We start from the raw sequence: 72089 nt of genomic DNA, 5'->3' as shown, positions 1-72089 counted from the left end.
GGTGCACAAAGCCAGAGAGAATCAAGGTGGGACCCAGGAAGCAAGGGGAGATGGTTGACTGTAAAGAGAAGATAGACCACGAGATGTACAAGCCATGGACTTGAGCCATGCATGCCAAAGGCAGCCAGTTCCAGGACCATAGCAAGCACACCCCAGAGGACACAGTAACGCCCATCCAGAAACCAGACCAGCCCCACAAAGGAAACGGCCCGGGGCCCACACCGCCCGCTCCCAACACTAGAAGGGCCACAAGCTTCCGCATCCAACCACAATTGGGGGAAAAGGGTGAACAGGAAAGCAGCCTTAAAGGGGAGGTGAAATTCGAATTGACTGAATATTCTGTAACACAGACTGAATCATATAAAAGGGATTATTTAAACCAGAAGAGAGAGAAAATCTGTTAACTTTTTTCTCTTGTGTCAGTTATCTATGGCCATGCATAATTTTCTATTACTGCTGTCATATATTATCACTAGCTTACTGGCTTAAACAATGCAGATTTATTATCTTATAGTTCTGGAGATTGTAGGTCTTGACACAGGTCTTCCTGGGCTAAAAATCAAGGTGTTAACAGAGCTGCGTTCCTTTCTGGAGGTTCTAGGAGAGAATCCATTTCCTTGTCTTTTCTAGATTCTAGACGTCAGCTGTATTTCTTGGTTCATGAGCCCCTTCCTCCATCTTCAAAACCAGCATCTCTCTGACCATTCTCCCACAGTCATATCTCCCACTGACTGACTAGGACAGGTTCTCCACTTTCAAGGACTCACACGATTAAATGGGGCCCACCCAGATAATCCAGAATAACCTCCCCATCTCAAGATCCTTAACGTGATTGTATCTGCAAAGTCTCCTTTGCCTTGTAAGGTAACATTCACAGGTTCCGGGGATTAGGGTGTCAACATCTTTGTTTTTCGGTTTTTTAAAATTTTTATTGGAGTATAGTTGATTTACAATGTTGTGTTAGTTTCTGCTGAACAGCCAAGTGAATCAGTTATACATATACATATATCTGCTCTTTTTTAGTTTCTTTTCCCATATAGGTCATTACAGAATATTGAGTAGAGTTCCCTGTGCTATACTTGTTGGTTATCTATTTTATATATAGTAGTGTGTATATGTCAACCCCAATCTCCCAATTTATCCCTCCCCTCTTCTTTCCCCCCTGGTAACCATAAGTTTGTTTTCTACATCTGTGACACTATTTCTGTTCTGTTCGTTTGTATCTTTTTTTAGATTCCGCATATAAGCAATATCATATGGTATTCGTCTTTCTCTGTCTAACTTCACTTAGTATGATAATCTCTAGGTCCATCCATGTTGCTGCAAATGGCATTATTTCATTCTTTTTTATGGCTGAGTAATATTCCATTGTATATATGTACCACATCTTTTTTTTTTAACATCTTTATTGGAGTATAATTGCTTTACAATGGTGTGTTAGTTCCTGATTTATAACAAAGTGAATCAGTTATACATATACATATGTTCCCATATCTCTTCCCTCTTGCATCTCCCTCCCTCCCACTCTCCCTATCCCACCCCTCTAGGTGGTCACAAAGCACCGAGCTGATCTCCCTGTGCTATGCGGCTGCTTCCCACTAGCTATCTATTTTACGTTTGGTAGTGTATATATGTCCATGCCACTCTCTCACTTTGTCACAGACCTACTAGAGAATGGACTTGAGGATATGGGGAGGGGGAAGCGTAAGCTGTACCACATTTTCTTTATCCATTCATCTGTCGATGGACATTTAGGTTGCTTCCATGTCTTGCCTATTGTAAATAGTACTGTAATGAACATTGGGGTGCATGTATCTTTTCAAATTAGAGTTTTCTAGGGTGTCAACATCTTTGGATGGCCATTATTCCACCTGGCATAGGCCACGATGTTGTGGAGATGTCAGAGGGAAGGCAGAAACACTCAAGGCCCCTGAAGGGCCCCTCTAGGCTCAGACTGAGCATATTGGCACTTCCAGCTCATTCTATATTAGCCTGGGCCAGAGTCAAAGTAGGAGGTACCAGAGAGTTGTATGGCCAAGGGCCTTCATTCAGGGAATGAAGAAGAAATAGAGCCATTTCTGCAACCTGCTCATCTCCCACCCCCAGCCCATAGCACTCCCTGCTAGTGAGCCAAAGGTAGGTGCTGTAAGCCAACTCACACCACTTCATGCTTGCACATTACTAAATTGAAGCTGTCTTGTAAGGTACAGAGATACAATAAATGTTAGTCAAGTAGAATTGATTTTAATTCTACCGTGAACAAGATGGTTATTACATGAGCCTCTCAAAGCTGAAGAAAATATAAGGTAAATGAGAATAACAGAGCTGAATCATCTTTGTTTATTTGGCCGCTTTTGTTAAAGTGATCATGTTTTCTGCTTAACTGCCGTTACAATTTTGTGGCTTCCTGTGAGGTTTTCCCCATTTATAAATGCAGCATTTCCTACACATCCATGAATTCAAAAATGATAGAATTTGCCTAGGCAAATCCTGAATTTGGAGGGAAAAAGCAAAAATAAGATACTAACAGAGAGATAGATATAATTATCTGGAAAATAGTGAAAATCCAAACACTTTTTAAACCTGTATTTTTTAATCATATTTTGAACAATTTTTCTATTTCACAGCAGAGCTGCTTTATACGTGCATATTTATCATTTGTGAAATAAAACTTTCATATATTATTTTATAACAAGGAAACTTTTTAAGATTATACATTTTCCTGAAATATATTAGTTTTGAACAATGAGCCCACATCTTTCTTTTCTAAGAAGATCAAGGCAAGACCAAACTCAGACATCATGTGAATCTATTTGATTCTTTAATGAGGAAGGCCATGCTAACACAGTGCCACTGATTGATCGGTTTTCCAGGGCAATCAATTACTTTAGCTGTCATTGCAACTGATCATCTGACAATGCATTTTTCTCTGCCACTCCCTGTTCCTGCATTGTCATGTCCTACACATCCCAGCCTCGCTCCTCATCCTGAGCTTCTCATGACTTGGTTACCCTCTAATTCCACTGGTCCCAGGGAAGGTGGAGTTAGATTGGGATGCCTACACCATGAAGAATCTTGTATGACAGCGCTGATCCCAGAGATCTGGTGAGCCCTCCAAGTCATAGCTTCCCATCCACCTCTCCCATGCCAGGTCATCCCATTGCATCCCCTGGCAACTGGGTAGATAAAATGAAAATCTTATATCACTCCACTGCTCAACACTTTCCAGTGGGTTCTTACAAACAGAATAAAAGCCAAAATGCAAAAGTTGACTCCCTTCATGCCACTCCAAAGTCATCTCCTTTGACTCTCTCTTCATTCACTCCTTTCCAGCCACACTGATCTTTCTGGCTCAGGGCCTTTGCACTTGCTGTTCCCTCTGTCTGAAACCCTTATTAATTCAATTCACAAATATTTCATATATGGGTCAGGCACTGTTCTAGTTTGTGTGAGCTAAACACATGAAAACCCCCTGCCTTACCAGCAACACCATGAGACAAAGACAGCAATGGAAGAGCCTGGGACTCTTGGGCCAAAGCAACAACAATAACAAAGTATTTCCATGGCTCTTTGCTGAAGGTAATAGTAGTCAGAACTGAGGCTCTCGGACCAAAGAGCCAACACTAAAGTTCTGTGAATTATCATGAAGGTGGACTATATGGATGGAAGAAAGACATTTCTTGCAAATAGGGGTATCAGGGCAAGGAGTCAGTAAAAATGAAAAAGTCATGAGAAATACCCTTATTTTGTATCCCAACCTGGTAAAGCAGGACATACCAGTTTCATAAATATTTAAAGCCCAGTTTTGAAATGAAGATTTATTTCCCTTGAAGTAGGTTGTTTGTACCCATATAAAGGACAGTCTTAGAAACGCTTCACTATCAAAAGTGTCAGCGAGTTTATTTACAATCAAGCCTGAAAATCCCATTGACATTGAAAAACTGCCTGTTAATCTGCTTTGTCTCCGTAAGAGATTAAAACTTTTTTCCTAACACAAGTCTGAAGGTTATACATGAAAGAATAATAGATGGAAAGTAGATGAGTGGTTGCCAGGGGTGAGGCTGGGAGTCGGGGTGGGATGTCTCTAAAGGAGTAACACAAGGAAGCTCCTTTGTGATGATGGAACAGTTCTGTATCCTGATTGTGATGGTGGTTACATGAATCTATACATGTGATAAAATTGCATAGAACTATACATGCACGTACACACATGTACACGCGAATGAGTGCATGCAAAAACTGGTAAAATGTGAATAATGTCTATAGGTTGTACCAATATCAATCTCCTGGTTTTGATAATATACTATAAGTTATGTAAGGCATTACCATCATAAGAGGCTGAAGGGTAAACAGAACTTCTCCGTACTACCTTTCAACTTCCTGGAAGTCTTTAATTATTTTAAAATAAAAACGTTTTTAAAAAGATAAAAGTATGACTTTCATAGGGTGGAGTCAGAGGTCCCTCACTCAGGATTTGATGAGAAACAGCTCAGAAGAGGCCAAATGAACTATGTTCTGCTTGCCTCATGGATGTCTCACATAGACATGGCCAAACCCCACTTGGTAATTCAGAGTTCAGAGGTCTGAAAATGAAGAACAATATTCCCCTCCCAAAATAGTGTTTTTATTTAAAATTGTGGGACCAAAATCATATTTTTTTATGTCTGTCTTAAGTTGGGTTCCCTCGAAGCAGACCCTGACACAAGGATGTGAATGCACATCATTTATGTGAGACATCGTCCCAGGAAGCACCACTGGGGAATTACAGGAATGAAGAAGGAAGCCCGGTAAGGGTACATTATAGAGCAAGTTAACCACTGTGGGATACTGAAGCCCTGTCCCCCTGGGGTACTCTGCGAGACAGTTTACTTGCATCACAGTTGTCCAAAATGGGGGGAGAGGGGTGAGGGAGCCGGGGTATTTCCCGTGCCATTGGTTGACAGCTGCACCAATTCCCCAGAACTCCTGCCTGCTCTCCTGGTTGACAGAGATGGTCCTCAGGAAAAGGATCATACAGACTTGAGTTGGAAACTTTTGACTCCAGGGGAATGGTGAGAGCCAAGGGGTATGAGCAGTCCACCAATAGTGACTTTACAGAGAGTCTTCAAAAATACTATTGATAAAAGGGTGACAAAACAAAGTGAGTAAAAACATAACATCTCAAATTATGGTATCAGCTATGGATAAAGTTTAAGTGACTTGTCTGAGATCAAATCATATACCTTCTAAAGCATAAGACCTATCTTGTTGGCTGCTTCTGAAATTATCTCATTGTCTTTCATGTCCTGGGATTTCACAATGATAGGTCTAGGTGTACTTTTAGTTTTATTTATTCTCCCTGGGATACTTGTGCTTCTGAAATCTTAGGATTAATTCCTTAATCAGTTATGGAATAATCTCAGCTACTATTGCCCAAAGAGTTGACTCTCCCATTTCTTCCTTTGAGAACTCCAATTAGATGTTCGTTGGTTCTTCTCATTCTATCCTCCATGTCACTTAATTCTCTTCCTGTTTCTATATCTTTAATTCTCTGTTTCATTCTGGAGCTCTTTTCTTTTTCACTGGCTATCTGTTCAGCAGTTCTAATCTGCATTAAAATTAGCAGTTGTGTTTTTTATTTTCTTGGCTATTTTGTTCCTTTCAGAAGTCCATTTGGTTATATTTCAAATCTGCCTATTATTTTTTCATAGTTGTCTTTTATTTCCTTCTTTATACCTTTAATTATTTCAAACATACTTATTTTATCATCTTAATCAAATGGTTCTATTACCTAAGGTTCTTGGGAGTATAATCCTGTCGTGATTACACCTTATAAGTGAAGTGTGGTTCTCACTTATGATAAGATTGTTATTTTGTGAGTTTCCTCATTTGGGGTTGTGAGCTCAAGTTCAATGAAATTGTAGGTGTAAGAATCTACGACCAGGACTGAGGGTACATCCGTTCAGAGAAGATTTCCATATGCTTCTTCCAGGTACACTAACAATTTCACTTCTTTATGATCATTTTTATGTTAATTCTTTGACTTTGTGGTTCCTGGACCATTTGCTTGAGGAGCAGGTCCCTTATGACAAATTTTTATGGGAGACTTTTCCCCATGCAGAGCCTAAACCAAGACAGACAAGCTTCCCTTGATGTCTACCTGTTCCATTTGAAAGATATTTTTTCTTAACCACCCTTTAACTGTCATTAAGGATTCAGTCTAGGTATTTCTTGCCAGGAATAATATAAATAAGTACTAATATAAATCATCAGAGGTTTTTTTGAAGTATTAAGTTCAGGTAAGGCTATTATAGCTCCATTTCACCACTGGGTTTCAGGGGAGTAGGAAGTTAGTACAACCATCCAGTTCAATCATTTCAAAAGACACCTCAGAGACTCACAGTTTCTGCACAACCTTGGAGGGTGGTTCATAGTATTACACAAAGAAGCCACTGCAAAATTTCACATCTGCAGCTCACACATCTGTGCATGACCACCAGGGGAAGAACAATGACTTCGGCTTCTCTTCCATCCTCAACTCTTTCATAATTCTGTATCACGGGCCAAATCTAAGCCAAAATACTCTTTACAGGGGATTCTCAGGAGTGTCGTTCTTAGGCATCTAGCTACCGCGAAATTGGACAGAGCATAGGAAATTTAGAAAGGTAGTTCATGCCAACAGACAATCCAGTAAATTAAGGATATAAGTGTTGAAATTCTTAGATTTATTCAGAAGACGTGTTTCCAAATTTCCTCCTCATTTAGAATGAAAGGTCCATTACCTGTTTCTATACATTAAAACTCAATCCTTGATGATACTGAGACTGGTGATCTCTATTCCATTCATGCTAGAGAAGTGGTAACTTCGGATCATAATTTCATTTTTTTGTTTATAGCCATCTCTTTATGTTTTCCCTCTGCAGAATTCCCTCGCGTGCATGTGTGTGTGTGTGTGTGTGTGTGCACTACACACTTAAAATTTCTTGTATTTTGTCCAGCATTTCTGGCCATTTTGTAGCAGAAGCGTTTTCCCATTAGCAAGATCACCATATTGATAGAACCATGATTTTGTGTAGTTTTTATTGCGAGTTCATCATTTTGGGGAGGCCAAGGAGTTAGAGAGGAGTCCTATAATGCTCTGGATTTTGGAGCAGACCTTCCCCCCACTGGAACTTGGTGGTTTTCATTCATCTCATTAAAATTTTTTATTTTAACTTCTCATCCTGGGGTTTCTGGATCATGCAGGTAATATCAGTCAGAACCCATTCTTCATTTTTTATTGAGATGTAATTGACATATAACATTGTGTAAATTTAAGGTGTACAACATGTTAATTTGATGCATTTATCAATTACCACCATAGCATTAGCTGAGACTGAGGTCTATCACGTCACGTAATTATCATTTCTTATTTGTGGTGGGAAAAATTAAGATCTAGTTTCCTAGCAACTTTGAAGTTTATAATACATATTGTCTATAATCACTATGCTGTGCATTAGATTTCCAGGACTTATTTATCTCCTAGTTGCAAGCTTGTGCCCTTAAACAACATCTCCCCAATTCCCGCAACCCCAGGCCCTGGTAAATTCTACTCTCTGTATTTATGAGTTTGGGATTTTTAGATTCCACATATACGTGATATCATACAGCATTTGTCTTTTTCTGTCTGACTTAGCTCACTTAGCATAATGCACTCAAGGTCCATCCATATTGTCACAAATGGCAGGATTTCCTTCTTTCTCACAGCTGAATAATATTCCATTGTATATATACACCACATCTTCTTTATACATTCATCTGTTGACACACACTTTGTTTACATATCTTGGGTTTTGTGAATAATGCTGCAGTGAACCTGGCAGCATAGAAATCTCTTCAAGATACTGTTTTCGTTTCACTTGGATAAATACTCAGAAGTGTAATTGCTGGATCATATGGTAGTTCTAGTTTTCATTTTTTGAGGAAACTCCTTAGTGTTTTCCATAGTGGTCAAACCAATTTGCATTCCCACCAGCAGTATACAAGGGTTCCCTTTTCTCCATATCCTTGTCAACACTTGTTATCTCTTTTTTTTTTTTTTTAATAAATTTATTTATTTATTTATTTATTTTTGGCTGTGTTGGGTCTTCGTTTCTGTGCGAGGGCTTTCTCCAGTTGCTGCGAGCGGGGGCCACTCTTCATCGCGGTGCGCGGGCCTCTCACTGTCACGGCCTCTCTTGTTGCGGAGCACAGGCTCCAGACACGCAAGCTCAGTAGTTGTGGCACACGGGCCTAGCTGCTCCGCGGTATGTGGGATCCTCCCAGACCAGGGCTCGAACCCGTGTCCCCTGCATTGGCAGGCAGACTCTCAACCACTGCGCCACCAGGGAAGCCCTTGTTATCTCTTTTTGATCATAGTTATTCTAACAGGTGTGAGGTGGTATCTCATTTTGCATTTTGATTTTGCATTTCCCTGATGATTAGTCATGTTGGGCATCTTTTCATGTACCTGTTGGCCATTTGGATGTCTTCTTTGGAAAAATGACAGAATTCAGTTCCTCTGCACATTTTAAAGTCAGATTGCTTGGTTTTTTTGTTATAGAATTGTATGAGTTCTTTATATGTTTTGGATATTAACCCTTTATCCAATAAATGGTTTGCAAATATTCTCTCCCTTTCTGTAGATTGCCTTTTCATTTTGTTGATTGTTTCTTCTGCTGTGCTGAAGCTTTTTAGTTTGGTGCAGTCCCACTTGTTTATTTTTTGCTTGTTCTTTTGATGTCATATCCAAATAAATCATTGCCACGACCAGTGTCAAGGAGCTTTTTCCCTATGTTGTCTTCTAGGAGCTTTATGGTATCCATCTTATGTTTAAGTCTTTAATCCATTTCAAGTTCATTTTTGTGAGTGGTTTAAGATAGGGGTCTAATTTCATTCTTTTTCATGTGAATATACAGTTTTCCCAACACTATTTATTGGAGAGACTTTTCCTTTCCCCATTGTGTATTCTTGGCTTCCTTTTCAGGTATTAGTTAACTGTATGTGCTTGGGTTTATCTCTGGGCTCTCAATTCTGTTCCATTGGCCTATGTGTCACTTTTTATGCCAGTACCATACTGTTTTGATTACTATAGCTTTATAATAAAGTTTGAAATCAGGAAGTGTGATACCTCCAACTTTGTTGCTCTTTCTCAGAATTGCTTTGGCTGTTTGGGATCTTTTGTGGTTCCATATACATTTAAGGTTTGTTTTTTCTATTTCTGTGAAAAATGCCATTGGGATTTTTATAGAGATTACACTGAATCTATAGATGGCTTTGGGTAGTATCTTCATGACGTTTTTATTCTTTTTTTTAAATTAATTTATTTATTTTTGGCTGCATTGGCTCTTCGTTGCTGCACACGGGCTTCCTCTAGATGCAGCAAGCGGGGGCTACTCCTTGTTGCGGTGCACAGGCTTCTCATTGCGGTAACTTCTCTTGTTGCAGAGCACGGGCTCTAGGCATGTGGGCTTCAGTAGTTGTGGCATGTGGGCTCAGTAGTTGTGGCTTGCAGGCTCTAGAGCACAGGCTCAGTAGTTGTGACATGCTGGCTTAGTTGCTCCGTAGCATGTGGGATCTTCCTAGACCAGGGCTCAAACCCATGTCCCCTGCATTGGCAGGCAGATTCCTAATCACTGCACCACCAGGGAAGTCCTGACATTTTGATTCTTGTAGACAGCTCTTTTATTTTTACAACATCCCCGGACGGAGAGCAATATTATTTGTATCTTCCTCAAGGAAAGAAAGAGTTATACACTTTGCATTATTAAGGCAGCTTTTGGGGGCTCTGTAGCTTTGTTTATGGGGCTCCATTCTAGCTTCCTTAAATGTGCAGGCTCAAGCATGCATCTTCTATCCCTGCGTGGGCATCCAAACCCAATCTTTAGACCTCTGGACCTGATACTCCTGTGACTCTCCATTGCATCAGCTTCTGCCTAGTGCTCTGGTGTTCAGTTTCCTTTTCATTTCTAGTATCAAGGGATTTTCTTTATTTTCTTTCAAGTTCAGCTGTGTAGAAAAAGATGGTTACATTTTGTCCAGCATCTGTGCCTATTTGCTTTTCCTTATCAGCTCAGACTGCCATATTGCTGGAAGCTTTGAGGCATTTTCCGTTTTATCTAATATCATCTATAAAGGGCAGGGGGCTACAGCCTTTCAAGTGTCCTCTATACTGTATACTTGTAAGCATAAAAATAAAATATGATGAAAAAGATATGGAGCATAAATGGAATTCATGACACTGAAAATATCAAAAATGGTTTTGAAAGAGATGTTGGCTCAATTTCACATATTTTAGTTTAATAAAGAAGATACATCTTGAAAATGTTGATAATTTGGTAAGTCTGAGGAATCACGGAAATATAGTGTATCTTGAAGTCAACCATGTATTTGACAGTGTTTTGTGACATTCATGCAGATGGCTTAAGGCATATTCATTATGGGCTAATAGGCTTAGATAGGGGCCTAGCTTATTAAGGAGCACAACTGCAGGCATTTGACAGAACAAACTGATCTCAACCGGAAAGGAGTTGAGGGGGCAGATTCTTAGCATTTATGTTGATATGTTGAAGACAGAGAAGACAAAGTAATAATGTTAGCAGAAAACAAACAGCAAGGAGAGAACACAATTTCTAAACCATCTTGATGTGCTGAAATGCTGAGCCAAATTCACAAGGTAATTTTTTGAGAGTGAAGGAGAATTTAGGGTGTCTTTTATGTAATTGGCTTCAATGTTCCTTGTGCCAATATTCTGCAAAATCTCCCGTAAAATCTAAGTTCTTTTAAATTATTTTCTGAGGTATAATTTACATACAATGTAAGCACATACCAAATTGGATATGTTTTGATAAATGTATCAAATTGAGACATTCCCATCACAGTGATGCCCATCCCATTTAATCCTCTCTCCCAACCAGAGGCCACCACTGTTCTGATTTCTATCACAAAAGCTTAATTTTGCCTGACTTAGAACTTCATATAAATGGTTTAATATCATTTTTAAACTTTTTGCCTGGCTTCTGTTACTCAAGATAATGCTTTTAAGATTCATCCATGTTCGTGTGTGTATCAGTTGTACAGGGTTTTGCTGGTTTTGTTTTGTATTGTTGTTTTGTTTTGTTTCATTGGTGAAAAGTAGTCCATTGTATGACTGTTACCGAGTTCAAGCTCGTCCTGCTCGCTACACAACAGGCTAATAAATTAAGAGCCGAGATGTTGAGGCAAGGAACAGTGACTTTATTTGGAAAGCTAGCAGACTGAGATGATGGTGGACTAGTGCCCCAAGGAACCATCTTACCTGAGTTAGGATTCAGCCTTATTTTATACTAAAAGGGGAGAGGGTGTGGCTGGTTGTTACAAACTTCTTGGTGGCAGAATCCTTTGTTCTTTTTTTCTTCTTAATATTTATTTATTTATTTATTTATTATTTATTTATTTATTTGACTGAGCCAGGTCTTAGTTGAGGTGTGCGGGATCTTCATCGCCTCGTTCTAGATCTTTGTTGCGGCGTGCGGGATCTTTAGTTGTGGCATGCAGGCTCTTAGTTGCGGCATGCATGTGGGATCTAGTTCCCTGACCAGGGATGGAACCCGGGCCCCCTGCTTTGGGAGCATGGAGTCTTAACCACTGGACCACCAGGGAAGTCCCCAGAATCCTTTGTTCTTACAGCTATCTGCATAGATCTGGTCACAATGTCCCTGTAAACTTCCAGCAAGATGATTGTTATTCTCTGTTCTGCAACTTTTTATCTCTATATCAATGGAAGAGTGTTATACCTTTAAAGGGCAAGCCTGGAAAGCAGAGAATTGAGAAAGGGCTATTATGTGTATTTCAGGCTATAGGCAACATTCTTTTACAAAGGTTCAGAGCCAGCACAACTAAGCACAGGCAACAGAGCACAAAGGTTAGAGCTAAAGGAATAGATCCAATATGGAGTCAGGTTTGTTCTTCTCTGTTACATGACTCTACCACAATTTGTTTATTCCACTCCCTTACTAAAAGTGCAAAAAGGAAACTCCAGGCTGGGAGGTGAGGGCATTTCGGCATATCCAGATGATGGTTTGGAATTAATGAAGCTAGAGGGAAATTATCTTTGGAGAGTATTGTTGGAGTCCTGTGGTGTTTTCCCTCACCTCTCCCACACTGGGGGAAAGGAGAGGGATGTTTCCCAGTTCGCCTCAAGCATAGTGAGACAGACTTTAAGAGGACTACTCAGAAGACTTGATATGTATTGCATAACTGCAGGGGTCAGTATTCACTCTACAGTCTATCTAAATGGTGACCCCAGAGCTATATCATTTGACAATCAAGGACACAGTGGAATAGGGTCTGACTGATACTTGACTCACATCAAGAGAGGCTGATGGAAGCATCAGAGTAGAGGACAGTGTTGAGAGCTATGCACCTCCACCCACTGTAGGACAAAGGCGTTTTCTCCATCCTTTGGGCAAGATGTAGGCTCTGAAAGTGGGAGATAGATTGGTTTTATTTTAAAAGGAAAATTGCCTAAGAAGTCTTCTTGATATGAAGCAAAGTAACCTGAAAAGAAAGAGGTTGGAAATGTGTTTTTGGATGAAGAATTTGGGAAGAATGTTCCTAAGCAGCCAGCCAGAGGAGGTCCTACACCCAACAGTATCAGACGTTGCCATGGGAAGTCTCTGAAAAACTCTGAAGTGCACCAAAAGTCAGCTTTAACCGCTTGCCAAACCTGGTGTGTATAAACAGGAGATCACAACAGTACCAGTCATTTGGGACTCTTCCTGTCCCCTAGTTCTATTCCTTATGCTGGAGGGTTCCAGAACTAAGGCCAGCCAACTGAGCAGGGAGGAAGAGATGCCCCTAATCAAGAAAGAATCCTGAATCCTCCCGAACCATATCTCTACCCGTTCCAGCCTGGTCCATCCCCTCCCCCAGCTTTTAGATCTGAACTAGGCCAGAGAAAAAGTTTGGAAAGGAAATATCAGTTACTAAAATAAGACTATTCTTATGGTTGGAGGGCTTTTATTACATGAGAGTGACTGGAAAAATTATGGGACCTGCTCTGAGATTTCATTTCAGAGGAAAACTTAGTCCACTGAGCAATTGGAGAAAAGAATAAAGTTGTTTTGTTTGCATTTACAATTGAGAGCTATAAAATATTCCATGAAATAGTTACAACTGTTGTTAAAACACTTGATACTAGGAATACTGCCTATATTTTTCTAACGCTTAATGTTTTGAAAAAAATCATCCAAACTTAGGGTTACAGCTAATTAAAGATGAGGTCCAGGGGACATCATTGGAATGCCAACTCAGTTGTGTAAGCATAGACTTACAGTCTCTGCAGATACAAACGACAGATATTTGCTCATTTAAAGAAGGGTGAGATTTTTGCCCAGCAAGTTTTTCTTGAAATCTTGATTACCGGCTATATTTTATTCTAGACTAAAATGTTCAGATTAAAGAAGGGAAATATAATCTTTATAGTTTCAAAAAAGGCAAGGCATGAAGAAGTGTAATTCAAAACTGCAAACTTTAGAGTATAGACTTTCAAAGTGATTTTCTTCATCCATTTTTTAAAAATTTATTTATTTTAATTTATTTATTTATTTATTTTGGCTGTGTTGGGTCTTCGTTGCTTTGCGCAGACTTTCTTTAGTGGTGGCGAGCAGGGGCTACTCTTCATTGTGGTGCGCGGGCTTCTCATTGCAGTGGCTTCTCCTTTTGTGGAGCATGGGCTCTAGGTGTGCGGGCTTCAGTAGTTGTGGCATGTGGGCTCAGTAGTTGTGGCTCACAGGCTCTAGAGCGCAGCCTCAGTAGTTGTGGTGCACAGGCTTAGTTGCTCTGCGGCATGTGGGATCTTCCCGGACCAGGGCTCAAACCTGTGTTCCCTGCATTGGCAGGCGGATTCTTAACCACTGTGCCACCAGGGAAGTCCCTTCTTCATCCATTTTTAACTAGTGGCTCTACAACCAATTGGGTTGTACTACAAACATGATTTAAATGTCATGATAACCAAAGTGGCTAGGTTGATTGTTGTTCAACCTCATCACTTGGTCATAGACAGAATAAGAATGGCATCTACGAAGCAACCTAAGTGTCCATCGACAGATGAATGGACAAAGGCGACGATGTGGTGTGTGTGTGTGTGTGTGTGTATGCAAAATGGAATACTACTCAGCCATAAAAAAGAATGAAATAATGCCATTTGAAGCAACATGGGTGGACCCAGAGACTATCATACTAAGTGAAGTAAGCCAGACAGAGAAAGACAAATATCATATGGCATCACTTATATGTGGAATCTAAAAAAATGATACAAATGAACTTACTTACAAAACAGAAACAGAGTGACAGACAGAGAAAACGAACTTATGGTTACTAAAGGGGAAAGACGGGAGTAGGGATAAATTAGGAGTTTGGGATTAACAGATACACACTACTATATATAAAACAGATAACCAACAAGGACCTACTGTATAGCACATGGAACTATATTCAATATCTTGTAACAACCTATAATGGAAAAGAATCTAGAAAAAATATATATATATGTATATTTATATATGAATCACTTTGCTGCACACTTGAAACTAACACAACATTGTAAGTCAACTGTACTTCAATTAAAAAAAAAGAATTGCATCTACGAAAATATCAAATCTCTGCTTGTGAAATGTGACAAATTAATGGTAAGTGGTTGAGTGGTTAACTAGAGAGATTTCACTGCTGAATTACCTACCATATCTATTTAGAAAAGATGGAGAATTCTGCTTGCCACGTGCTTTTTCATCCAAGCATACTCCTCCAAATAAAAGAGATATATTGTAAATGCAAAGCACTGTGGGAGTAATTAGACCTCCCTAGAAATTCCAGGGCTTCAGCAATGCATTCCTTCAAGCTCTGCTCAAAACGTTCTGTAGAAGAAAAAACAGATATAGATGCAGTAAATAATTTGCTTTGAAAAACAAGTTAGTGAGAAGAAGCCTGAAATTAATTAAAAATTTGGATGCCACATTTCATGACTTATGCATTCTGTTACAGTAATCATCTCCTTTATTCATGATACATGGCATTTAATAAGCAATTACTATGTGCCCAGGATTATATCCTTGGAAATTCAAAAGAAGAGTAGAGTATTTTCTTCAGGAAGTAATGCTGGTGTATGTGAAATAAATAACAGTACTGACTTTAGGAAAATCTGCAAGTAGGCAGTAGAGCCCAGAACCCCCTCCCTCTGTTTCAAATCTCTCAAGCTAGCTCCCCCTGCTGGAGGAACTCAGTTCCTTTAGGACTACCCTTCTTGGTAAGCCATGACTTCACTACCAAAAATTATACCCCTAATCTAGAGACATCCTATGAATTTCCATCAATCAGGGACCCAAGGTACCCTCCAAGTCAAAGAATTCTCAGCCCTTTGACAAATCCAGCTTCTAGTACCAACGGTGTTACCCCCAATGTTATGGTTCACCCACTTCAAGCATTTCTTGATTTTCCTTTGGAAACTAGACTTTTCAAGTGATGTCTTGGGTGGATGATGATGATTTCATTGCTCCTTATTCATCTTCCACCTAGTAAGTGCTAAGTACTTTTCATGCTCATTTCTAAAGCTCCAAATGCATTTCTCTAACATTCACATCATGACCATCTAAATTGGGATAATTTTGAGAATGAAATGGAGTGTTATGTATAATTGTGCTGGAACACTATGCATAAACTGTGGCTGTTCAAGGCAAACCAGGATACATGGTCACACTATCTATAAGACATGTATGTAAAATAAAACGACTGAAAAAAGCTAGGAGCAATGAAAATTTAAGTCACCCCTGTTGCAACCTCACTAAGCCAACAATAGAATTTCTTGGCATGAGTTGAAGTTGAGTGATATGTAGAGGGGATCTTTTTTTAAAAAACAAAGAGACCTAATGTTCAGATATTTTTAGACTACTTAGAAACAAAATTAGGTCAAATGGACAGATTGGGGGGTTTAAAAAGTATCTAATATGCCTTTCAATCCAGGAATTCCACTTCTAAGAAATTTGTCCAGTGAAATAGTTATGGATATGTGCAAATATTTGGCTACAAAAAGTTCATCTAGCCGCGCTTAAAGAAAGAAGGGGAAGCCTAATTTTGAAAAATAGTGAATCGGATTATATACATTGTCATATCCATATAAAAATTATATACAGTCATTAAATATAGCACTATAGGTTAAATATTTTAAAGCATGGGAAGAAGTTCTCACTATATAAACATTTTTGAAGCAAGTTATATACTATATTAGTTTGGATCCTGTTTTATTCTTAATTTCTGAATGATTTATTGAAGTATATCTTATTTTTAGTAAAAATAAATTTGTCTCTCTTCAAGGAGAAAAAACAGGAATGATTACTAATAAAATGTCAACAAGAGGATGAGATAATGGCTGATTTAAAATTTTCTTTCTTTGGCTTGTCCATATTTTGTAAGTGAGAGTATTTTATAAATAACATAATAAAATTTATAATAATTTTAACATTCTGTAGACTGAATTACAAATGTCAGCAAACCCAAGGATGACATTCTGCCTTCTGATCAGAGGGCAGACTCGTGCATATGTAGGATAGACAAATTCCACCTCCATCTTTATAACAACTGTCATTCATGAAGTTGGCTCCATTCTCAAAAACAACACCTCAAAGGCTGATTCAATTGAATAAACTATCTGGATGCTCATTTTGATACTCAAGCTATCTTCTGGGGTCAAGGAGCTGACATGTGTCATCCTAAATGGCCAAATCATAAAACAGTTTATAACATATTGACCACTGAAGATTTTAAAGCTTTCCAATGTTTCAGGAAAGCAGTCCCCATGGTTCACCTTGAGGACATTCCTGTAATAAATAGAACTCAGACAGATAAAAGGATATGGGCAATTAATGGCATCCTTTCAGAAGGGGATGTTAAATGATGTCAGATACACAATTTCTCCCATGGTTTAATTACACTTGCAAATTGGTTTTAATAAATAAAGGGGTAGATCCTTGGCCATGAGTAATTAGACCATATTGTGAGGTCTAATGAAAAACTGAATTATCATATAATTAAATTTTGAAATAGGTTGTAGAATTGTTTTAACAATATAGAATGCAAAATAAAATAGCCTGTTCTCATGAGCTAGAAGATACCTTTTGGAGGAAGGCTTATGACTAAGGAAGTTGATGACAGTGTTTTGTTCATGAATGACCATCATCACGTGTAGGCAAGGATGAGTTCATTTCACACTGAATTTAGTAATTCTTTCCCTTCTACACACCTAACTCTATGCTGTTGATGGCTTTTCATAAGAGAGGGAAATGTAGGTAGGTCAGTGTAGGATACTGGACTTCCGTGGTGGCACAGTGGTTAAGAATCTGCCTGCCAGGGCTTCCCTGGTGGGGCAGTTGTTGAGAATCTGCCTGCCAATGCAGGGGACATGGGTTCAAGCCCTGGTTTGGGAAGATCCCACATGCCGCGGATCAACTAGGCCTGTGAGCCACAATTACTGAGCCTGCGCGTCTGGAGCCTGTGCTCCGCAACAAGAGAGGCCACGATAGTGAGAGGCCCGCACACCGCGATGAAGAGTGGCCCCCGCTTGCTGCAACTAGAGAAAGCCCTCGCACAGAAACGAAGACCCAACACAACCAAAAATAAATAAATAAATAAAATTAAAAACAAACAAAAAACTATTAAAAAAAAAAAAAAGAATCTACCTGCCAATGCAGGGTACAAGGGTTCAAGCCCTGGTCCGGGAAGATCCCACATGCCCCGGAGCAACTAAGCCCGTGCACCACAACTACTGAAGCCCGTGTGCCTAGAGCCCGTGCTCCACAACAAGAGAAGCCACCGCAATGAGAAGCCCGCGCACCACCATGAAGAGTAGCCCCCGCGCGCCGCAACTAGAGAAAGCCCGCGTGCAGCAACAAAGACCCAATGCAGCCAAAAATTAATTAATTAATTAATTTTTAAAAATATATAGGATACTTCTGGTGAACTTGACATTTATGTAAGTGGGGGTTCACATCAGAGCCTTCTCTTTTTTTTTTTTTTTAAAGACCTGGCTACGTTTAAAATAAGATTTAACCTACAAGCCTACAATTGACTCACCATTTGTCAAACACATTTCTAGTGTATAAAGCAAGCACCACAAGTTAATACTCTCCCGATTTTCTATGAACCCAGCAAAAGCTGACCTCTGACTTTAATTCTTCCCCCTTCCTCCAGTGCCAGGTGGAGAGAAACACCCTATGGTGGAGACAAATCTGTTGGCTTCACTGCAGGGAAGCAGCTCCTCCAGGGGAACCAGCTAGCCTTGTTTGGCCAAGACTTCCCAGTTTTAGAACTAAGTGTTCAGCTTCCTAAGAAGTCCTCAGTCCCAGGCAAACTGGGATATTGGTCACCCTAATGGGCATCCCTCAGTATCACCTGACTTTATGCCTTCTACGTCTTGTCATTTGGGCCAGTGACAAGTTCTCTGGGCCTCAGCTTGCAAGAAGGTACAAAACAGCACCAATCTCATAAGGTTAAGTGAGGACTGGATGAGTTTTTATGTGTAAAGCCATTGTAACACACATGGCCCTATAAGTGAGAGCTAAGTGAACAGCATCGTTGTTATTAATCAGGAAGGTCATAGAAGAACTAACATTACAACTGAGCCTTAAGGTATGAGTGAAGAGTTAATCAAGAAAAGGTGGTGTAATGGGGCTTCCCTGGTGGCACAGTGGTTAAGAATCCACCTGCCACTGCAGGGGACACGGGTTCGAGCCCTGGTCCGGGAAGATCCCACATGCCGCAGAGCAGCTAAGCCCGTGCGCCTCAACTACTGAGCCTGCACTCTAGACCCCTCAAGCCACAACTACTGAAGCCCACGTGCCACAACTACTGAAGCCTCCGCACCTAGAGCCCGTGCTCCACAACAAGAAAAGCCACCGCAAGGAGAAGCCCACACACCGCAACGAAAAGTAGCCCCCGCTCGCTGCAACTAGAGAAAGCCCGCGCGTAGCAACAAAGACCCAATGCAGCCAAAAATAAATTAATTTTAAAAAAGAAAAAGTGGTGTAAGGAGGAAAAGATGGAGAAGGTTAGATGAATAAGTAAATACAGTAAATAGGATCAATAAAAATAAAGCCAGATGTTTACTTAAAAGCAAAATACATAAATAATGAAGTAGTGCCAACACCAAAGAAATATTTTGCTGTGTCTGATAATTATTTTTAACAGCTAGATTTGCCCTCAAATGCAAGTCCTGTTACCCACACCTTTCTAGGATTTATTTATTACAAACTGCAACCTGACCTTTAATAAAACATTGAACTGACAAGCAAACCAAGTTTCCCTTACTGAAATAGAAGGTCAAGAATTGTAGAACATTAAAGTGGGTCCTCGTTTATATCTTGCTTCTTATCTTCTATTTGAGGAAAATAAAATCAAAAGCTGTCAATCCAGCCTTTTTCTGTTGAAAAATAAAGGAAAAATTAGCCTAGGATTTTTATCACAGTAATTAAAGCCATGACAACTTCAAATTAGTTGAAGCATCAAATATACTTTCTTTGTATTAGACGTAAATGTAAACATGAACTTTATGTCATTATGAAATCGCAGTGCCTTTGCCAATATAGAAAGTGTTTACATCATTGAAAAACTGATGCAAAATAATTGATTTGAGTTTGGGGCAAGTTTTTTAAACTTTTGATATTGGAAACCTTCAAGCATCCACAAAAAGAAAAAAATATATATATATAAAATAAACTCTCATATGCTCATCACTCACATTCAACAAAGAATCAGTATTTTGCTATCTTTGTTTCATTTTTTCACACACACACACACTTTTTTTCTTTTTTTCTTTTTTTTTTTTTTTTTTGCCACGAGGCACGTGGGATCTTAGTTCCCCGACTAGGGATCTGTACCCATACCCCCTGCAATGGAAGCGTGGAGTCTTAACCACTGGACCACCAGGGAAGTCCCTTTTTTCTTTTTGTTGGAGCATCTTAAACCAAATGATAGACATCATGTCATTTCACTGTAAACACTTCAGTTTGGTCTCTATCTGATAAGGGCATTATTTGTAACCTAACAACCATGCCATTAACGTACTTAACAAAATTAACAATTCCTTAATATCTCACAATTAGTCTATATACAAATTTCTCCATTTGTCTCAAAACAACATTTCTGAGTTAATTTGTTTGAATCAGGATTCACAAGGTTCTCTCATTACATTTGATTATGGCTCTTAGGTCTCTATTAATTCTATTACTGAGCTTTCTCCTTTATTTTTTAGTTCTCATGATACAAATTTGTTGGATAAACTTGGTTATTTGTCTTGAGGAATACAGTATGTTTGGGATTTTGATTACTACTTTCTCATTGTATCATTTAACTTATTCCTCTCTTCCCCAGTATTTTCCATAAACTGGTAGACAGATCTTGGGTTCAATTTGTTTCAGGTTCAATTGTTTTCAGTGAGAATAATTCAAAGGTAGTACTGTGATCATCCTCTTGTATCTAGTGATAAGGGAACCAATGTCTGATTGTTGTGAGAATAATCATTGGGTTCTTGGGCTATGAGTCCAATCGATCCATTATGAATTATCAACTTTTCCCCCAGTGGTTTGGTATTTATTGATGGTCGTTGGCTACATTCATTATTTCTTTAATGGTTGCCAAAATAATGATTTTCTAATTTTGTTCTGTATTTATTATCTAGAACTGTTCTATGTTCCCTTCATGAACTATTGTTCACCCTTATGCAATTCATACAGGAAAGTCAAATCAAAGCTTGACTCTGGCATGTTATCAATTTTCAGCAAAATGTGCAACCTACAAAAAAAAAGACAATCATTTTTTGGCTCTCATTATCCTTTTGACACAGTCAACCTAATCTTCTATAGCATCCTCTGCCTTCTGGTACAGTTTCAAGTTCATCTTTCCCTAGACTTGCTCTAGACACAGAATCTGTCATTTCTCCAAGGAACCTTGGTTCTTTTTATCAAGGAATTGTATTTTTACAACATAGATGGGGCTTTAAAGGGGTTTATTGCTACTGGATTGTCATTAATTCATGACCTTTTCAATGAGCAGAGGAACCTCCATACTATTTTCCATAATGATTATACTAATTTACCTTCCCACCAGCAGTGTACTGGTGGGAAGGTAAATTAGTATAAATAATAGTCCCCTTTTCTCCACATCCTCACAAGCATTGAAAATCTTGATTTCTAATGACAGTAACATAATTACATAATTACTTATTAGTAATTACTTATTAAGTGTTATTAAGTATTAATCACTTTAATTTATTATTAATTACTTATTTGCTTCATCGAAAATATACCTATACTAATTACAAAACATCAATATTAATGTTACTATTTACAATAAGGTCACTAATACAGTTAAGATTTCTTTGTGGTCCTTTCTGTCCTCAGAAGATATCCCACTTGAGACATACAGTCAGTTCACTGTGTTTTAATGTCACTTGAGGTTATTCTTTTTTCTATATGATAATGACATCATTTTTTTTTTTAGATTCCATATATATGTGTTAGCATACAGTATTTGTTTTTCTCTTTCTGACTTATTTCACTCTGTATGACAGACTCTAGGTCCATCCACCTCGCTACAAATAACTCACTTTCATTTCTTTTTATGGCTGAGTAATATTCCATTGTATATATGTGCCACATCTTTTTTATCCAGTCATCTGTCGATGGACACTTAGGTTGCTTCCATGTCCTGCCTATTGTAAATAGTGCTGCAGTGAACATCGTGGTACATGACTCTCTTTGAATTATGGTTTTCTCAGGGTACATGCCCAGTAGTGGGATTGCTGGGTCGTATGGTAGTTCTATTTTTAGTTTTTTAAGAAACCTCCATACTGTTCTTCATAGTGGCTGTATCAATTTACATTCCCACCAACAGTGCAAGAGTGTTCCCTTTTCTCCACACCCTCTCCAGCATTTATTGTTTCTAGATTTTTTGATGATGGCCATTCTGACCAGTGTGAGGTGATACCTCATTGTAGTTTTGATTTGCATTTCTCTAATGATTAGTGATGTTGAGCATCCCTTCATGTGTTTGTTGGCCATCTGTATGTCTTCTTTGGAGAAATGTCTATTTAGGTCTTCTGCCCATTTTTGGATTGGGTTGTTTCTTTTTTGGATATTGAGCTGCATGAGCTGCTTGTAAATTTTGGAGATTAATCCTTTGTCAGTTGCCTCATTTGCAAATATTTTCTCCCATTCTGAGGTTTGTCTTTTCATCTTGTTTATGGTTTCCTTTGCTGTGTAAAAGCTTTTAAGTATCATTAGATCACATTTGTTTATTTTTCTTTTTATTTCCATTTCTCTAGGAGGTGGGTCAGAAAGGATCTTGCTGTGATTTATGTCATAGAGAGTTCCGCCTATGTTTTCCTCTAAGAGTTTTATAGTGTCTGGCCTTACATTTAGGTCCTTAATCCATCTGGAGTTTATTTTTGTGTATGGTGTTAAGGAGTGTTCTAATTTCATTCTTTTACATGTAGCTGTCCAGTTTTCCCAGCACCACTTATTGAAGAGGCTGTCTTTTCTCCATTGTATATTCTTGCCTCCTTTATCAAAAATAAGGTGACCATATGTGCGTGGGTGCATCTCTGGGCTTTCTATCCTGTTCCATTGATCTATATTTCTGTTTTTGTGCCAGTTCCATACTGTCTTGATTACTGTAGCTTTGTAGTATAGTGTGAAGTCTGGGAGCCTGATTCCTCCAGCTCCGTTTTTCTTTCTCAAGATTGCTTTGGCTATTCGGGGTCTTTTGTGTTTCCCTACAAATTGTGAAATCTTTTGTTCTAGTTCTGTGAAAAATGCCAGTGGTAGTTTGTTAAGGATTGCATTGATTCTGTAGATTGCTTTGGGTAGTATAGTCATTTTCACAATGTTGATTCTTCCAATCCAAGAACATGGTATATCTCTCCATCTGTTTGTATCATCTTTAATTTCTTCCATCAGTGTCTTATAGTTTTCTGCATACAGGTCTTTTGTCTCCTTAGGTAGGTTTATTCCTAGGTATTTAATTCTTTTTGTTGCAATGGTAAATGGGAGTGTTTTCTTAATTTCTCTTTCAGATTTTTCATCATTAGTGTATAGGAATGCAAGAGATTTCTGTGCATTAATTTTGTATCTTGCTACTTTACTTGGAGGTATCTTGGAGGAAATGGTTTCAGTTTTTCACCATTGAGAACGATGTTGGCTGTGGGTTTGTCATATATGGCCTTCATTATGTTGAGGTAAGTTCCCTCTATGCCTACTTTCTGGAGGGTTTTTATCATAAATGGGTGTTGAATTTTGTCGAAAGCTTTCTCTGCATCTATTGAGATGATCATATGGTTTTTATCCTTCAGTTTGTTAATATGGTATATCACATTGATTGATTTGCATATATTGAAGAATCCTTGCATTCCCTGGACAAACCCCACTTGATCATGGTGTATGATCCTTTTAATGTGCTGTTGGATTCTGTTTGCTAGGATTTTTTTGAGGATTTTTTCATCTGTGTTCATCAGTGATATTGGCCTGTGGTTTTCGTTCTTTGTGACATCTTGGTCTGATTTTGGTATCAGGGTGATGGTGGCCTCATAGAATGAGTTTGGGAATGTTCCTTCCTCTGCTATATTTTGGAAAAGTTTGAGAAGGACAGATGTTAGCTCTTCTCTAAATGTTTGATAGAATTCGCCTATGAAGCCATCTGGTCCTGGGCTTTTGTTTGTTGGAAGATTTTTAACCACAGTCTCAATTTCAGTGCTTGTGATTGGTCTGTTTATATTTTCTATTTCTTCCTGGTTCAGTCTCAAAGGGTGGTGCTTTTCTAAGAATTTGTCCATTTCTTACAGGTTGTCCATTTTATTGGCATAGAGTTGCTTGTAGTAATCTCTCATGATCCTTTGTATTTCTGCAGTGTCAGTTGTTACTTCTCCTTTTTCATTTCTAATTCTATTGATTTGAGTCTTCTCCCTTTTTTTCTTGATGACTCTGGCTAATGGTTTATCAATTTTGTTTATCTTCTCAAAGAACCAGCTCTTAGTTTTATTGATATTTGCTATGGTTTCCTTCATATCTTTTTCATTTATTTCTGATCAGATCTTTATGATTTCTTTCCTTCTGCTAACTTTGAGGGTTCTTTGTTCTTCTTTCTCTGATTGCTTTAGGTGTATGTTTAGGTTGTTTATTTGAGATATTTCTTGTATCTTGAGGTAGGATTGTATTGCTATAAACTTCCCTCTTAGAACTGCTTTTGCTGCATCCCACAGGTTTTGGGTCATCATGTTTTCATTGTCATTTGTTTCTAGGTATTTTTTGATTTCCTCTTTGATTTCCTCAGTGACCTCTTGGTTATTTAGTAGTGTATTGTTTAGCCTCCATGTGTTTGTATTTTTTACAGATTTTTTCCTGTAATTGATATCTAGTCTCATAACATTGTGGTCGGAAAAGATACTTGATAAGACTTCAGTTTTCTTAGATTTACCAAGGTTTGATTTGTGACCCAAGATATGATCTATCCTGGAGAATGTTCCATGAGCACTTGAGAAGAATGTGTATTCTGTTGTTTTGGGATGGAATGTCCTATAAATATCAATTAAGTCCATCTTGTTTAATGTATCATTTAAAGCTTGTGTTTCCTTATTTATTTTCATTTTGGATGATCTGTCCATTGGTGAAAGTGGGGTGTTAAAGTCCCCTAGTATGATTGTGTTCCTGTCAATCTCCCCTTTTATGGCTGTTAGTATTTGCCTTATGTATTGAGGTGCTCCTATGTTGGGTGCATAAATATTTACAGTTTTTACATCTTTTTCTTGGATTGATCCCTTGATCACTATGTAGTGTCCTTCTTTGTCTCTTGTAATAGTGTTTATTTTAAAGTCTATTTTGTCTGATATGAGAATTGCTACTGCAGCTTTCTTTTGATTTCCATTTGCATAGAATATCTTTTTCCATCCCCTCACTTTCAGTCTGTATGTGTCCCTAGGTCTGAAGTGGGTCTCTTGTAGACAGCATATATACGGATCTTGTTTTTGTATCCATTCAGCCAATCTATGTCTTTTGCTGGGAGCATTTAATCCATTTACATTTAAGGTAATTATCGATATGTATGTTCCTATTACCATTTTCTTAATTGTTTAGGGTTTGTTATTGTAGGTCTTTTCCTTCTTTTGTGTTTCCTGCCTAGAGAAGTTCCTTTAGCATTTGTTGTAAAGCTGGTTTGGTGGTGCTGAATTCTCTTAGCTTTTGCTTGTCTGTAAAGCTTTTAATTTCTCCATCAAATCTGAATGAGATCCTTGCTGTGTAGAGTAATCTTGGTTGTAGGATTTTCCCTTTCATCACTTTAAATATGTCCTGTCACTCCCTTCTGGCTTGCAGAGTTTCTGCTGAAAGATCAGCTCTTAACCTTATGGGGATTCCCTTGTATGTTATTTGTTGCTTTTCCCTTGCTGCTTTTAATATTTTTTCTTTGTATTTAATTTTTGATAGTTTGATTAATATGTATCTTGGCGTGTTTCTCCTTGGATTTACCCTGTGTGGGATTCTCTGCACTTCCTGGACTTGATTGACTATTTCCTTTCCCATATTAGGGAAGTTTTCAACTATAATCTCTTCAAATATTTTCTCAGCCCCTTTCTTTTTCTCTTCTTCTTCTGGGACCCCTACAGTGCGAATGTTGGTGCGTTTAATGTTGTCCCAGAGGTCTCTGACACTGTCCTCAATTCTTTTTATTGTTTTTTCTTTATTCTGCTCTGTGGTAGTATTTCTTTATTCTGCTCTGCAGTAGTTATTTCCACTATTTTATCTTCCAGGTCACTTATCCGTTCTTCTGCCTCAGTTATTCTGCTCTTGATTCCTTCTAGGGAATTTTTATTTTCATTTATTGTGTTGTTCATCACTATTTGTTTGCTCTTTAGTTCTTCTAAGTCCTTATTAAACGTTTCTTGTATTTTCTCCATTCTATTTCCAAGATTTTGGATCATCTTTACTGTCATTACTCTGATGTCTTTTTCAGGTAAACTGCCTATTTCCTCTTCACTTGTTTGGTCTGGTGGGTTTTTACCTTGCTCCTTCATCTGCTGTGTGTTTCTCTGTCTTCTCATTTTGCTTAACTTACTGTGTTTGGGGTCCTCTTTTCGCTGGCTGCAGGTTTGTAGTTCCCGTTGTTTTTGGTGTCTGCCGCCGGTTGCTAAGGTTGGTTCAGTGGGTTGTGTAGGCTTCCTGGTAGAGGGGACTAGTGCCTGTGTTCTGGTGGGTGAGGCTGGATCTTGTCTTTCTGGTGGGCAGGACCACGTCCGGTGGTGTGTTTTCAGGTGCCTGTGACCTTATTATGATTTTAGGCAGCCTCTCTGCTAATGGGTGGGGTTGTGTTCCTGTCTTGCTAGTTGTTTGGCATGGGGTGTCCAGCACTGTAGCTTTCTGGTCATTGCGTGGAGCTGGGTCTTAGCATTGAGATGGAGATCTCTGCGAGAGCTTTTTGCCGTTTGATATTACGTGGAGCCGGGAGGTCTCTGTAGGACCAGTGTCCTGAACTCAGCTCTCCCACCTCAGAGGCACAGGCCTGACACCTGGCCAGAGCACCAAGACCCTGTCAGCCACACAGCTCAGAAGAAAAGGGAGAGAAAAAGAAAGAACAAAAGAAAAAAGTAAAATAAAGTTATTGAAATAAAAACTAAAACGAATTATTAAAAATGAAATAAATTTAAAAGTAATTTAAAAAAAAAGAAAGAAGAGAGCAACCAAACCAAAAACCAAATCCACCAATTATAACAAGCACTTAAAACTATCCAAAAAAAAAAGAAATGGACAGACAGAACCCTAGGACAAATGGTTAAAGCAAAGCTATACAGACAAACTCATACAAAGAAGCATACGCATACACACTTACAAAAAGAGAAAAAGGAAATATATATATATATATATGTATTTTAAAAAAAAGGAAGAGAGCAACCAAATCAATAAACAAATCTACCAGTGATAATAAACTCTAAATACTAAACTTAGATAAACATAAAACAGAAACAAATTAGATGCAGAAAGCAATCCCCAAGTCTACAGTTGCTCCCAAAGTCCACCTCCTCAATTTGGGATGATTCCTTGTCTATTCAGGTATTCCACAGGTGCAGGGTACATGAAGTTGATTGTGGAGATTTAGTCCGCTGCTCCTGAGGCTGCTGGGAGAGATTTCCCTTTCTCTTGTTTGTTCGCACAGCTCCGGGGGTTCAGCTTTGGATTTGGACCGGCCTCTACGTGTAGGTCGCCTGAGGCTGTCTGTTCTTCACTCAGACAGGACGGGGTTAAAGGAGCAGCTGATTCGGGGGCTCTGGCTCACTCAGAACAGGGCGGAGGGAGGGCTACGGATGTGGGGCGAGCCTGCGGCGTCAGAGGCCGGCGTGACGTTGCAACAGCCTGAGGCGCGCCGTGCGTTCTCCCGGGGAAGTTGTCCCTGGATCACAGGACCCTCGCGGTGGTGGGCTGCACAGGCTCCTGGGAGGGGCGGTGTGGAGAGTGACCTGTGCTCACACACAGGCTTCTTGGTGGCGGCAGCAGCAGCCTTAGCGTCTCATGCCCGTCTCTGGTGTCCGTGCTGATAGCCGTGGCTGGCATCCGTCTCTGGAGCTCGTTTAGGTGGCGCTCTGCATCCCCTCTCCTTGCGCACCAGGAAACAATGGTCTCTTGCCTCTTAGGCAGGTCCAGACTTTTTCCTGGACTCCCTCCTGGCTAGCTGTGGTGCACTAGCCCCCTTCAGGCTGTGTTCACGCTACCAACCCCAGTCCTCTCCCTGCGATCCGACCGAAGCCCGAGCCTCAGCTCCCAGCCCCCGCCCGTCCCAGCGGCTGAGCAGACAAGCCTCTCAGGCTGGTGAGTGCTACTCAGCACCGATCCTCTGTGTGGGAATCTCTCCGCTCTGCCCTCCGCACCCCTGTGGCTGCGCTCTCCTCCGTGGCTCCGAAGCTTCCCCCCTCCGCCACCTGCAGTCTCCGCCCGCGAAGGGGCTTCCTAGTGTGTGGGCACCTTTCCTCCCTCACGGCTCCCTCCCACTGGTGCAGGTCTCGTCCCTATTCTTTTGTCTCTGTTTTTTCTTTTTTCTTTTGCCCTACCCAGGTACGTGGGGAGTTTCTTGCCTTTTGGGAGGTCTGAGGTCTTCTGCCAGCGTTCAGTAGGTGTTCTGTAGGCGTTGTTCCACACGTAGGTGTATTTCTGATGTATTTGTGGGGAGGAAGATGATCTCCACGTCTTACTCCTCCACCATCTTGAAGGCCTCCTAATGACATCATCTTGATATATAAGTAGGTTTATTTGTTTCAATTTATTTTCAATTAATTTCTTTTTTCTTAATTCTGTTTTGTAATCATGGGAAACATTACATGGTTCAAAAACAAACTGAATAACAATGTACATTCACAGAATTCTTCCTTTACTTCTCTCTTCTTCATCCTGTTTCCTCCCTCCCCCTGTTGGTAACCATTTTCAAAATTTAGTTTTTTTTTCTTTTTAAAATGTAAGTAAATGTTCATATACATATATATATTCATATTCATATACATATTCATATCCCCACCTTTATTACATAAAAGTTAGGATCCTATCATCCTCTTCTGTACCTTGCTTTTTTTGTTTAACAATTTAGCCTGGAGATTATTCTATTCAGTATATAGAGTATATAGAGTGTGTCCTCATTCCTTATCACAGCTGCAGAGTGTTCCATTGTGTGGACTTACCCTTGTGTATTCAGTTGGTCTTCTATTGATGGGCATGTGGGTTGTTTTTAGCCTTTTGCTTTTAAAATAATGCTGCAATAATTAGCCACATGCATGTATCATTTTGAATTTTTTGTATGAGACCATTTAAATGCATGAATTAACCAACTTCAAGCCCGTCTAACACATTGTATATATTCCTTGTTTGATAAGATGACCCCTCACCAAAAAACTGATGCAAAGAGTTCATTCCATAATTAGGATGATGTTTGTGGTTTGTCATAAAAAATCATAATTGTGTTTGTTAATTTCACAGTTACACAAATGTACACTCATGGTAGTGAATGTACACACAGCACTGTAATGATGGTGAATATAAGTGGTCACTGGATGTTCCTTTTTCTTTAGCTCTAAAGCTGAAGGTTGGTGTCATGCCACCAACTGCCTTAATAGATTGAGTCTAAGCATGAGCTTCATAGCAACCCTATTTGGACCATTGTATAGAGCCAGCACTTGTTTGGTTTTTTTTTTTTTTACCATGATGTCCCACATGACAGCAGAGGTGATCCCAGGGTATAAAACTGTTCATCAAAATGACAGTAATGTCCTTAAATGGCAGGCAAACCACCAGAAACTGGGAAGAGGCAAAGAATTCTTCCCTGCAGTTTTCAGAGGGAGGATGGCCCTGCTGGTATCTTGAGTCAGGCTTCTAGACTCTAGAACCGTGAGGAAATAAATTTCTGTTGTTTTAAGCCTAAATAAATAAATAAATAAATAATGACAGTAGTATCCTTGACAGTTGAGGAAGAGGGGGTTATGTCATTGTAAAGTGGATACAGTGTGACCCTGAGTTCATGAGCCCGGGTTCAAATCTTCGCTCTACCACTTAGGAGCTCTTAAATCTTGGGTAGAAGAGGATGTGAAAGCCACAGATATTCTTAGAAGGGTATGACCCTCATACCTGACTTGGCATACCTCAGATCTACTACCACTGGAGCTCTAAATAAAACCTTTGCATGCTGCCCAGGCTTGGTGGAATACCTGGACTTCCCCTAAGTATATTCAAAGGGCGTGTATGACAGGTACATGGTGAGGAGCAAAGAGAAGTTTGGTCCTTACTGTTTTCAAATGTAGTAGCTCCTAGAAAAACCAAATGAAACTATGTCTGCTTCAAAGTAGACATAGATTAAAGGTCACTAAGAATCCCAATGCCCCCCCCCCGCATCATCTGTGAACTTCCTGTATTTCTTAGGGTAGATGATATAAGCTTTATATTCCCTGAGGAGGCACCACACTTACCCAGGGCTTTGAAAAAGCTCACAACATTTATTTGCAAAAAGAACATCCCAGATATTATGCTCTCATTTTGCTACAAACCATAGGTATAGATATAACCTAGGGTACTAGTAATTTTGGAAGAAAGATACAGAAGTTACTGAAGGACAAATGATCCAGAATCTAGATTCAGCTATTAGAGAAGAATGAGTTTATGTGATAAACAAGTCGCTTTGGCTTTTTTTTTTTTCTGTCAGTTGGATCAAGTTGCACCATCTCAAAAACCAGTTGCCAAGCAACAGATAAAGTTTCCATTGGACCGTGAAAGATCCAGCTTAATAAATCTTTTAGCTAAAACCTCTTCCTTTGGAAGTTACGCTCCCCAACATTCCCCAGGTATATAACCTGTAAGGGAGAAGATTTTTAGCTCCACATTTTCTTGTCTCAAGTACAAATTCCAATTGGACACTGATATGATGTTATGGTTGACATTTCATTAGCCTTTAAAATGAACTCAAAGCAGAGACCCAGCAGGAAGGTAGGTGGGCTGGTTTCCCAGGTGTTTTCCGTGGGTCAGGTTCTGGTGGAAGAGGAGACTCTAGAGGTAAGTCAGGATCAAAAGTAGCCTATGTATTAGTGAAGACAAAGGTCACCAGATTGGAATCCCAGCTCAGTTACTTACCGCTCTGGACCTTAAGCAAGACTTTTTAATCTCTCTGAGTCTCAGATATCTCATCCGCAAAATAGCAATATTAATAACAGAATGTGCCCTACAAGGTCGTTGAAAGAAATGAATGAGAAAATGCACATAAAGTGCTTAGCAGGAAGCCCAGAATACAAAAAACAGTCAACACAGGTTCATAGGTATTATTTTTACACTCCAGGCACTTTCCTCTCTTCCTTATCCTGGCCATTGCTTCTAGCCTACGAGCCTCCTCCTTCTGAACTCCATATTCAGGTCATTGCACATCTGCCTTTGCCCAATGTTTGATCAACTGTTTAGTGTAGAAGAAAGAGCAAACCGTTTGGAATCATGAGACCTGGGTTCAAATCTCAGCTTCACCTCATAGTCACCCTATGACCTTGGAAAGGGATGGAGCTAAATGCATGCAGATGGGGCACTAACCATCAAGGCTGTGACTGGACCACAGAAGCCCATGTGGATACCAAAGAGGGATACAGGGAAGAGTTGCTGTGGCTCTGAACCTGTATAGTAACAGTCAGATGGGCCAGGGCCCCGGCATCTTGCTCAGATCCTTATCAGTTTAACAGTGGCCACGGGCATCTCTGGACTAATGGAAGTCTTTCAGCAGCAGCCAGATCCATACCCTTGGTAGTAAGGCATCCATCTTCCCTGCCGCTAATCTCTTTATTTAGCCAAACTTACTTCGTCTGCTCATAGTTGGAAGGAGAGAAGCTTGCTTATACTTAATTATTTACTTATTTACATTTAGGGCAAAGTACTTCATTCATCATATCAGAACACACTTTTTACTAGCTCTATCATTAAATTATATAAGTTCTTGGGAAAGCTCTCTGGCTCTCAGTTTCCTCGTCTTTAAAACAGGCATCTTGAATGGATAGAGAGGATGTGGTACATATATACAATAGAATACTACTCAGCCATAAAAAAGAACAAAATAATGCCATTTGCAGCAACATGGATGCAACTAGGGATTATCATACTAAATGAAGTAAGTCAGAAAGAGAAAGACAAATACCATATGATATCACTTGTATTTGGAATCTAAAATATGGCACAAATGAACCTATCTACAAAACAGAAACAGACTCATAGACATAGAGAACAGATTTATGGTTGCCAAAGGGGAGGGGGGAGGGAGAGGGATGGACTGGGAGTTTGGGGTTGGTAGAGGCAAACTATTACATTTAGAATGAATAAACAAGGTCCTACTGTAGAGCACAGGGAACTATATTCAATATCCTGTGATAAACCGTAATGGAAAAGAATATTAAAAAACAATGTATATATGTGTAAAAAAAAAAGAAATACAACAGATTTTTTTCATTAAATGAATAAATAAATAAAACAGGCATCTTCACATTACCCTATCGCTGCCTGCAGTTGCTACCTCCATAATACCCTAGAGTACTCTTGCTATGCTTTCAGTTACCTGGTTAATAACCTTATGCAATTAGTGATTTTCTATGTGATGAGCAATTGCAGTAGCAAGTGAAAGTAAGTTACTAGATTCTAAAGTATGCTACAAGTCTTAGACATTTTCTGCAATAATCCTTGATTGACTTCCCTGTCCCTCTCCACTCTGCATATGCTACACATAACTCCTCCTTTTCCTCCACCACCTGCACCTTCCACCCCTGACTCCATAGTTCAGACATCAGAGTTCTCGAAAACCTGGTCCCATTCTTACTGTCAAATCTTATAACCCATTGAGAGGGACATCTAGAAAAGCTGCAAGGTATTTGTTATTCTTCATCAGTGAGCTACCTCAATCAGATTACCACCTGGTTGAGTGAAAGGAACACAGGGTTAGAGACTAATCTCATTTGCTTCTTACCAGCTGTAGGGTCTTGTGCAAATATGGCAGGCAGACTCTAAGATGGCCCCAATGATCCCCTTTGCTGGTATTCACACTCTTGTGTAATTCCCTCCTCTTGAGTGTGGGGTGAACATAGTGACTTGCTGCTAACAAGTTGGATGTAACAAACTTGATGGGATGACACTTGCATGATCAGGTAATACGAGATTGTGGCTTCTGTCTTGCTCTTCGATTCTCTCAGCTTGCATGTGTGTAAGCAAGCTGCCTCGTTGGAGAGGCCCATGTGTCAAGGAATTGAGGGCAGCTTCTCCCAACAGCCAGGAACTGAGGCCCTCAATCCAATAACCCATGAAGAAGTGAATCCTGTGAACATCCACACAAATCCTTCCCTAGCTGAGTCTTAGGATGATTACAACCCAGCCAATGCCTTAATTGAAGCCTGTGAGAGACCCGGAAGTAGTGGACCCAGTTAAGCTTCACCCAGATTCCTGATTCACAGGAACTGAACTGAGATCATAAATGTGTATTAAGTCACTAAATATTGGGTAAACTCTTTATTACACAGCAATACATAACTAATAAAGCAAGTGAGTTCACTTCTCTGAACCTTAGTCTCCCCATCTGTAAACTGGGTTCAAAAAATGCCATTCTGGGCTTCCCTGGTGGCTCAGGCGTTGAGAATCCGCCTGCCAATGCAGGGGACACAGGTTCAAGCCCTGGTCTGGGAAGATCCCACATGCTGCGGAGCAACTGGGCCCGTGAGCCACAACTACTGAGCCTGCGCGTCTGGAGCCTGTGCTCCGCAACAAGAGAGGCCGCGATAGTGAAAGGCCCGCGCACCGCGATGAAGAGTGGCCCCCACTTGCCGCAACTAGAGAAAGCCCTCGCACAGAAACAAAGACCCAACGCAGCCATAAATAAATAAATAAAATTAAAAAAAAATGCCATTCTTATAGAGTGGTTGTGAGGATTCATGAGAAAATGTTCATTAAAGTTCTCCAGACATATTAGAGTCTCCATATAAACTAATTTATTCCCTCTGCCTCCATCCCCTAAAGCTTAGTTAAGATTCAATACATTGAGAACGTGAATGTTTTGATTAGCGTGAAAATAAGGGGAAGGAAAGAATTCTGAATCAGAGCACTCTGGGAAACAGGAAAAGTCTAGCTCTTGTTACTCCACAAAATAAAGAGAACTTAGAAGAGCAGAGGGGTTCAGCAGGTCAGGAGACAGAAGCTCTTGCTCTTCCACTTTCCTCCTGGTCCACACACTTGCCAGTTGCTAGACTTGTGCCATATTCTATACACAGTATGGGTTTAAGGTACTTCTGTGGCTGGTTTGACACATACCATCAATTACAGTATTATTGCCCTGTAACAAGTGGTCTGAGTTCCAAAAGCCGACTTACTGTTAAACCATGTTTTTACATAAAAACTTTAGCTTTGTCACTCTTTCCAAAGTTAGGAGTTTGAATTAGTCAGTGAAGAAAGATCTTTGGAAAATATTGAAACCAAAATAGAAAATGGAACTAGAAAACAGTCAAGTAACTAGAGAGTGAACTTCCATGTGGGAAAAGCCAAAGCTATAGTTGAGTACAGGAAATCTGAGAAGGGGAGGGTAGATGAAGAAACATAAGGTCATCGGAATAAAGGAGGTTGAGGGAAAGGAAGAGAAGAGAGAAAATCAGCTGAGTAGGCAGTTCTCAGAATGAAAATCATACAGGGCCCTTCCTGTTTTGGAATAAGGATCATAGAACTTACTTTCTCAGGAGTAACGGTAAGATGGGTAAGATCAGCGAGAAATAGAGGATGTAGCTCTTTAAGCCTCAGTCACTACCATCCGTAGGCTGAGGACAGAGGTGTGGTGGGGTTGCTGTGGAAGTGGGAGGGGATTGGCCTTCCCTACGTCATCTTCAAACCACCCGTTGTTCTGTCCAGTAGAAGAGAAACTCGAGCTCTGCTTTTAGGCCTTTGGTTATTACACAATGTAATAACTTTTTAGCAGACCTCAGTTCTCTCAAGAGTTCTACTGTGAGGGCTGAGGTCAGTTACCAAGGATAAGCCTATTTCTTTTGAGGGTTGGAAAGCTGTCATCTTTATGCTTCAGTTATTCCCTGAGACTCACTTTCTCATACTTTCATCCTTATCTTGTAAAATGGAAAGAAAGAAATTTGGATCCAATCCACCACTTCTCTTGCTTACTCCTTACTAGAGTTTTCACTGACAGTTTTGATAAATTCAAAATGATGCAGAAGTAAGATATTCCTTATAGCCTAAATGCTAGTTACATTTATAATGTCATGTTTCTAATCATACATAGGAAATGTCACTTTCCTTAAAATATAAAATCTTGATTTAAGCAGGCTGGCTTAAAACCTTTATTACTCTGGAAAGGAGGTAAATCAAGAATTCGTTCACCTACCCATAAGCAGAATAGTTGGCATTAAGAAGAGAGGGGCAGGACTTCCCTGGTGGCGCAGTGGTTAAGAATCCACCTGCCAATGCAGGGGACACGTGTTCGAGCCCTGGTTCGGGAAGATCCCACATGCTGTGGAGCAACTAAGCCCGTGCGCCACAACTACTGAGCCTGTGCTCTGGACCCCGCGAGCCACAGCTACTGAGCCCATGTGCCACAACTACTGAAGCCTGCGTGCCTAGAGCCTGTGCTCTGCAACAAGAGAAGCCACTGCAATGAGAAGCCTGTGCACCGCAACGCAGTGTAGCCCCCGCTTGTCGCAACTAGAGAAAGCCCACGCGCAACAAAGACCCAACGCAGCCAAAAATAAATAAATAAAAATAAATAAGTTTATTAAAGAAAAAAAGAGAGGGGCTTCTACAAAAAGGAAGTGCAGTGTTCATTAATGATGCTCATGTGCCCCCCTCCCCTCAACAAGTTTTTTCCATTCAAATCCTTCATTTCTATATTAAATAGCATCATGTGCGGCAGTGAGCAAGGTTGAGGGCCCGATATATCATTAATACAGAACAGAAGTTGGCAAACTACAGCCCACTAGATTTGACCACAGAGAAGTCATTGGTGACCTTGGCTAAAGAGCAGTGTCAGTGGGGTGGAGAAATGGGTAGAACCAAGCATGGGGGGACAAGGGCTTGCACAAACACTACTGGGGAAGGAAGAGAAAGATAGTGCTGGGTCATATAGCTTTTCAAAGTCTCATTTTTCTCAACTGAAAATGAGGATAACAGTTAATCTCACCCCTCTAGGTTGATAATTAATGAGATAATAAATGTAAATGTGATTAGCAGACCCTTAGTAAGATACTTAATATATTATCCCTTCAATTATTCCTCCTCTACCATTACCTCTCGCCTTTCTTTCTGGAACTCTATTAGATATATGTTGGAATTTTTCCTGTTATCATTCATGTGCCTTAATCTTTTCAAGTTTTTGAACTCCTTATCACTCTGTATTTAGTGCTATTTTTTTCTAATCTGCCTTCCAGTTCACTAATTCCTTCTTCATTTGGGCCAAATCTGCTATTTAAAACTTTCAATGGTTTTCTTTCATTCAACAATAGTACTTCTTATTTCTTAACATTCCATTGCGTTTTTTTTAACATCTTTATTGGAGTATAATTGCTTTACAGTGGTGTGTTAGTTTCTGCTTTATAACAAAGTGAATCAGCTATACATATACATATATCCCCATATCACCTCCCTCTTGCGTCTTCCCCCCATCCTCCCTATCCCACCTGCATTCCTGTTCAAGGGCGTGAGCTTTTTTTTTTTTTAATCTTGTTTATTCTTTTGAGTTTAGTTTTTATTCCTCCTTTTCCCTCTAAATTATTTTCAAATACACTTTTAAAAAATAGGCTCTTCAGCTGGATTCTTTATCTCAAGTTCTATGTTTGTGAATTCTTCTGTGCTTTGTGTCTTTTGACTGTTCCTCAAAGTGAGTCATTTCTTCATGTGGTTTGTGGATTTTTACTGTGAGATCATCTTCAGGATTTCCCCCACTCTGATAAGTATCACAGCCACATTAAATTGTGGAAGTGTTACAACAGAGCAGTTTTAAATTGTTTCTATTAAATCAATTCTTGATCAATTTTTATGTTAATTTCACAGCTTGGAGAAATCCTGCACTGAGTGAGTAGTGTAAATTTAGACTCCACACCCAGACATAATGTTGGCCTGAGGCTTCAGTTTCATGCAAGAATGTTTTTTCATCTTGCCCCCTAATAAAGGCAAGAAAAGCAAGCTTCCTTGTGCATATCTGGAACAATGGGCAGAGTGTTTCTAGCTCCTCCTTTACGAAGGGACTACACTTCCATGTCCAGGACTTATGTAGAGGTCTTAGTTCCAGCATCTCCCCTCTGCATTGTGTGGGCCTAAGATTATATAGTCTGTTATTATGTGGGCATTAAAATCTCGGGCCCTGCTTTGGTTATCTGCTGCTGTGTAACAAACTACTCTGAAACTTAGTGGCTTAAAACAAAACAACCAATTATTATCTCTCATGAGTCTATAGGTTGAGCTCAGCTGGGCAATTTTTCTACTCCATGAGGTTATCAGCTGAGCTCCAGTCATCTGGAGGATTTCCTGGAGATGAAGCATTCAAGTTGGCTCACTCATATGACTTGGAAGTTAATGCTAGCTGGTGGCTGGGGGCTCAGCTGGGGCTTTTGGATAGGATACATTGGTATTCCTCCATATGACCACTCAATGAGGCTTGCTTGAGCTTCACACAGCGAAGCACCTGAATTCCAAGAGGAGAAGGTTGAAGCTGTAGATTTCTTCAGTCATGGCCTTGAATATTACACAGCATTGTTTCTGTCTCATTTTATTGGTCAAAGCAATTAATAGGCCAGCCTAGGTACAAATGGAATTTTTTCTTGATAGAAAGGGTGGCAAAGAATTTGTGGCCATCTTTAATTAACCTCTTACGCTATCCCACTAGGGCCTGTATCTGATCCATTTCCCTCAAACCCCTCTGATCTTCCACTCATAGAATTCCACTATGAATTTACATTCCTTCTTTGTTTTTGGCAACTGAAGATTATTCCTGTTTTTCCTTTTGAACTCAACTGAGTACTTAATTGTTTTTTTCATTTTAATGTAGTCCTCATTTCTGAATTTTTAGTTGGAGGGTAGTCTTGTCAGCTCTCCTGCCGGAACTTCCTATTTCTTTTTTGTACTCCAACATTTAGGACACTAAGATATGTTTGTTAAACAAAACCAACTCGCAGTTATTATTTTTCATAAGGTAACAAGATTTTTCTGCTATGCCAATTAGGAATTTCTGCCACAGAGAAGAAAGATATAACATTTGTACATGTGCCCTGTGGCACCACAGGCACACAATTTGCTTGATCTCTCTTTCTCTTCTATCTAGAAAATACTGCTCCTAAGTTGTTCATTGTCTACTAGCAATAGAAAGGCTCTCTCCAACAATGGTGCAGCAATTTGTCTCTCATTATTAGAATTAGTTATTAGAATTTGGTCAAAAAGAAGCTCATTTGAGCCCGGTGGTCATGCAGAATCAAAAATCACCAGAGAAAACCAACACAGTGAGTTCAGCCTTATAGCTGATGAGTGATAAAGCACTGAAATGGAACCAAGAATTCATCCTGTTTCTGTTCCCATCCAAACTCTCATGTTTCTTTTAACTGCTAAGACTTCCGAAAAGATGCACTTGGGTATGGAGTATTGCTTTGGCCCTCCTTTTAATTCCAGGCTTGTACACATGTCCATTTACTGTGGTTCATTTCATTTCTAAATGAAATGAAATTTGCATTTATATAGCCCCTAACATACCACATGGGATACTAAAAAGCCCTTCACAGCAGAAACAATTCACAAGCTTAGAATTGAAGCTCCTGCAGCAGGCAGATCCATCTTCAAAGTCTTAGACCACCTAATGCTACCTGCTCTGAGTGCTCAGTGGGTTAGGAATAAGGCAGGGATGCAAAGTTTTATTTCCTTTTTACCAGCTTTATTAAGATATAGTTGACATATAACATATGTAAGTTTAAGGCATACAACATGATGGTTCAATACACGTATACATTGCAAAATGATTACAATAAGGTTAGTTAACGTCTCCATCCTCAATACTTACCACTTTTTATGGTGAGAACATTTAAGATCTACTGTTAGTAACTTTCAAGTATATAATACAGTACTGATAACTATAGTCACCATGCTGTACGTTAGATCCCCAGAACTTATTCATCTTATAACTGGAAGTTGTTCCACAAATATATGGAATCTAAAAAAGTCAAAATTATAGAAACAGAGAATAGGTTGTTGGTTATCGGGGGCTAGAGGAGTGGGGAAAATGAGGAGATATTGGCCAAAGAGTACAAACTTCCATTTTATATATATTATATAATATGATATTACCAAATAGCCAAAATGTTTTATAAAAAGAAAGATGTGATAATAAGAAATCTGCTTCCCTAGGTGTTAATAGCAAATGATACAATGTGTGTAGAAGGGCTTTAATAATAGTAAAAAGATACACGTGTATATATTTAATTACTAATGTTGGTGGCAGATTCAGAATTAGAATCAAGGTCTCTGGGGACTTCCCTGGTGGTCCAGTGGTAAAGAATCCGCCTTCCAATGCAGGGGACGTGGGTTCAATCCCTGGTTGGGGAACTAAGATCCCACATGACGCGGGGCAACTAAGCCCGTGTGCCGCAACTACTGAGCCCGTGCACCTCAACTAGAGAACCCGCGTGCCACAAACTACAGAGCCCACACACTCTGGAGCCCATGCACCGCAACTGGAGAGAGAAAACCTACACACCACAACTAGAGAGAAGCCCACACGCTGCAACTAAGACCCAACACAGCCAAAAACAATAAATAAATTAATTAATTAAATTTTTAAAAAAGAATAAAGTTCTCTGACTTAATCTGGTGCACTTTTCACTTTGCCTCACTATCTCTGTTTTGCATACTGATGATATATACAAACAAGGAAATAAAACCATATAAAGAATGGATACCTCAGTGTAACTTGCATTTAATTGACAGGTTGTTGGATTGATCTGGGTGATCTCAGAAAATGGTCATTCCATTAGGTTCATACACATAATCTGAAGTTCTCCCATAACTTGAAACAGTGATTTGTCTTCAGTTACATTAAAATAAAAGTAACATTAAAGCTTACCTCAATTACCAGAATACATAGTTAATGTAGATCTCAGAGGTTGAATGACACCTTTCTGACTCCAGCACATAAGTTACCACATAAGATCTGATCTTAGGATTTTACTTATATGGGTAGTTTGACATAAAAGTAGGGTGAACGTATTTTTTAAGTTCAGTTATTTGAATTTCCTACTTTTTGATACTAAATTATATATATATATATACACACATATATATATGTTATACATGTACATAATATACATACATACATACATACATACATACATACATACCCGTACATAAATTCTGGCACCATTCTACTACCAGCATTCTGTCACCATTCAACAACCACTTTCCATGCCCACTGATCTGCTTTCTAACTACCTCTAGAGAAATCCCTAATTAACCTAAGAAGTAGTTTTTTATAACATGAATATTTAGAAATTACTCAGGAAGCACCACATAACACATCTTTAAACCCACCAATTTATTGGGATGAAAAACAAAGAAACTTTTAAAATAGAGCTTCATTGTGGTATATATGCAATGGAATACTACTCAGCCATAAAAAAGAATGAAATCTTGCTATTTGCAACAACATGGATAGACCTTGAGGGTATTGTGCTAAGTGAAATATGTCAAGAACAAAATAAATGAAGAAACCAAACCAGGCAAAAACAAACATGTAAATAGATACAGAGAACAGGGTGGTGGTTACCAGAGAGGAAGGGGAGGGGGTGAAATGGGTAAAGGGAATCAACTGTATGGTGATGGGTGGAAACTAAAGTTTTTGGTGGTGAGCACACTGTAGGGTGTACAGAAGTAGAAATATAATGTTGTATACATGAAACTTATATAATGTTATAAGTTAATGTTATCTTGATAATTTTTTTTTAAATAGAGCTTCAGTTCACCCAGAATTCAAGGACTTTTCAAACCATGAGGTTATGAATTCCAATTTTTTTAAATTAATTAATTAATTAATTAATTTTTGGCTGTGTTGGGTCTTCGCTGCTGCCAGTGGGCTTTCTCTAGTTGCAGCGAGTGGGGGCTACTCTTCATTGCGTTGCATGGGCTTCTCATTGCGGTGGCTCCTCTTGTTGCAGAGCATGGGCTCTGGGAAGGTGGGCTTCAGTAGTTGTGGCGCATGGGCTCAGTAGTTGTGGCGCACGGGCTTAGTTGCTCCGCGGCATGTGGAATCTTCCTGGACCAGGGCTCGAACCCGTGTCCCCTGCATTGGCAGGCGGATTCTTAACCACTGTGCCACCAGGGAAGTCCCTGAACTCCTATTTTTTTAAAATAGCAACATATTTGTGGAACAGAACTCAAATGAATTAGTAAGAATATATAAAGGGAGGAGAAAACATTTCTCTAGCAGCGTTTCATCCTTTGTTAGAATCTGGTACAGTGGAATAGTCATTATGGCCAAAAATTGCCAGTAAATGTCACAAAAGCCACAGTCTATTTCTAAATTGCCCCAGCATTGATTCTTCCTAGCTAAGGAAGAAAATATCTATTTTTGAGTAGGTGGTAAAAAAAAAATCTAAATTAAAATACATGCATCTGGAAGACCCACTGTAATGACAAGTAAAAAGAGATATGTGTTCTTTTACGCTCCCCCCCCCAACTTTTTTTAGCAAAATTTATGTTCTCTTACGGAAGACTTTCGGAGGAGTTTTCTCTCAATTATGCTCTGGAGACCAAGAAGAAGTCACCAGGTTTCCCTTCCATATAATATCAGAATGAGTCAGCAAGATACTTTTGCAGAGAGCTGACATATGGGACAGGAAAAATTAAACATGTTTCTAAGAGGAAATTGTTATCAAAGCAATAATGAAAGTGAAACAAGATCTGCCACCAAGTTTACAAGTAGAAAAAATAGTTATGTTTTTTAAAAAACAAAACTCAGTAGCTTCCTAATCCAGAAAACCTCTCTAAGGCTGACAAGGCATGTAGTTTGGCCACAGAATTACATTTGTTGGTCATTTTTTTCTTTATCTAGGTGCAGAAAATAATTCTCTGACCTCTTAGGTAATGGAAAAACCTTGCAACCAGTTGTGTGTGTGTGTGTGTGTGTGTGGAGAGAAATACTGAGATGGAGGTAGAAATACATACTTTTTCACTATAACGCCAATTAGTTTAAACTCCACGAAGTTGGGAGTTATGTCTTGAGCATATTTATTTCTCCCCAAATTACACTCCTCCTCAGCCAGCACCTAACACAGCTCTTCACCACTCAATAGGCATTCAAAAAATATTTGCAGGATGAATTTCATCTTGGACTATCTTGAACTACTGCTAGAGAACTACTTGTCTGAAGAGGACCTTGGCACACTGCTCAAGAGAGACACTCAGAGCAGCAGAGATGAAGCATCCATTTAAACAAGTGTCTCAGGGATTCTGGTTCAAGATCCCCCACCATAAATATCCAGGAGATTCAGATAAGGCTGCAGGTGCCTGGAGGGCTATAGGTTGACTTACCATGGCTCCTCACGTAAGAAGATAATGTCTCTTAGAAAGTAACTCATCCCAAGGAAACAAAGCTGATACTCAAATACTCAAGTTTCACAGAAGGACAATGGTTCTGTATGGAAGGAGAGGGCACAGTTTTGAGTATGTGCTGCTCAAGTTGGTGTCTGACAAGTACTACATCATGATGGTTAGAATCCCGGGCTTTGGGCTTACTTGGTGATGCAGTGGTTAAGAATCCGCCTGCCAATGCAGGGGACACAGGTTCGAGCCCTGGTCCGGGAAGACCCCACATGCTGCGGAGCAGCTAAGCCCCTGCGCCACAACTACTGAGCCTGCACTCTAGAGCCCGCGAGCCACAACTACTGAGCCCACGTGCCACAACTACTGAAGCCCACGTGCCTAGAGCCCGTGCTCTGCAACAAGAGAAGCCACCGCAACGAGAAGCCCGCGCACCGCAACGAAGAGTAGCCCCCGCTCGCTGCAACTAGAGAAAGCCCGTGCGCAGCAATGAAGACCCAATGCAGCCAAAAACATAAAAATAAATAAAATAAATAAATTTATTTAAAAAAAAAAAGAATCCAGGGCTTTGGGTGTGAACTCGAACTCTGCAATAAGTAGCTCTGTGACACTGAGCAGTTTCCTTAGCCTCTCTTAGCCTCAGTTTCTTTGGTTGTAAAATTGTGTCATCACTACTATGGAATTGTATTGGGTGAAAATTACCTAAGGGTGGCTTCTGGTTTCTGACAAGTTGACAAACCACCTCCAACAAAAGTAAGAGAAAACCATGAACTGAAGAAGTAAAATTATAAAACCTTAAGATGCGCTGATGGGATGAGGGCAAGTCTGTCGTAAATGAGTGAAGTAATGAGAAAGCAGCTTCCTGGAGTGGAAGGCAGCAGCTGCAGCAATGGACCAGTAGATGGTAGGTTGAAGGACAACTTTAAAGTCCTCCCATTGTTTTTCATTTCTTCCCATTACCCTGAGGCTATCATTGCTCATCCTACCACTAGAGAAATCCAGGCTGCCTGGGATCTGTGAGGGTGACACCAGAGAGCAAAGAAGTACTTCTGTGGTTAACAGCTAACGAAAACAGATGTAGGTTGGAAAGAGAAAAATAGAAACTCTACAGTGGAGAGCCCTGGCAGACACATCCTTAACCAAGTGATCAAGGTAAATATCATCAGTAATAAGTCACAGTTATATGATGTATCCCTGATATGACAGAGTGAGAATGGAAATTTATCTCTGAGATATTTTTCCCCCAAACCCATAACCCCATCCTAATTCTGAGAAAACATCAGATGCACACAAAATTGAGGGACATTCTACTAAATATATGACCAATATTCTTCAAAACCATCAATCATGAAAAACAATGAAAGTCTGAGAAGCTCTCTCAGATCAGAGGATATGACAATGTGGCATCCTGGATTGGATAGTAGAACAGGAAAAAATGACATTAGTGGATAAACTGGTAAAATAAAGTCTGTAGTTAATATATTGAACCAATGTTAATTTCTTAGATTTGACAAATGTCCCATGGTTATGTTAGATGATAACATTCGGGGAAGCTGGATGAAGGATATATGGGAACTCTTTGTACTATCTTTGCAGGTTTTCTGCAAATCTGAAATTATTTCAAATTTTAAAATATTTAAATAAAGCAGGTGCAGGTGACTCTGCTATCCTTAATGGTCACTCCTCCATAACCATGATCTACAGACCCCCAGGGCTGGAGGAGATTGCCTCATTCTTGTGCTGCTGCTGTCTAAGAGATTACTATTGAATTCTCAGCACGAGGCGTTGCCTGGTGTGGTTCATCAAAAGTGGTTTGTCAAGTTCTGTTTCTAGCAGTAATAGACTAGGTTGTTTTGGGCCTACCCTCCCACTGAGGACAACTGGCATACTGGACAAATATTTAAATGTCGTCTTCAAATCGCTGGAGAGCTACAGATGAAGTCAAGAATGACAAGTCTAAGGATGAAGAGAGAAGAAAAATTCATGAGAAATGAGCTTGGCATTTGGGTTTTATTTCTACTTGGGCCAGTGTTAAATTCAAAAGGTAGTGGCTGAAAAGCTGTGAAACTGAGCAGATATTAGTCAAAAATTGGAGTTCAAGGCCTGCCAAAAAGGGGAGATTCTGATGAATACTACAGGTTTTGCCATTGTGACAACAAAGGGCTACACTCTATGAGTAAAGGTAAACCAGAATTAAATCAACCCTCCTAAAGTTAGAAGCCCAGGGAAATATCTCCAAAGAAGACATACAAATGGCCACCAGATATATGAAGAGATGCTCAACAGAACGAATCATCAGGGAAATGCAAATCAAAACCGCAAAGAGATATCACCTCACACCTGTTTAAGTGGCTATTATCAAAAAGACAAGAAATAACAAGTGTTGGTGAGGACGTGGAGAAAAGGGAACCCTTGTTCACTATTGGTGGGAATGTAGATTGGTGCAGCCACTATGGAAAACAGTGTGGAGATTCCTCAAAAAATTAAAAACAGCACTACCATATGATCCAACAATCTCACTTCTGGGTGTATATACCTAAAGAAAATTAAATCAGTATCTCAAAGAGATATCTGCACTCCCATGTTCATTGCAGCATTATTCACAATAGCCAAGATATGGAGACAACCTAAGTGTCTGTCAGCAGATGAATGAATAAAGAAATATAATTCCATTATATATACCAAAGGGTATAAACTTTCATTTATAAGATGAATAAGTTCTAGAGATCTAATGTACAGGATGGTGGCTATAGTTAGTACTAATATATACTTGAAATTTGTGAAGAGAGTAGATTTTAAGTGTTCTCACTAGGGGAAAAAAAAGTATGTGAGGTGATGGATATGAAAATTAACTTGATTGTGGTAATCATTTCACAAGGTATACTTATATCAAGGTACCACATTGTACACCTTAAATATATATAATTTTTGTCAATCACACCTGAATAAAGCTGGGGGGACAATGAGGTCTCAGCAAGACTGCTAATTAAAGATTAACTTAGAAAAATCAGTAATATTTTCCTGTAACAGAAATAACTAGAGGATATTATAAAAATAATATGTCATTCATAATGGCAGTAAAATGTAAAAATGAATACACAAAACCTCAGTGGAGAAATTATTGAACCATATTACATGATGTGAAAGATCTGAATTTGTAGAGAGATATTTCATGTTCTCGGCTGGGTCAACTTAATATTGTGAAGAAGTCAGTTCTTCCCAAATAAATCTATAAATTCAACGTAATTTCTTTTTTTCCTTTTTATTAATTTATTTTATTTATTTTAGGCTGCGTTGGGTCTCCGTTGCTGCACGCGGGCTTTCTCTAGTTGCGGTGAGCGGGGTCTACTCTTTGTTGTGGTGCACAGGCTTCTCATTGCGGTGGCTTCTCTTGTTGCAGAGCACGGGCTCTAGGGCACGCGGGCTTCAGTAGTTGTGGCACATAGGCTCAGTAGCTGTGGCTCGTGGGCTCCAGAGCACAGGCTCAATAGTTGTGGCGCACGGGCTTTGTTGCTCCATGGCACGTGGGATCTTCCCGGACCAGGGCTCGAACCCGTGTCTCCTGCATTGGCAGGCGGATTCTTAACCACTGCACCACCAGGGAAGCCCTCAACGTAATTTCTATCTAAATTACAGCTGAAATTTTTTTAGGAACTTGATAAAAAGTATTTTGAAATTTATGTGGAAGAATAAAAGTGCACAAATAGCTATTCAACTTTGAAAAAGAAGAGCAAAGAGGAGGACTTAGTCTAGCTAAGATTTAAGGTATCCATAAATCCCATAGTAATAAATACAGTAAGACATTGGCAAAAACAAACAAACAAGCAGATAGACCAATGGAACCAAATAGAAAATCTAGAGACAAACCCACAAATGTATGAAACCTTAATATCTGAAAGTGTAGCACAAATTAATAAAGGAAAGAAAGACTACTCTTTCTACAGCTTCAGGAAAAATTGGCTCATTATATACAGAAATATAATGCTGTATTTCTACTATGCATCATATACAAATGGGAGCTCGAGCTTAATGAAATATTCAAGTGTGAAAAATTAAAATTATCAGATAATAGAAGATAATGTAAGAGCATATCTTGATGATATATCTAGATGACATAAGTAAGGGGAAGAGCTTCTTAAAATGACAGCACGAATTACAACACGAATTTGATTAATTTGACTGTCAAAATTGTTATGTTTAACAAGGAACACCATGAAGAAATTTGAGGAGATGAAAGATGAGTACAAGCTTTTAAAAGGTCCTCGAAGGAGAACATGAGTAGGACTAAATTTCTTAGTTCAGATATCTTAAACCAGAATGGATTTCTCTACAACTACTCACTCTATTTATATCCCAAAGCTTGGGCATTTGTTGAATACTTCAAAGTGGCATCTGGGCTAAAGCCTTAATGTGAAATTCAATGACATTATGATTTTTTCTCTTTAATAGATTTTAAGAAGATCATTGGTAATTACAAGTGGAAGAGAGGGACCTTTAAAAATATCTAAACCTATCTTATCAATTGACAAAGAAAAATGAGCCCAAAGATATCATATGATTTCCCTAAAGTCACAGTCAGGTTTTTAATTTTGTCTTCTGATAGGAATTGTGAATGCAAAAACAAAGTCTGAACATCTGCATGTTCAGATTTTCATGTCTTAAAAAAATCATCCTGCATGGGATTTTGTAAATTTGCACAGCCACTTGGCAATCTTTAAGCAACTAAGGCCCTTTTAACATACCTTCAGAATAAACAAGAAATAAAAGGGAAATGAGTTACCTCTTAATACCTCCCTGCATATGTTCTGCAATAAATGAATAAAATCATCTCATTTAAATTTTAAAAGCTGCAGAGATGAATACAATAATTACTGTAATCACAAAGACCCAGGGGCTAAAAGAGAGTAGCAAACTGCATAGCACACCGAGGTGAGCCTGAGGTGGCACTTTTTCTGTAAATTCAGTGCTATTTCTCCCTACCAAAAGAGAGAATTTGCCTAAGAGACAACTTTTATAACCCTGAGAGCCAATCTGCTGAATGCCAAAAAAAAATGTTGAAACACCTCAGTAAATTTTCATCCAAATTTTGTAGATGGAATCAATTTTAGTGAGAATGCTCATAATACTCAAGCATTCACAGTAAGAGAGTACCCTCTTAAGCTACATGCCCTGCAACTCCCTCACGACCATTTACAGACTGAGCTTAACCCCTAAAGACTCCACTTGAAGGCATCACTTGGGTCTTACTGTTAAATTATAGACCCAGTGGATCTGTAATTGGTATCTGCCGTCACATAAGTCCCTCTTATATAGCTTGTACTTTTCCACATGTGGTGGGTTGAACATGACAGAAATTCAACTGTATAATCAACTCTAGACATAAATATTGCTCTAAAAGTAAAATTGCCTTATTATCAGGCGCCAGAAAAAAATGTTTGCTGGTAGTATTTTCAAAAGATATAAAGCATTTTTACTCTTCAAGAGAAACGTTTTAGAAGTTAATGTTTAAAAGAATCGAAAAAGCTGGGAGATGAAATCATGGCAATGACATCTCTTCTGAATATTTTCAAATTCTCACATAAAAATGACAGAATAATTAGAAAAAAATTTTAAACTCATAGACAATATTTTCAAACAAACTAACTGATCAGGTATCCCCAGGAAACCAAAAATACAAGTGAGTGGGGAAAAACCACTGGTAACTCTGAGATCTGCATGATATCAGCTTATGGGAGAACGTAAGAAGAAAGATTGGTGTCTGAAGGACTGAAGATTGTCAGAGTAGCCAAGGTGTTCCCCTGAAATCAGGACAGATGGGGTTGAGAACATCAGCTGAGACTTCAGGGGGTTGCCCAAAAGGAAATGAGGACAAAGACTACTGGTAATAACACAAAAGAGGCTAGAGCAGCTAAGACCCTATGGAATCTCAAATTTGACCTACCAGAGCTCTTTTCCAGGACAAGGTCCCACAATTGAGAAAAACTGCTAGGAATGAAATCAACATTGAGCAGGATGGGGGCCACAGGGATTCAGGAAAGACAGGGTCCAGATAAAAGGAGGGAGAAGAATAGAACCAAGAAATTGCAAAAAAACAAACTACCGTGTTCTTGAACACTATGTGGAATCAGTACACAAGGGAGCTCTGTGAAGCTAGGAAAGCTATAATGAACCCCACCTTCTCCTAAAAAATTCAAGACAATTAATTTCATATAAAGATAAGCAACCAAAAATTATCCAAGCCAAATGCCATAAAAAGTAAAGAAATGCCATGACAAAAATTAAAAAAAGGAATAAGGAGCCTACAGAATAATATGCCTACAGAAAATGTAATCATGCCAGAAAGATATACCCACAGAACAGGTCAAAACTTTCTAATTCAAAATGACATAAAGGGCTTTAAGAAAAAAGATAAAACACACATGAAAAGAACAGAATTAGAAAAACACAGTAATAATGTTACAATTAAATGAATAATTTTAAATAAAAGAGAACTTTATTTCAAATATAAAGGCTAAATCAGAAGGAAATCAAGATGAATACATGCAAGATGAAATACCTTAAGTTGAAACAGGTGAAGAGGAAGAAAATTTTTTTACAAAAATGAATAAAGAGATAAAAAGGATTTGAGAGAAAGTGTCAGATATTTAAGAAAGAAAATTTAACATGGATAGTGGGAATTCCTGAAGAAAAAAACTAAACAAAAACAGAATAAATACTACAAACTATTATTTAAGAAAACTTTACTACAATGAATTTTTTTTAAGTTTTGAAACTACATGCTGAAAAAGCACACCACTTATCTGAGAATACTTGACCCAGAATGACCAACACATTTTAATAACATTACTAGACTTTAAACAAATTTTTTAATCCTTTGGTCATGTAAGCAAAAAAAGCCTGTGAATTATAATGAAAAAATTAGCTTATTATCATATATTCAACATCAATGCTTTAAAAAAGAAAAGAGAGTGACATATTTAAGATTCTCAAGGAAAGATGTGAGGCATGGATTTTGTATCCAGCAAAATTGACTTTCCATTATAAAGGGCAAGAACAAGGAATATTGTCCCTGTGAGCCTGCCTGAGAAATCTACTAAACAATAAACTTCAGATAATCAAAATAACTAGAAGGATACTGACATAAGGACTGCTGGTGTGCCTTTGTGTATAGTCAATTGTACAGTGAAGACTGAATGAATATTAGAAGGGAGAGAGTATTGTGTATAACATCTGTATGCTCAAATAGTTCAACTATTCAAAATTGGGATGGAGAGCAAAGGGAAAAACATAGGCAAAGACTGTTAGACTGTTTTTAGCAATTATTTTGGTGGTCAAGTATTAGTATTGTTATTTTGAGACTTTTGTGTAAGAAATCTGGGGTAAAGAAAATAAACAGTTATGGGACATTCTATTCTATAATTTCTTGTGTCCTTGAGAACCAAGATTCTCTGTGTAGAAGAAAGGAGACAAGATATAACATAAGACAGATTAAGCAAAAAAAAGAATGTATTCCTGCATTTGAAATGAAAATATCAGTAAGACTTGATGAAATATTTTTCTCTTTTAAAAAAAACTTGCATAAATACATGTACTTCCTAGCTCTGTCCACTGAAGAAGCTTAGAAACAATTACCAACCCAATGCAATGGCACCCAATTGTGGTCCTAAAATATTTCCCAGTAAAAGAAACCAGGGCCATCTGGAGACCTGGATGATTTCAGGTCTGAGAATGGAAATGTACAGGATGATTCGGGAATATTTTATTAAACCAGATACTGAGACAGCTATCAAAAACTATAAGGGTCAAGACAAAAGAACTTACGAGCTAACTTGAGGAAGCTCCCACAGCCAAAGATGGGACAATTTGAGTTTCAAAAGAATAATAATTGCAACTAATTGAAACCCATCAAATATCTTTAAACCCATGACCATATAGTATTTTAAAAGTAATCTGTCACCTTTGAATGATGAGGTTGATAGCCAATTCATTGCCTTGAAATCGTGTATGTAAGGCACAAAAGAATAAAGCATTTATCCTACCTTTCCTATGTGAACTTTACCACTATGTAACCGAAGAGTCGATGATAATTATCTCTTCGTAACAGTATTCAGATTAATAAATGAAAAATAAATAACAAATTAGAATAGCACCTCTTTGCAACCTCACTGAAATTAATGGATCTAGCCATTGAGAAACAGTAGCTGTTAATATCATGAAAACACAGAAAAGCCATGTGTCTCCTGAAGAAAGACCACACCATCCTCTTTGCCTTTGTCAAAGGACTCAACCTGAATCTGATCAAACTTCTGGATCCATATGCCAGTTTGTAGGAAATATAATGGATGGAAAACATAGTGACCCATGCCACAAATATGCCATCAGCAAAACCCAGAATGTGTGAAATTCTATATGTCAGAAGAGGTAAATTGTAGGAAAAGAAGAAGGGGATTGAGGGGGGACCTGTAAAATAAGAGACTTTAAAAACATATTTAGGGCTTCCCTGGTGGCGCAGTGGTTGAGAGTCTGCCTGCCAATGCAGGGGACACGGGTTCAAGCCCTGGTCTGGGAGGATCCCACATGCCGCGGAGCAACTGGGCCCGTGAGCCACAATTACTGAGCCTGCGTGTCTGGAGCCTGTGCTCCGCAACAAGAGAGGCCACGATAGTGAGAGGCCCGCGCACCGCGATGAAGAGTGGCCCCCGCTTGCCGCAGCTAGAGAAAGCCCTCGCACAGAAACGAAGACCCAACACAGCCATAAATAAATAAATTAAAAAAAAAAAAAAAGATAGGAATTCTGAAAGGTTTAAAAAAAAAAAACATATTTAATTTTTTATTGAAGTATAGTTGATTTACAATATTAGTTTCAGGTGTACAATGTAGTGATTCAATATTTTTATAGATTATACTCCATTTAGTTATTTTAAAATATTGGCTATATTCCCTGTGCTGTACAATATATCCTTGTAGCTTATTTATTTTATACATAGAGGTTTGTACCCCTTATTCCCCTATCCCTATCTTGCCCCTCCCCGCTTCCCTGTCTCCACTGGTAACCACTAGTTTGATCTCTATATATATGAGTATGTTTCTCTTTTGTTACATTCATTCATTTTATTTTTTAGATTCTACATATAAGTGATAACATACAGTATTTGTCTTTCTGTCTGCCTTATTTCACTAAGCGTAATACCCTCCAGGTCCATCCATGTTGTTGCAAATAGCAAAATTTCATTCCTTTTTTGGCTGAGTAATGTTCCATTTTATGTTTCAATATATACCATATCTTCTGTTGATGTACATGTAGGTTGCTTCCATATCTTGGCTATTTTAAATAATACTGCTGTGAATATTGGAGTGTATGTATCTTTTCAAATTAGTGTTTTTGTTTTGTTTGGATATATATACCCAGGAGTGGAACTGCTGGATCATATGGTAATTCTATTTTTAGTTTTTAGCGGAACCTCCATACTGTTTTCCATAGTGACTGAACCAATTTACATTCCCACCAACAGTGTACTAGGGTTCCCTTTTCTCCACATCCTTGCTAACATTTGTTATTTGTAGACTTTTTGATGATAGTCATTCTGACAGGTGCAAGGTGATATCTCATTGTGGGTTTGATTTGCATTTCTCTGATGATTAGCAATGTTGAGCATCTTTTCATATGCCAGTTGGCCATCTGTATGTCTTTGGGAAAATATCTATACAGTTCTTTTGCCCATTTTTTAAAATAAATTTATTTATTTATTTTTGGCTGCATTGGGTCTTTGTTGCTGTGCGCGGGCTTTCTCTAGTTGCGACGAGCAGGGGCTACTCTTCGTTGTGGTGCATGGGCTTCTCATTGCGGTGGCTTCTCTTGTTGTGGAGCACGGGCTCTAGGTGCGCGGGCTTCAGTAGTTGTGGCTCGTGGGCTCTAGAGTGCAGGCTCAGTAGTTGTGGCACACGGGCTTAGTTGCTCCGCGGCATGTGGGATCTTCCTAGACCAGGGATCAAACCTGTGTCCCCTGCATTAGCAGGCGGATTCTTAACCACTGCGCCACCAGGGAAGTCCCTTTTGCCCATTTTTTAATCCGGTTGTTTGTTTTTTTGATTTTGAGTTGTATGAGTTGTTTATATATTTTGGATATTAACCCCTTATCAGTCATATCGTTGGCAAATATTTTCTCCCACTCAGTAAGTTGTCTTTTTGTTTTGTCAATAGTTCGTTTTGCTGTACAAAAGCTTTTAAGTTTAATTAGGTCTTATTTATTTTTGTTTTTGTTTCCTTTGCCTTAGGAGACAGATCCAAAAAAATATTGCTATGATTTATGTCAAAGAGTGTTCTGCCTATGTTCTTTTCTAGGAGTTTATGGTTTCTGGTCTTACATTTATATCTTTAATCCACGTTGAGTTTATATTTGTATGTGGTGTGAGAAAATGTACTAATTTCATTCTTTTACGTGTACATTAAATCCCCTACATACAAACGAGTTCCATTCCGAAAGTGCCTTCGTAAGTCCAATTTGTTCGTAAGTCCAGTTTGTTAGTAATTCCAACAAAGTTAGCCTAGGTGCCCAGCTAACACAATCGGCTAAATAGTACTGTGCTGTAATAGGTTTATAATATTTTTCACACAAATAATACGTAAGAAACAGACACAAAAAAATAAAACATGTTTACTCTTACAGTACAGTACCTTGAAAAGTACAGTAGTATGGTACAACAGCTGGCATGCAGGGGCTGGCATCAAGTGAACAGGCAAGAATTACTGACTGGAGGAGGGAGAGGAGGTGGGAGATGGTAGAGCTGAAGGATCCTCAGCAATAAGAGATGGAGGACAAGCTGCAATTTCACTCATGCCTGACGTTTATGGCACAGGTTCTGGTTCCTTGCTGGATTCAATTCTATCTACCCTCTTGAAAAAACAATCCAGTGATGTCTGGGTAGTAGCTCCATGTCATAGATGACACGGTAGCACTGGATTGCATTCTGAATGGCTGCTGCAACCTTCATGTACAGTTCTACGTTCGGATCCTGTGCCTCAAAAACTAACAGTGCCTCCTCAGATAAAGAAAATCCCCTTGCCATTTCCTGCACTGTGAATCTCTTCGGTTCTTCAGTTACTTCTTCTTCCTCTTGTCTCTCTTCATCCTTTCTTGGTGCTTGGCACTTCTTAGCAGTACCAGCTACATCACCACTGCTTTTACGCTTGCTTCCAGACATCCTGGGCTTCAAATAAAGATACTGTGCTACTGTACTCTCTACAGTAAAGTACACAAAAGTACAACCACTTTTAGAGGATGCACACACGTGGCAATGTATGCCAGACACGTGAACTAACTTAACTGATTGGACATGTGAACGCACGGTCACATCTTTGAAAGTTTGCAACTTGAATGTTCATATGTAGGGGACTTACTGTAGTTGTCCAGTTTTCTCAGCACTGCTTACTGAAGAGACTCTCTTTTCTCCATTGTTTATTCTTACCTCCTTTGTCATAGATTAATTGTCCATAAGTGCGTGGGTTTATTTCTGGACTCTGTTCCCTTTCATTGATCTATATGTCTGTTTTTGTGCCAGTACCGTACTGTTTTGATGACTGTAGCTTTATAGTGTACTCTGAGACCAGTGAGTGTGATACCTCCAGCTTTGTTCTTTTTTCTCAGGTTTGCTTTGGCTATTCAGGGTCTTTTGTTGTTCCCTACAAGTTTTAGGATTATTTGTTCTAGTTTGGTGAAAAATGTTATGGGTATTTTGATAGGGAGTGCATTAAATCTGTAGACTGCTTTGGGTGATATGGACATTTTAACAATATTAATTCTGCCAATCCATGAACACAGGGTATCCTTCCATTTCTTTGTATAATCTTCAATTTCCTTCATCAGTGTTTTATAGTTTTCAGAGTATAGGTCTTTCACCACCTTGGTTAAGTTTACTCCTAGCTGTTTTATTCTTTTTGATGCAATTTTAAACAGGACTGTTTTCTTACTTTCTGATAGTTCATTATTAGCATATAGAAAAGCAACAGATTTCTATATATTAATCTTGTATCCTGAAACTTTACCTATCAATTTTTTAATAGGCAAGACTAAGCTGTAGTTTCTAGATACAACCAATTGGATAATAAAACCACATATATATACAAAGAAGGATTATTATAAAAAGTAAAGATGGTGGTTACTTTTGAGGGGAAAGAGAATTTTGAGGTGGAATTTCAGAGGGTGACTGGCAAAGTTCTATTTCTTGATCTGGTTAGTAGTTAGAATCATGTTTACCTTATAATAATGCACTAAGATGCATATTTGTTTTTTGTGGTTTTCTGTATATGTATTTCATTTTGCAATAAAAAGATTTTAAAAGTAATGTTTATACTCATATTGCTATCAATATTGTCATATTTTCATTGCATTTCTTCTCACCTGTCTCCACTCACCCCTGTACTTACATCTGTATCACTCTGGGGGTCCACCACCAACAGAAAGAAAGTCTTTCTCAACTTCTGGTTAGTAAAGCAATTGAAACCTCAGGGTAGGATGTGTAAGTTATTCTACATGGAATTTTGATGACGTTTATTTATGGGATGTAAAAGCTTGTTATAAACCATTTGCATCACAGAAATTTAGGGACTTTGTTTACTAGAAATTTTGAGAACAATGGCAGAAGATTTCAGAATAGTGGGAATTGAAAGGCATTACTTTGTGAACACTCCTGACAGGCTTTGGATTTCTAACATTGGCACATATGACACGTTCCCTGGGTTCTTTTCAGACCAGATTACAGGAATTTTTTTTCCCTTTTGCATTTGCCCCTACCTGGACTGAATCTGATTTTTCTGCTTTTGATAAGAATAACAATAAAATCTGGAAAGCCTGTCTATCTTGAAGACAAGTCTAGACAAGTAATTAGGTTAAATGCCCCAAACATTTCACAATAGTAATATAAGGTGACATGCTAGAGAGGCATAAAGAATAATCCTATTATATTTACATGCAGGTATTGCCCTTGGGGCTGGCCTAATTAGTCCCGTTAATCAGTATGGCCCTTTCAGTGCTAAGCTGGTAAAAAGCTAAACCTAATTAATACTCTCTACAGTCAAACAGAGTTCCGGCTGTAGCGGAGCCTAGGCTCACAGCTGTCAGGGAAATATTGCTGCATTACTTTTCTTTTCCTTCCATCATCTCTGCTCAACTCTCCACTTCCCAGGCTGCAAGCATATAAGTAACTTGAGGACAAAAACTGTGTCTCATCATCTTCAGAGTCTACCTACACTTAGCGCCCTGAACTGCACAAAGCAGAGACAAGGTGTTACCTGTTCAATTCCTTTGTTACAGAAAAAAAAATTATCTGCAGGGGAAGTATACAATTAAACTAGAAATGTGCTTAGCTTTAATTTTTTCTTCTTAATTTTCAATTGAGGTATAATTTACATATGGTGGAATAAATTTGAGGACTATGGTTTGATGAGTTGTGATAAATGGATACAGCTGAGCAACCCAAATACCTATCATGATATAGAACATTAGCATGACCCCAGAATATTCCCCTGTGCCCCCCCCCAGTCAATCAGCACAGGCCCCCAGAAGCAACCTCTGTTGTAAGTGATATTGTCATAGATTATTTAGGCCAATTCTGGAACTTCATGATATGAATGGAATGATACAATATGTTTTCTTTTGCATCTGGCTCTGTAACACAACATGACGCTTTTGATATTCATCCATGTTGTGTGTATAAGAGATTCATTCCTCTTTATGCCTGATTAGTAGTCTACTGTACAAATACAAGACAGCTTGTTTTGTCCCTTCTCTTGTTGATGAGCATTTGGTTGTTTCCAGTTTAAGGCTATAATGAATAGAGCTGCTATGAACATTCTTGAACAAGTCATTCTGTGAACACGTTTTCATTCCTTTTGAATAGATATCTAGGAGTGGGATTGCTGGGTCATAGAGTAGGTGTACGTTTTACTTTATAAGAAACTGCCAAACAGTTTTGTAAAGTTGTCATATTATTTTACTTTCCCACGAAAACCCTATGCAAGTTCAGGTTGCTCGGCACCCTCTTCAAATGTTCATGAGTGTGTAGTAGAATCTTAACGTGGATGTAATTTGTATTTTCCTTATGACGAAAGATGTTGATCAAGTTCTCGTGTGCATATCGGCCAATTTTATAGCTTCTTTTGTGAATTGTTTCCATTTTTATTTTTATTCATTTTCTTTCATTGTTTGTTTATTTATTTTTGAGTTATAAGAGCTCATTCTAGATCTTGGATGTTAGTTTTCTTTCTGGTATGTGTTTGGTAAGTATGTTTTCCCCATCTGTAGCTTGTCTGTTCATTTTCTAAATATTGTCTTTGAGAAGCAGAAGTTGTTAACTTTGATGAAGTTCAGTTTATCAATTTTTTTCTTTTATGGTTAGTGTTTTCTGTGTCCTGTCTGAGAAATCTTTGTCTACTCCATCATCACAAAGACATTCTTCTGTTGTTTTCTCCTATGTCTCTGTCATCTGCCACATTCCCAGCAGCTGTTCTCTGCTAGATCTCGTAGTCTTGCCCTATGCTGTGCAGTTTGTATTCGACCAAAGGGGTCACCTATACAGATTTCTGAAACTCTTTTTCTGCTCAGGTCCCTCTATCCAGTAAATTCCAGCCAATTTAGCAATTTGGATATATGATCTCTGTTTCCTGAGCTCAACAAGACTGCTATTCTCTGTTTGGGTTACTTCCCTGCTGTAGTTTGGAAAGTTTACTCAAGCAAAAAGCAGACCAAATATGAAGCTTACTTCATGTATCTCCTTCTCTCAAAGATCAAAATCCTGTTTTGTCTACTGCTTCAAACCAGTTGCTTCATGTATTTTGTCCAGTCTGATAGTTGTTTATGATAGGAAGATAAGTCCAGTAGCCATAATTCTGCCATGATCAGAACCAGTCTTTAATTTTTATGTTTTTATATTGCCAAAGATTTCCCGGAGGATGCATCTAAAGGCCCTTGCAAATCAATTCTGGTATCTTTAATGTGGTTGCCTTCCGCAGTGTATTTTGCGTCATAGACACCTTTGAGAATCCAATGCAAGCTCAGGAAACTTTCTTCAGAAAAAATATGCATGGTCACATTTTACAGGCAATTCCAGAGATTTCACTGATTCCCTGAAGCCCAGCTGTGAACCATTGCTATCAACAGACTGAGAATTAAGAATCCCTGTTCAATATCCTTTCTACAGCTCTACATATGTAGTTGTTTTTGTTTTGTCTCCAAAATGAAAACAAACTGATAATAGACAACATAGAAAGTTTGGATAAATTTTATAGAAGTAAATAGGTTTGGATACTGGAGCAAATATATTTCTGTGCACACCTCAACAGCTCTGTGATTCGCTTTCTGAGCTTAGGGAAAGGTTTAAGATCTTTTAAAGTCTTTTTCTAAGTGAACCTAAACTTTATATCCACCATACCGTACCCTTCACACTTGTGTCTGAGAATGGATTCAATTGATTGTTGTATGGAAATCAATTGTTTTTATAGTAAAAAAATGGCTGGTCATCATATAGTTAACCAATTCAGTTATGTGCTTATGAGTTCTCCTGTGAATAATAAAGGGAAATACAGCAATGAGATGCAGTTAAAAAGTGTACAACAGCCTCTCACCTGTTTCACATCAGTTTCTCCAGAAGCCAACTCTGAAATAAGGCCTCAAATACAAGAAGTATATTTGGGAGGTAGTTTCAGGGAACATTTGAAGGGGAGAGGGAAGTGAGATGGGATGGGGAGAAAGCCAAGAAAGGGATTATGGTGAAGCAAGTTACTACTTTGGAAAACTGGAGCTTAATCCCACTGGGGAGCTCTGGGCGCCAGTATAAAACACACACCTCAGAAATCTCACATCCGAAGGGCGAGAGAGCTGGGGTATCTATCCACCAATTCCCATTAGATATTGGTTGAGGGCTGCACTCAGAGGATGTTAATTCTCTGGCATGCCTGGACTACTGCATGTGGGTAGACAGAAGGGATTCGGTGGCCAGAGAGATCCTTGAAAGATCACAGGTGCTGGCAGTTGAAAGTCAAGCTGTCTTGAGCATACATCAGTGCTGAGGGGACGTGGACACTAAGAGCAGCTGCTGTTTCCTTCAAGCCAAAATGATAACTAGCCCTGGTGACACTTAGAGTAAATAGCAATGTTTTCCCCCATTTTATAGTTTCATTTTGTTCTACAGGATGATGGATGCCTCTCCTGGAGTCCCCAAAACTTTGTATCTGTCAAACAACATACGCTCCCTAATATGTCGTGTTCAGAAAATAACGTTCAAATTTGCTGATTCACTTTGGTTTGTGCATTACTTCCCTCTGGTTGTGGCAGCTAGAGCATCATCAGAAGATGTTTTAATAATAAACAAATAGAGTCCCTGCCAAATATAATTAATTTTCTCTCATATAAATTTTTTTCTTGTGTGTGATGTCACCACAGGATTCTACATGACAAAGAAAATAAATGTAGTCTTGATGGAGACTGCTTTAGTTCATCTTCTAAATTGAAATCTAGAGTAACTTCAGGGAGAAGTTTTTTTCCTGGTATGCTTTGCTTCCTTTGAAATAGCTACCTAATAATGGCTAATGTCCTTTGAGTGCCAGGCTCTGTTCTAAGCCCTTTATGTGTATTAATTCATTTAAGATTTGTACAGCCCAGGAGCTTTGTACTATCATTGGTCAGATATTATAATTAAAGGTAAAGAGGCAGATAAAAATTATTTCCCTTACCTAGTAATGCCACAGAAATGATAAGTAGAAAGTTCTAGAATTGAACGCCTCCTAACAACTGTAGCACAGTTTTTCCCACCTGCATCTCAACTAGCATGAGGTAGCTATCATCCAGCAAAGTAAATCTAGAGATGACTTGCTCTTTCTTCTTCTCAAACTTCTGCCAGACATGGATTCCAGCTGGGTTTTTTGTGAACTCCTTCCAAGAAATAGGTCACTTCAGAATCTTGATGTACCTCATGATGGAGGCTTTTCCCACAGATATTTAGCAGACCAAAGCAATGTGCTCTAAACACAGGTCAACAAATATTTTCTGTAAAGGACCAGATAATAAATATTTTCAACTTTACCAGCCATATGTAGCCTGAAAATAGCCATAGACAATACATAAACAACTGGGCGTATCTGTGTGCCAATAAAGTTTTATTTACAAGCACCAGCAGCAGGTTGGATTTTGCCCACAGGCTAAGTTTGCCCACCTCTGCTCGAGAAATATAGAGTGCAATTACATTCATCATTAACTGCCCATGAGTTCCACTTTCAGAAAGCCTTGAATATGTAAAGCCATTATTACACAATTTGTAGGAAAAAGTTAAAACTAGAAGGGCCTTTGTGAAGTTAAAACTAGAAGGGCCTTTGAGATGTCCTAGTCCAATGAGGAAATTAATATGGAAGACATTCCCACTTGATTTTATTTCAGTGTAAAGGCCTTCTTTATTGCCCCTGAGCCTTCTTGATAAGTGTTAAATAGTAAAGGGAATATTGTGAGACTTAGGGAGAGAATATTCAGGGGAAAATGAATGCTTTCCTTGTTAAACTTAGGCATAGCCTCACAGAGTTCATTAAAGTTCTTCAAATTTAAATTAAATGGGGAAACCAATGTTAAAGAATTAGGATCAAGTAAAGAAATGCTAATAAAACAACCTTTACTTTCTCATGCAGGATAGAAAAGAAAAATAATTCCACTTACAAATTTAATTTTTGTTCACATTTCTTACAATAATATCAGGTGAATATATAATCACTCCTTGGAAGTAACCAAGTGACATAAGTCTACCTAATTTAGGAGATATTTTATTCTCTGGAAAACAACTTAGATGTTAAGAAAAATTGACTCAATTATATGTAAAAAGTTATAATGGAAGCATCCTAAACTAAAAGAGACCCTAGACATTAGTTATTGCGGTTCCTTCATTTTACAAATAGGACCCCAAGGCTCAAGGGGTTCAATGTCATGCCGAAGGTCATCCAGTTAGAATGAAGCTGGGTTAGAACCCACATGCGTTGATGAAAGTCATGTTCCAATTTTAGAGCCAGAAGGGTTCAATCCCAGCTCTGCTACTTGTAACTTTCTAACTTCCAGGAAGTTACTTAAACTCTCTGAGTCTCCATTGTATTATCTGCAAACTGGGGATGACTACTGACCATTCAAGGTTTTGTAGTGATTAAATGAAATATCCAGTATAAAGTCCCAGGTACCTAGTAATTGCTTAATAAATGATAGCTGTCATATTCCGTTGGATAATTATGTATTGAGAAATAATATATGATGTAAGCTGTACATCAGGGAATGGGGATGCAAAGATAAATAAGACAAAATCCTCACCCTAGACATGTTCATAGGAAACAGACACATGAGCAGATAATTGATAATATACATAGTCTGTGTTAAGTTCTATAATTGAGATATGCATAAAGTACTATGAGAATATAGGAGATGGAGCATTTAGAACTGTGCTGGCCAAATCCAGTGTCTATTAGCTATATGTAGCTATTAAGTACTTGAGATGCGGCTAATTCAAACTGAGATGTGCTAGAAATGTAAAATACAGGATTTTGAAAGCATAATACCCCCCCACAAAAAGTAAAATATCTCATAGATAACTTTTTAGACTGAGTACATGTTGAAGTGAAATATTTAGGTAAATAAGGTCAAATCCTGTCTCTCCAGCATTCTAAGTCTGGCAAAGAAGACAGGCAAGCAATTGATATAATGCAGTATCGGAAGAGCAATATGAGATGTATACACATGGGGGAAAGCTGTGGGCCTGTGTCACACATGATACGACATTTGAGCTAGCTCTGCAAGCGGCATGGTTCCCCCAGTGGAGGAGGGAGCAAGACGTGTGAGTAAAGACATGGCAGTGTTCTGGAAAGAGCAAGCAGTTGTTTCTTTTACCAATTTCCTCGGATGTCCTTGAAGCCAGTGTGAAGAATGCAGTGCTGTTTGCAAGTCCCTTCCATAGTTTAGTTATTCAAGCAATATTTATTCAGCATCGAATAATATCATAGCAGCTAGTACTTACTGAGTTCTTATAATGTGCCAGGTCTGCCTGATACCAAATTCTGTGCTCTCAACTCCATGAGGATACGGCCTCCCTGCCTGTCTATACCGTCCCAGGAGGCCTTGAGCAGGAAAAAAGCAGAAAGATCACAGCATAGCCAGAGGGAGCAGCTCCGATTGTGGTCACCTGGGATGTGACAGCCAGCTCTCATCCTAAAAAAACAGCTCTATGTAAAGTACATTTTGAAAAAGCAGAAGGCTCAACAGAGAACTTTCCATGGAGATACTTAGAGTTGCCAGAAATGGTCCTGGAGGGTAGAATTCCAGAGAGCAGCCAAGAGGAGCAGTTTGGAGCTGCCAGAGGGAAAGCTGCCCCACCAGGAACACCTCTGTTCCGGGAAGCTACTGTGAACAGAGATGCAGGAAACCACCGTCACCAGAGATGGCTGCTGAGGCCGCTACTAATAGAAGGGTAAGCTGGGGAGACAATGTAATCAAAGGTTTACCGACCCCTGCCATCTCGAGAGAAAACTGTCTTGACATCAACGCAAAGAGCTGACTCTGTTGATCTGTCACTAGTCTGATTTCTAAAGATATGGAACAAAGTTCCCTACCTATAAATCTGGTGAGATTGGTCCCCAGAACTTCTGAATGGGGGTTTCTTAGGCCAACAGTATGGAAAAAGAGAAAAAGAGAGTGTTGTGTCAGAGAAAGAGAGAGCTGAACTATGACCCAGCTAGTAAGTTTCTGGTGGAGGTTAAGCCTTTAGAGAAAAATACAGGGTTACATACACATGGCATGTATGGGAATAATCTATCTATAGGATTAACCCAAATAAATAAAGCTTTAATCCATGCCAGTTTTCACTTTTAAATATAGATGACTCCTGGAATTTGGGATTTCCATGGTGCCAGATGGTGATCCAAAAGATCTGAGTCACACTGGGAATCAGATTTTTTTTTAATTTTATTAAAGTATAGTTGATTTACAATGTTGTGTTAATTTCTGCCATACAGCAAAGTGATTCAGTTATACATATATATATTCTTTTCCATTATGGTTTATCACAGGATATTGATTGTAGTTCCCTGTGCTATACAGTAGGACCTTGTTGTTTATCCGTTCAATATATAATAGTTTGCATCTGCTAACCCCAAACTCCCAGTCCTTCCCTCTCCCATTCCCCCCTCCCCTTTGGCAACCACAAGTCTGTTCTCTGTGAGTCTGTTTGTGTTTCATAAAAGTTCATTTGTGTCATATTTTAGATTCCACATGTAAGTAATATCATATGGTATTTATCTTTCTCTTTCTGACTGACTTCACTTAGTATGGTAATCTCTAGGTCTATCCATGTTGCTGCAAATGGCATTATTTCATTCTTTTTTATGGCTGAGTAGTATTCCATTATGTATATATACCACATCTTCTGTATCCATTCCTCTGTCGATGGACATTTAGGTTGTTTCCATGTCTTGGCTATTGTAAATAGTGCTTCTATGAACATTGGGGTGCATGTGTCTTTTCAAATTATAGTTTTGTCCAGATATATGCCCAGGAGTGGGATTGCTGGATCCTATGGTAATTCTATTTTTAGTTTTTTAAGGAAAGTCCATACTAGTCCATACTGTTCTCCATAGTGGCTGCACCAGCTTACATTCCCACCAACAGTGTATTATTATTTGTAGACTTTTTAACGATGGCCAGGGAATCAGATTCTTGAACAGAAGTTCAAGTACATTCGACTATACTTGTGCCTGGGCTGTATAGAGAGTCTGAGAACGCAAGCCTCAAAGGAGACTGCCTGGCCCGAATTCCAGCCTTTTCCATCCCATAGCCATTTGACCATTAATGATTACTCTTCACTTCTCTGTGAGCAGAGATTTTGTCTGTCATGTTCTCTACAGAATCTCCAACGCTCAGTATATGCTTAGCACATAGTCATTACTCAATGAAAATCTGTTGAACTAAAGTGGGTTGAATAGCATCATCAGAATCATTCTTGTCAAATATTTATTAGGTATCCTGTATAGTGTGGTACACTTGATATTGGAAAATTCAGAATCAGTGTAAAAGAATTCCAACAGACTTTTATCCAGAATCTACAAAGAACTCTTACAACTAAAGAATGAAATAAACAACCCAATTAAAACACGACCAAAAGATTTGAATAGACATTTTATCAAAGAAGATATACAAACGGATACTAAACACATGAAAAATGCTCCACATCATTAGTCACTAGGGAAGTGCAAGTTCAAACCAAAATGAGATACCATTTCACACCTTCTACAATGGCTAGAACGGCTATAATCAATACAACAGACAATAACAAGTGTGAAGAAACAGGAACTCTCATACATTGCTGATAGGAATGTACAATAATACTGCCATTTTGGAAAACAGTTTTGTAGTATCTTAAATGGTTAAGCATAACTTTACCATACTGGACTTCCCTGGTGGCGCAGTGGCTAAGAATCCACCTGCCAATGCAGGGGACACAGGTTCGAGCCCTGGTATGGGATGATCCCACATGCTGTGGAGCAACTAAGCCCGTGTGCCACAACTACTGAGCCCACGTGCCACAACTACTGAGCCCGCACGCCTAGAGCCCATGCTCCACAACAAGAGAAACCACCGCAATGAGAAGCCCGCCCACCACAATGAAGAGTAGCCCCTGCTCGCCGCAACTGGAGAAAGCCCACGCGCAGCAACAGAGACCCAACGCAGCCAAATTAATTAAATAAATAAATAAATAAATAAAAATTTTAAAGTAAATAAATAAATTTAGCATACGCCCCAGTAATTTCACTCCTAAGTATCTACCCAAGAGAAGTGAATATATATGTCCACACAAAGACTTGCATACTGCGAGGGGTGTAATATGAACCCCATCTATAGTTGAATCCACTGATGCTTGACTAAGTTCAGGAATTTTTCCAAGGTCATAGAGTTAGTCAAGAGCAGAGCTAATATTTTAAGCCAACCTTGTCTGATTCCAAAGACTGTGTTTTTTCCCTCATTGTATCACACTGTTCCCCAGATGTGTACAGATTTTTTAAAGCATTTTTTTGTTATTAAAAGTAAAACATATTCAAAACTGATGGTGACATGGACAAGAGATAAAATGCTATTTAAGTTTGGTCTTTTATTCCATAAAGTTCTATAGTAAGACAGTTTTGGTAACCTCTCTGTATTTCTTTCCATTTTCTCATCTGCAAAATAGAGATATTAATAGCAACTAATTCCTAAAATTAAAAATTAATCAATGAGGTAATACAAGGTTAAGTGCATAGCACAATGCCTCACGCATGGAAATGTTCAATAATTGTTATCTATCATTCTAAATGTTATTATAATCATTATTATTCTAAATTATTTCTCCATGGACATTTAAGAAAGGAAAACAAGCGTCAGCTAATATATGAGGGCTCTTCTCAAGAATATGTTGCTTATTTAGCTTTAGGAATTGTGGAAAAGTCATAATGGATGCTTTGATGATCTCACATTGGATACAGGACAACTGCAAACATGCTGAATATACTTGGGTTGGGAATGTACTCTTTTGAATAAATTCATTTGAGATTATGTCATATTCGTCAGCATAATGGGGCCACAAAAATGATTTATTTTCCAGCATTGCTAAAATGTGTCTTCTTAAGCAAGATAAAGCAGTTAAGCCACAGTGATTACAGCCCTAGGTCTCTCAAGTGGATTTTACAGGAAGTGAACCGATAAGAAATAAGCTCTCAATTCTGATTGAATAGCCATGGCAAAGACCCTGCCCTGCTCTGGGGGACAGGGCAAGAGGGAAGGGTTAGAAGAGAGGGTGCCATTACCTGAGAGCTCAGCCCCTGTAGGAGGCTACGATTGCCCTGAACATGACCTTTTGCACACCTGAGGCGGGGCCACCCAGAGCCATTATGCCATAGCCAGCCACATCCATCCAGAAAGAGAAAGAACAGACCAGAATAGTAGTGTACCTTGGGATCAGAGATGGGAGAAGGGACGTGTACTAGTTCACTAGGGCTGTCATAGCAAAATTCCACAGACTCAGTGGCTTAAACCACAGACATTTATTTTCTCATGGTTCTGGAGGCTGGAAATCCCAGGTCAGGGTGCTGTCAGAGTTGGTTTCTTCTGAGGCCGCTCTCCTTGGCCTACAGGTGGCCGACCCCTTGGTGCCTCTGAGGGTGTGCATCCCTGATGTGTCTCTCTGTGTGTCCTCATCTCTTCTTCTTTTAAGGACACCAACCAGATTGGATCAGGACCCACTCTAACGGCCTCATTTGAACTGAATCACCTCTTGAAAAGCCCTATCTCCAAATACTGTCACATTCAGAGGTACACCTAGCCCAAAATATCAAATGTACAAAATAATTTTGTGTTCCTAATGAATTGAATCAGGCACATCCATTGGAAATTTGGTTTTTAAGTTGAGATGGAACCCAGAGGGATCATGATTTCTGTCTGACACGTAGGTGATGGCTGTACTCTCCATTAGGTAGAACAGGTGGTGGCCAAAGGGTTAATTCTCCTTGAGGATCGCATAAGAAGTCTAAGAAGGATGTCATAAAATATATTTTCTGTGAATCAATATCATTTCTGAAGGAAATGACTTTAACAGAAATATGTGATATGTGCTCAGCGTTGCCTAAGAAAAACAATTGATAGAAAAAAAAAATATATATATATATATATGACCTGAACTTGCCCCAGCAGGACTGCAGGGGAGCCATGATATTTTGGGCCAAAGGCCCCAAGCCAATTGCGCTTAAACGATGCGCTTGAGGCTTTTTTGGAAAAGCTGAGTGCCATCATTGGTCATTCTCTAGTTGAATGGACAAGGTGCCCCAAGTCATCTCCCAAACACTTTTTCATTTATACTTTAAAGATAAAAGGCAGCAGCTTCCTCTGACACATTAGATCAAAGGTACTGGACAAACGGAGAACAGAGGACAACACGAAGACTGCATTTATCTACTTCTATGCTAGGTGATTGGCTTCACTCCATCAGCTCCCTGCCCCAGCAAAGCCTCCACCTCCCCTAGGAATAATAATAATAATAGTAATCATCATCATCATAATTGTAAAAGAGCTGATGTTCATTGGGAGCTTATTACACACCATTGTTTTAGGTGCCTCATGTATATTAACTTATTGACTCATCATGATAATCCTAGGAAGCTGGATCCCAATAATAACATCAGCATCCCATTTTGCAGATGGGAAAAATGAGAGCAGACAGGTGAAGTACTTTGAACAAGATCACAGAACTTGCAAGTGACAGGGCTGGGAGTTGGACCCAGTCAGCGCGGCTCTGGCATTCGTTCATGCTACTCTACACAGCCCTGCCAAAGCCCTTTGTTACCTATCAGGACGCCACCCCTAACTTAACAGACCTCGAGCCCGCCTCCTCCCACTTCTGCCCTCCTTCATAGCTAACAAATGATTCTCTAGGCAGCTTCCTTGTAGGTTTTTAAAAAACTTTTTATTGGAGTAGAGTTGATTTACAATGTTGTGTTAGTTTCAGGTGTACAGCAAAATGATTCAGTTATACATATACGTATATCCACTCTCTTTTTAGATTCTTTTCCCATGTAGTCCATTACAGAGTATTGAGTAGAGTTCCCTGTGCTGTACAGTAGGTCCTTGTTAGTTATCTATTTTATATATAGCAGTGTGTATATGTCAATCCCAATCTCCCAGTTTATCCCTCCCCCCCTTACCCCCTGGTAACCATAAGTTTGTTTTGTACATCTGTAACTCTATTTTGTAGGTCTGTTTTTAAAATAGTATATTTGGACATCAATCAGATCCACTGAAAACATGAAAGTTGGTCACATTTTCCTCTTTTTGATGCTTGTGTACTTGTCTTCCCCCACTGGATTTAAATCCCTTTTGAGGACGTAGATCATTCAACAGATCAGCCATCATATACTGAGAGGCGCCTACTTGGACTGGCTTCTCTTTCTAGGTTTGCACAAGTCTCCATGCCAGGCACTGTGCTGGGCTCTTAGGAAGGATCATGAAAAAGACAAACAAGCATAGCCTCTGCAAAGAGCCCACCTTCTCATCACAGTATTCTCTCAACACTGGCTGCACACGTGAGTCACCTGCGGGAGTTTCAGCATAAATACCAGTGCCCCACCCTAGACCTTTTGAGTCAGAATCTCTAGGGGTGAGGCCAGGACAGTGGTATTGATAGATTTTCTGGAGCTCACCAGGTCACTCAAATAAGCAACCCAGGCTTGCCTGTCCCTGCGGAGAGACACACATGTAAATGAGTAATTAGAAGACACTGCGGTTAAGAGCAGAGTGCTATAAATAGCACGAAGACAGAGCTACTGCTTCTGACCAGAGACCCTGCCGAGGACTTCACAGATGAGGAGACCGCTGACCTGGTCTAATTGGATGAGAAAATGCTCCCATGGTAGAAGGGAGGGGGGCGTGGATATTCCAGGCAGATTGAAGAGCAGGTGTAAAGACACAGAGTTATGGAAAAGGAAGATGCATTTTGAAAAGAAATAGGGTTCCCCCTGGCTAAACAGTAGGCGGGTGTCAGCAGAGCAGGAACCTGATCATTAATGGCCTTGGGTGCCCTGCTGGGGACCGCAGTTTAATCCTGCAAGTAAGGTTCCTGGCTGCTGTAGCCTAAGTATGAACTGATATCCTACTTCCCTTAGGTCATGTAAAAGAGGACTCATTATTTTTCTATAGAAATTTTCTTATAGAATTTAGAGAGGAAAAAAATAGAACTAAAAGCAGAGAAAATCAAAGGCAGAGAAACTAAATAAATTTTGCTATAATTAACATGTGGAACGCACCTTTGCCATCCCTACAGAACGCTCAGGTAGGAGTCCTTATCAAGCAAGGACCATCTTCCCTTCTTTCCCGTGAGCGTCTTTGAGGTCACGTTAACCTCCAGAAGAAAAAAGAAATTTCTTCATCTGCTTTAAATTCTCCTGTGAAGGAGGAGATAATGTCAAGAGGCTCCTATTTGGGAAACATGGAATGCTTCTAAATCTTGTTGTATTGCTATTTATCAAGGACAGAAGGCAATCAAAGCCTTCCATCTGGCCGTGGGGATCCCATTTTTTCCCTGTACCCCAAAGTGCTTTAATAAATCTCTCCATGGAAATGGGGGCCCTGAAAAATTGTAATTCTTGGAGTTTAACAGTATGATTATTTTGCACCATCAGTAGTGACAAGAAGCTATATTAAGGATGGTCAGTCACTGGTTGTATGACTTACTGCAAGTCATTTCACCTCTCCGAGCCGCGTATTTCTCAATTGCATCATGAGAGGTTATGCTTAGTTCCTACCAGCTCTGAGGTTCTGTTACTTCTATGGATTCTACATTTTTTCCAACCCTAAAGTTTGGTGATCAAAATCACTTCTGATGCTAACTCACTATGATTCCTCTGACAGCCCATGGAAGCTATTTTACAGCTTGGCGCCCCCCCCCCCAGAGAAATCAGCTTAAAATGTTTTTCTTTGACAAAAATGTGGGCTTAGTTCTTAAAAATGCTGTCAGTTTGCATCCAGTTTGATGGAGCCGCTTAAGAAATCTGTCAACGGCATCCTGGATTAAATTGTTGAGCAAGCGAACCGATCCTGTACTAATGTAGTTGAATATTTTCTGACAGCCTGAGATAACTTCTTTAGCTCTTTATGTTCTGTCAGCTACTGGACATAGCTTCTTAAAGAGGGGTGAGTCTTTGTGTGTTAAAGAATGTCAAATGTGGTTCCGTCACTTACATTTCAAGGGCATTCTATGCAAGGCTGCCCCAGGTCTCTGATGGAATGCCCAGAAAAGTTCTGGTAGCCCCTGCTCCACAGAAAACTATTCTGTTTCTTCTTAGAAGATGAAGGTTCATTCTTTTTTTCTTTTTTTTTTTTGGAAGGCTGCACAAGATGGCTTTATTTCTTTTATTTCTGAAGAAATAGCGAAGCTCTAGCCTTCCATGCTTCTGTTCCCTCCATCAAATTCAACCATACTTCTGAGGATTACAGCAGGGTACTGGGAGGTAAATATGTCTTTACAGCTGAGCTGTAACTGAGCTAGGTTAAGGGAGAACACGGACAACTTTAGTTTTTTATTTTCCATTAATATAGTAATGTTTGGGTATCTGAGGAGGATTGATGGGGCATAAAAACCCAATCTAATTTCTCAGGCTATCGATCATACCTATTTAACAATGCTTTCCCCCTTCCCTATAGTATTCTTTTAGTTCTGGTGAAGGTTCATTCTTGTCTGAGTATTTGAATTTCACCAAAAAGGTGAAAAGGCCTGACTTTGGATATGCAAAATTAAAACAAATTACTCAGTGCCTGTTTGGGGTATCCTAGTCTCTTACCATGTCAGAGCTTCATACCCTACCTCTTCCATTCCAAGAACCATCCCAACTGCTTCCGTTACCAGTTTAGAATGGAAGCCCCAAAGACAAACGCAGATGGCTACTGGTCATACTATACGGGCACACTATAAGTGTGAGGCATACCGTTCACCTGTTAACTGCTGCCAAAGTGACATCATTACTATTATTAAAGTGTTATGACAGTCCCATGATCATGTACGTGTTCTAGTTCCCTGTTGCTCAAAGCACGGATTGTGGACCAGCAGTATTGCCATCACTTGGAACCTTGCGAGAAATAAAGAACCTAAAGCCCCGCTTTAGATGTGCTGAATCAGAATCTGCTTTTTAACAAGATATCCAGGTGATTTGTAAGCGCATTAGAGTTTGAGAAGCGCTGGCTTGAGTATAGACTTTGGAGTCAGACTAGCTGTGTGACTAGGCAGTGAAAATGAAATGTGACATTTACTAAGGGCTTAATGGTACCAGAACTTGTGCCCAAGTCATCCTAATTAAATAACACCTCTGAGCCCCTGTTCTTTTTTCCATAGAACAAAACAAAACAATACAAAACAAAAAACAAAGAAAGATACTTAGTTCATACAGCAAATAGCACCACCAAACTGCTCCATCCTAAACCCAGGTATCATCCTCGATTCCTCCCTTTCCCCCACCTTCATCCAGTCCTGACTGCCCTACCTGCAGTCTCTCTAAGGATTCCATCTACTTCTCTCCCTCTGCATAGCCAACAGCTTAACCATCATCTCCCTTGCCTGTACCGCTGCAGTAGCCTCTTGACTGGTGTCCATCAACCATCCATCTCAACTCAATCCATTCCTCACATAACATTAAAATACATATGATTTTAAAACTCAAACATAAAATGCCATAGAGACAACCTGTAACAAAAGCTGATTTGTAAGATGTAATAATTTCCAAGTGTAAGCAAAGTAACCTGGGTGTGACTTCAGAGAGGAATATTTGATGTGGTTCTCATGGATTCTAGGGAAGGGGAGAGCAAAATGGAAGAATCTGTACAGGTAACTGAAGCCTGCCTCTCCCTTTCTCTCCCTCTCTCCCCCCCCCCCTTTGTAAATCCGCTATACCATGAGAGTGGACGTGGATGCAGCAGGTTAGCTTTGAGATCAAGCACTTGCCTCCCTCAGGCTGATTTTTTTGCTATCAAGGTTGCCTTTTGAGTATAATTTGGATTCCCATGAAAATTCTCCTAAAGGACAAAATATGCTGCTAATCATCTTGTCTACCTATCAGTCTTGCTTCTTAGCATGTTAATAAATTTGCATTGTTTTATTCACCTGTCCTTCATGAGGTCATCCCGCCCAAACCAACTAATTCTGAGAAGACTGACTAAATCGCGTTCTCGATATCCATATTGATTTGGTTGCAAAACAAACCATCCAAACACATAGTGGCTTAAAGGCTCAACTATTTATTGAGCTCATGCTTCTGTAGGTCGTCAGTTTAGATTGCGCTAAAATGGCTGCTTCTGCTGATTTGAGCTACCCTGGTTGACCTTGGTTGGGACTCGCACATGTGGCTGTAATTAGCTGCCAGGCTGACTGGAGGCTGGCTGGCTGCCCGTTCTCCACATGGTGTCTAATCCTCCAATAGGCTAGCCTGGGCTTGATGGCAACATTTCAGGAGCACCACAAGGACGAGCCCCAATGCACAAGCACTTTTCAAGTTTCTGCTCATGTCATATATGCTGTTGTCCCATTGGCCAAAGCAAGTCACAAGGCTAGGCCCAGAGTCAATGTGGGAGGGAACTGCTAAAGGACATGGATACTGGAAGCCATGAACAAATTGAGCCATCCTTGCAAGCAATTCACCAAGTATCTGAAGCTGATAGCCAAGACATAGTGATGACATCAAGGAACCACCAATCATTAAAATCAGGCAGCTTCAGACATTCTTGAGTCATTGTCTATTTTCAGTATATCCAACAATTGCAATATTCTATACCATTTTCTTAAAGTAAGGTAAACCCACCTGCCTGAGATGAATGCAAAGAAGTAAGCCCTTCATCCACGGGCGGCACTGCCGCCTCTGTCTTCCCTATATTTGGGTGTCATGACTGTGAACACGAAGTGTTAATGGCATGGCTCACATCCATGCTGTATTGTCAGGAATGGGAGCAGGGAGTGAGGAGCCAATTCTCCCCCTTGGCATATAAGGAATCACAAGTTTCAACATCCATAGCAGATGTCAGATTTTTCTGGTCTTTCATTAAATTTGACTTACTGTGTTATGCTACTAGAGCAAAAAGAGTGAAAAAAAAAAAGTATGTGTTTCCAGATACAATTGGTGAAGAGAACTCTTCATACTAACAAAACTAAATTAAAATTAAAACTAAATTAAAAGCTGTCTAAAGTGATTAGGTCAGAACTCTATGGCAGATTTCAAAAAGATGAACTCAGTTAAACCTGGGTTATCTTCTGGAACATTCTATGGGTATTGTGTGCCTGTAGGGGTGCCTGGTGAGCTTTCTCCCCAGAGTCCTAAGTAGGAGGTAGGACATGAGCCCCACTCTTTTTGGCATCATCCATCAAACTATGTGAAATGTTTTTCCTAATGCATCTTCACCTCTTGAGATT

The sequence above is a fragment of the Balaenoptera musculus genome, chromosome X (genome assembly GCF_009873245.2).
Source record: "Balaenoptera musculus isolate JJ_BM4_2016_0621 chromosome X, mBalMus1.pri.v3, whole genome shotgun sequence".
NCBI classification, from domain to species: Eukaryota; Metazoa; Chordata; class Mammalia; order Artiodactyla; family Balaenopteridae; genus Balaenoptera; species Balaenoptera musculus.
The sequence above is the reverse complement of the archived record's forward strand: the minus strand, read 5'-3'. Positions refer to the sequence as shown.